This window comes from Nuphar pumila, chromosome 10, assembly GCF_984573655.1.
Source record: "Nuphar pumila chromosome 10, dmNupPumi1.hap1.1, whole genome shotgun sequence".
Classification (NCBI taxonomy): domain Eukaryota; kingdom Viridiplantae; phylum Streptophyta; class Magnoliopsida; order Nymphaeales; family Nymphaeaceae; genus Nuphar; species Nuphar pumila.
This window is the reverse complement of record NC_143258.1, coordinates 96,614,066-96,686,154: the sequence shown is the minus strand read 5'-3', so window position 1 is coordinate 96,686,154 and position 72,089 is coordinate 96,614,066. Positions and strand designations below refer to the sequence as shown.

Genomic DNA, 72,089 nt, shown 5'->3' with positions numbered 1-72,089 from the left:
TAAACAGAAACAAATTTGGTCAAATAAAATCCATTCATTGGCAACCCTAAAGTTGGTCCTAAATGGAATTTTGCCTTGTAATTTTACACATAGGGGTGTCGATGGGTGAAGTTTGACCCAGACCCAACCCGTACAAAACCCTATAGGGTTAGGGTTTGGTGATAAATAAGAAGGCCTAATTAGAATTCAGGTTGGCCGAAGGGTACGATTAATATATGGAGACAGGTATGGTTTGTGTAAATTCATACCAGACCCGGGCCCGGGTAAGATCAGTCAATCATCAATGTAAAAATGATAAAAAATATTATTTTACCGGGTATGGTCCAGGTCTGGTTTATGTAATATTTATAGGATCTGGGTATGGTTTCTCTTATGATGGGTTTGATTAGACCTGGATCCGAACCCGATACCATAATCTCAAATCAGGTTTGGGTTTGGTTCCACCTGAGTCGGTTGACAGCTCTATTTACAATTTTACACGGCAACAGAAGTCATCTCATATTTTTTTTTCCGATAGGAAAAAACAAATGGCAGGTTGAAGTGATGCGAGAGTTAAACCCTGTTTAAGGTTTAAACATCATCCTGCTAACAACAATAAGACGACTTAATACAATGATGGATACTAAATTTAGATAAAAATAATGATGATGCTTTTGATCTTTAATTAGTCAAAAGGCCAGAGAGAGAGAGAGAGATGAAAATTCATTAACTATTTACTAAAAGAGCATCACATCCTTTCAATCAAATAATCATAAAAATATCTTTTGTGTGCTTATATGTATGTACACTTGCTTGCATACATACGGGCAACACTGAATCACTGAAGCTCTTTAACAGTGAATCCCACTCCATTCACAATCTATCCAAACACAAGAAAAAGGAAAATAAGTGACACTTGGGGAACACATCTTCAGGCCCCTAATCTACTCATAGATAGCCGCTGGATACCTGTCCAGGCAGTCGAGCCAAGGGTTCCTAGCGGGCTTCTTGACCCGGCGCAGTGAGCGCCAAACCGCGCTGTTGCACTTGAACCCGGACCCAAAAGCGAGCTGCCATACCCGGTCCCCTCGCCGGACCTTTTCTTTGGCCTCCAAGTAGGCTAGCTCATACCATATGCTGCTACTAGCTGTGTTGCCGAATCGGTGCAATGCAGCGCGCGAGGCCTCGAGATTTTCATCAGTAAGCTCTAGGTTCCTCTGCAGCTCAGCCAGCACACTCTTGCTTGCTGCATGGACACAGAAGTGCTCAAAGGCTAGCTTGTAGTCTGGAATGTATGGCTTGGTGACTTTGCCGGATCCGAAGAAGAACCCCATCGCCAGCGTTGTGAAGAAGAGTAATTGCTCGGAGAATGGCAGCACCAGCGGTCCCAGTGTGGTGATGTTGGCCTTGACGGCATGGCCACCAACCTCAAGAAGGTCTCGGCTAATGGACAAACCCTTTTTCTGTTGCTCATCTTCTTCCTGGATCACACACCTGGATCCCGTTTGGGATAGGAACCAATGTTAGATGGAATTTCCCAAAGTATGTGTTGTAGTCGGTAGTAACGAAAGAACTGCTTAATTTTGACATGATTTATCTTATTATACATACAAGTAAAGATGTCCAATTTAATTATAAAATCAGTTTCAACATGCATCAATCACAATTCTTGGTTTCTGGATTTTCTAAAAAAAATTATCATGATAAATTCAAGCTGGTTTCACACAGAGTGGGATGGATGGTGATTGGTGAGAAAAGGTTGGGGGAGCAATAACTAAAGGGCTTTTTTTTTTCGAAATAATGGTAGCTTTTTAAAATAATGGTAGCACAGTAGCAGTTGGGAATGCACATGTTTAGAGGTGTGAACAGAGTGTCACTCTGTGCAGATGCCCAACATTTCATTGAACAGGAACAACACAACACCCATAATTATCGAAGCAAGATCCAGCCCCTTTAGTGCTTTTGTAAGGATGCAGGTCAAGTTAATAAATGCACTCACATGCAACAACCACATATATATATATATATATACATACAGTAGTTGTAATAGTAGCTTTGGCATCCACATTATGCCCACTAGTTATGTGGAGCCCACCATTATAGAATATATTATGCTAATGACATACAAAGGGATATAACTAATACTATCACAAGCAGAAACTTGTTATTTTTCATGTTCACTCGAAAGTTCTCAACACCCAAATTACTACCACATAATAAATGCATGGTGGAGATTGTACTGTGATTAGTGACTAGCTCATACATCTAATTTCCTGTTCCCATTAAATTTGTCTTGAATGCTACCACCAATCTAGGAGTTGATGGATTTTCAAATTTCCTGACTAGTGTAAACACCAAAGCAATGTTGACAGTATCGGTGTGTATAAGTATCGACAGAAAATCGATACGCATCGCCCCTGAATCGGTTATTTTTTAACAAATGTAAAAATTTTATTTTTTTAATATTATTTTAATGATTTTAACAAGTGTCACGTTTTTATTGACACGTAATGTTTTTTTTATTATTTTTTGGCTGATACAGAACTATTCACTTGAGTATCGATACAGCTGAATCGTTGGCCGACACCGATACTAACAGCGTTGCACCAAAGAACAGTTTGGCTGCAATTCTGAAAGTGGTATACAATTTTTTTCTCAAAAATCTTATAATTACAAAATCTACGGCCTTGGAATTGTGCAAGAATCTACAAATATTTTATATTTTGAGGAAAATTTTGGACAAACAAAAGAAAGTACTGTTGATCAGGACATTCAAGCTGTCCTGCATGTGAAGGTAGAATTTATTTAAGACTTCACATTATATGAAGTGTAGCTGGATGGCCTGCTTGACAGCTACCCATCTGGGGGAGTACCTCCAGCTTCGACCTTGGATGCCCCCCATGATATTATATGCACCATAGAATCATAGACATATATATATATATATATATATATATATATATATATATATATATATATATATATATTATTCTGAGGCTGTGATTTTGGGTCTCAAGATGGATGATCTCAACATAAGTGCCTAGCACGAGTATTTATTTATGAATGATAATGCTAGATAACTTCCCTTAAAGCATCACTTGAATATTAATATGTGGCTCAGGTGCCCTAAATATTAATTAGTCAAGTATGATTAGTGAATCAAACTTACCTAAAGCTCCGATCATCTGCACCCTTGTGTGTGCGAACTAGATGCTCAAGCTTGTACTTAGCCCTGTGCCGGTCTCGCTGCCGGTTCGATAAAAGGGCGGCCGAGCACCCCATTCGGAAGAAACAATTCGGTATCAGCATCGATCGGTTCTGACCCGTATACCAATTGAACGTGACCATCTCGGTACTAACGACGACCCCGTAATTGTTCGGGTTGGATTGGAGCATGTCCTGTGCCAGGTCCAGTGCAATGATCCCAGCACTGCATCCCATCCCTCCCAAATTGAAACTGATGATGTTCCCACGCATTTTGTAATGGTTGACGATCATGGCTGAGAGCGAGGGTGTCGGGTTGAACAAGCTGCAGTTCACAACTAGGACCCCGACATCCTTGGGCCGGACCCTGGTCTTCTCGAAGAGTTCGTCTAGAGCACCAAAGATGACGGTGGTGGCCTCAGTTCGGCCTTCTTTCATGGTGGCGCAATTTTCCGGCAACATAACGGCTTTCGGGATGTAAGTCTCATCACCGATGCCGGAAAACTTGAGTATGCGTTGCTGGAATTCCAAGCTTGACTCGTCAAACTTACCGGATTTTCTTGCTTGCTCAATGAAATCTTGCTTGGACACCTTCATTCCATTTTGATACCAAAATTAGAGGATAAAAATGTTCACTGGTAAACTCAAGTGTAGGTCCTCAAACTTAAATTTGGTAACTAAACTAAAATCAAGAAATTCCCTAGTAACTCAAGTAAGACTTTTAATACAAAAAGAAACTAACAATAATCCAGCAGAATCCAGAATTAAGTGTATTGTGATCCATTTTCCATGGGCTCACTTTGAACTTAATTGGCTGACATAACACAATTCAGGCAAAGACCAGGAAAGACACCACATAGACTAGGCACCATACAAACAAATATCTACATTGTTTTGAATTTCTACAATTTTATCAGGATGAAATTCACAAAACATGAAAAATTATAATAATTCAGTCTATATATCGCCTATTGTCAACAAAATTTCTTCCCATATTTTTCTTTTCTTTTTATCTTGAAATTTATGGAGACGTCTGTATTTTTTTTAAAATTTCATGAGATTTTAGTTGCCCAAAATCAGTGTAGTCTTATAAGAAATCATTCAAACTCTTAACATAGGCTCGGCAAGCTGAATATGAACAATAGGTGCTCGGCTCTTATAAGGAGAGCAGATCAGGTGATCCGCGAAATCACTTTAAAGAAAGTGATTTGAAATCATCACCATCCACAAATTGTATAAAGACGGTGGGGTCCTCTTGGGAAGGCGCATGCAATGGACGGTGAAGATGTCAAATCACTTAATTTCTTAAAGTGATTTGCCGGATTACCTGATCTGCTCTCTCGTATAAGCTCGTCAGGTGGTAAGAAATATAATTTTTTAGATATATTTCACATGTATTTTTTTTAATCCAATTTCTTACAGCTCTAAAACATGTTTTTTTTTAACATGGATCGGATACAGGGTGGATGATGGTTGATCCAAATTGGAATCCAAATCAAGTAGATCCAAGTTTTGTAGAGTAATATCGGGTACGATAGAAATCTTTAGAAAGCACGTATTTTGCATGCAAAATACCATGAAACGATTGGATTTGATCATGATGTGAATGTAGATAGGATACCAAATTAAGAATCCAAACACACAAAGAATCTAACTATATAATATCCATAGTTGAAAATGACGTATAAACTTCGGTTTAGTGGTCTGTCTGAACCCGATCCAATTGCCCTCCTCACCAACGAATCTACCAAAATCTAAGTAAATTATTGGTCGACAACATGCACATAACATATCAAAGAAAATTGACAGTTTTCAATAATTGGCCTATATACCCTCTGGAATCAGCAATACCATCTAAGTACAAATGGATCATAAGTGTTCTGGATCTGATGGATTCGATTCAGAATCCAAATATTGGTCATTAATTCATGTGGTCCAGATCATGGTGAATCCGAATCAGATGTGGCCGGGATCGTGAGATAATAATACTATGGCTGAATCCAAATCCAAATTTTACATAATCATACAGATCCATTAAAAAGGCTCAGAACAAGGGTTTTGCACCTTAGAAATGAATCAGATTTGATCTGGATCTGTATATAAAACAGACAGAAAATACCGATATAAATATGAAGCCCATCTTCTAAACATCCAAATGTATAAATCTAATCCAAATTTATCATTGGATTCAATTTTAAGATCCAAACCTTAATTTTAAGATACAATTTATCGGGTTCAGATTGGAGGTACGAGTACGACCGAATCCGATCCATTTGAAACACCTACATCAAAGGGGCAACTACGTCATTCTCAAGGACAATGACTACAGAATGGTTCAGGGACACTATTGTCATTTAAAGAAATTCTGAAGGTTCGCGTCAGTGGTTTAATGAGCTTAACTGTCAAGTATTAAAGCCCGCCATATTCTTTTATTCTAAAAAATTCCAAATGACGAAAATGGCCTCCAACCTCTGTGTTGTCATCAATGGAGAATTTAATGGACCTTTGTATGCACAATGGATTATAAATAAACACACAAGTATTATAACTTAACTAAAATACCCTTCCAAAACTAACAAAAAAGTCTATACGAACCGTACCAAAAGGTTATTTAGGTAATTATGGTGTTCAAACGAAGAGAAAGGAAAATCTCAAGATAAATTAAAAAAACACTTTTATTTTTTTTTTTAGAAAATCTCATATGTAAACCCTAAAAAATATAAAAGAATATATAAAATATAAGAAAAAAGTAAACATGCAGAACATATATAGAAAACATGAATATTGCATTAATAACAGAATAATATCGTGATAAAAGCACAATATTTTCAGAGTAGGTGATAATCTTGAAAATATCACATGTTTTGGATCATATCGGTTTATGAAAATCTTGATATTTATAAAAAAAATGGTCGTTATTTGTGACCTTGCAGAGGATCATCATTTCTTTTTTTTTATGTTTTAACTTTTACACCAATAAAAAGATATCATTATTTTTTATTGCCATGGAGTTCATAAACAAAATGACCAAAAGCTCCCGCACCTTTCTCTTAATGACTAACATGTTTAATGCAAACTCTTTTAAGCATGCTTACTGTGCTGATTAAACTAATCCTGCTTACTGAATGCATATATGATAGAGTCTAGAGAGAGTACCTTAAGATCATCGGACGGCCTGTAGCACGCGAAATCGACGAGATAGATCGGCCGGGGCCTCGACATGAAGTAGCCGGTGACGGTGAACACGAGCACACCGACGAACGCGAGCACGGTGGCGAGATCGTACCGGGCTTCGACCCACAGCCTGCGCCATGCCTCGTCCTTGTTCAGGCTGCCGATCTCAGCACTAAACACCAGGACCAGCACCGGGATCGACGTTAAGTACACAGCATGGTTGATCAAGTAGTGGTACCCCAATTTGACATGCCTGAGATTGACGGACTGCAGGAAGTCCGGTAGGCGACGCCGAACCCGGACCGAAAACGTTAGCGAGCCCGCGTCCGGGCCGGACGACTCGATCCCCCGGTTCACTATCTCGGTGGAGAGAAGTGCATGCTCACCAGCCATGGCTCTCCTACTATTGTCGGGGTGTGACATACCGGAGCCGGGTATATATAGGCTCAAGAGTGGGTGGGGGGTCAATAAATGCATCACCAAACATTGTGTGTGTGCAGTTGGACCAGCTTTGAACCCCATTCAATGAGATTGGGTGGGTTGATTTATTGGGGGCAAAAGTCATTTATGCCCTTGCCAAGTTGATATATTCCCCTTCATGTACTCATAATTATTAAAATAACCATTTTGTCTCTAGGGTTGTCATAACTCATAAGCGTTGAGGGTTACCATTATGAGTGTCAACGGGTTGAGTTTACCGGGACCAAAAACCCTATAGGGTTTGGATATGGTGACAAATAAGAATACCCGGGTCTGGACTCGAAGATCTGATTAATACATGCATGGACCGGATATAGTTTGTGAAATTTTATTCCATAACTGGACCCGACCCGAGTTCCGATTAAGATCCATAATTTTTCAATGTAAAAATGATAAAAAAATATTATTTTATTTGGTTCATGTAGTTCTTATCGGTCCTGTTATGGTTTCTGTTATAGTAGACTCGGATCCGGACCAGCTGATACCATAACCGAAAATCTGGTTCAAGTCTGGTTTCACCTGAGTCCAAACCAATCCTAACCCGTTGACACCCCTAGTCACCATTGACCCAAGGAAGTAGTGGCTTCTTCCTGATTTCACCCCTTGATGGTGAGAAAACGACTCATTTTCATATGAAAACGGGCATGTGAAGCATGCCTTTCAAAGGTGGGGGCCACATGAATTATCAATGTTTCTTATGAAAATGCCATCCTACCTCCCTCCCTCCACGAGACCCTATTTTTTCACTTTCCTATATACACATTATAAATCTGATGTGATTTTACTGTTGTACCCTTTTTGGGCTTATCCATCTGAGAAACAAAAGTGGGCCCTCCCCTCATGATGTGTTTGTGACCAAGCGTGAAAAGAAAGAGAAAGGCTGGGTTTTCCATTTTTGCTCATTGAGTCATTGTGATGAGGCTCTCTGCTCCAAAGAAATGAGGGAAATATGAGGATAAATAAAGAAAATGGTTTGTTTTATAGTTGCACTGAACTCATTCCAAAATGTCATAAATTGGCAAAACAAACAATGAAAAAACCAAAAAATAGAAATAATAAAAGGAAATATTGGAAGGGAAATACTTTGAAATTTTGTCATACTGTTTTGAACATTGATTTGTACATGCATTATTTTTAATATTTTACATAATATTTGTTACTTTTTTATAATATTTCATTAGAAAGTATTTTAAAATCTGTTACAAAATTTAAAAAAATTTCATCTTCATATATATTCAATTTTGGAAAAAAAAATTCAAACTTATGAGTCGAACTCGCATCCCGTGTCCATGTGTTTTTGTGAGGTACGAGTACAGTAATGAATCAACAGGGCTTTATTTACTGGCCTCACTAAAAATTAAAACAAAATAATTCAAATAGAAAAATCAGTAAGAAGCTTCCCATTTTTATGCCTTATCTGGTTGATTGTCAATCTCACCTGGATATGCAAAAGAGATGTGGTCGCCATTTTACAGAGTGGTTAATGCTAAGAGAGTATAAGTGGCCCCCTCAGCCTTACCCAACCAAACTTGTTTTTTTTTTTTTTAATATTTTACAGAGTGGTTTATTATTGGCATACTTGAAAAGGTGAAGGACACCCAACCCATAACCAAAGTTAATGAGTCAAACACTTTGGTGGTGTTGGATGGCATCATTAACATGAAATAAATCTTCAATCCAAAATTACTAAAATGTTCTGGTCCTTTGAATTGTGGACGGGATTACCCTCAAAACTTCAAGCTGCTAGAAGGGCACCTTTGGGTTTTTGCTTCATAATCTCATTATTTCTCATAAATTCTTGGTCAATGACAGAAAATACAACCAATTTATGAAAATTTCGACCATATCACACAGTATGGTTTCTGCCATCCCCGCTAACTTCTGGTTCACTCAAAATGATATTCGGGTCAGCATTCTTTTATGTCCATGCTGGAAGTACTCGATACTAACCCGATCTATTGACAGCCCTAAGTGGGACCATGTCCATGGCAATGCCCCCGTTGTGGTATATGTATCAAATCAATGACCTTAACAAAGGGACCCCAGAAACCAAACCCGTCAATCTTAACAAGAGCAGGGTGTAATTTGGTAATTTAAAGTGCCCTATAGATAGACCAGGTGTAATTTGGTAACTCAAAGTACCCCCAGAGATCACGCCCAATGTTGTCAGTATGCGATCGTGCCGGTACGTATCGTATCGGCAGAAAATCTATATGATACTGACCTGAATCGGTTAATTTTTTTAAAAATTCAAAAAGTACATAAAATTAATTTTTAATATATTTGCTGGTTTTAATACGTGTCAGGTTCTAATTTACATGAAATACTTACAGAACGATTCACTTGAAAATTGGTATCTGCCGATTCACCTGAATCGTTGGTCAAACGATTCAGAGCCGATACAGATACTGACAACATTGATCACTCCCTGCCAGCCCACAGGGTTAGCGTTGGGAGTTAGACACCAGTAAAGCACCTTCAATTAATGGTTCATTTATCCCTTGTTCGACTGAGCCCACGGTCAATATTTAGGTGTTGACTTCTGTATTCATTTATTTGTCTTTTCGACCATTTAATTGACAGGTTTGCGCCTTCGTCTTAAGCTGGGGTACCCGCCCACCAGGTTTGACTTTAAGGGTAGTATGGTAATTAGATAAGCAAGCGTGGTCAATCTGCCGGGTTTGACTTTTACGTGACCACCACCCTTCCCAAGATGACGATTTTGGGGTTACAAAACATTTGTCATATGTAATTTTAGCGATATTTTTTAAAATAGCATATTTTTATCGCGGATATTTTCAAACGTTTTCAGTATATCATGAACTGATCTCAATTAATTTTTTATGTTAGAGTTTTATTTGTTATTTGGGTTTAAATTTGGTTATGTAGTGGGTAAGAAAATCCCTGGCCGGAATTACTCATAGTGGGAGGTTGTTTTGATCAAATCTAACCTAGTAGATGCGTTCAACTTGGTCAAACATAATAGGAATCTACTTTTGGATCTTATTTTTCCGACGGGAAAACACCATTTTATCAGGGTTGAAAATTTCATACATTGTCGTCGATTTTTCAACCCGCTAAATCTTACATACATATTGGAATAACATGATGCAAGCTAGGGGTGGAAATCGGGTCGGGTCGGCTGATTGGCGGGTCAGCATATCTCAACACGAACCCAACCCATTTATTAAATGGGTCAGCTCAGCTGTGTCAAACATGAACCCAACCCATTTATTAAACAGGTAACCCGACACAACACTGTTAACCCGTTTAATAAACGGGTCGGGTCGGGTAAACGGGTTGGCGGGTGGGTTGAGTCGGGTCGGGTAAACAGATTGGCGAGTCGGGTTCAGGTAAACGGGTTGACTCACCCGCTTAACCCATTTATTAAACAGGTAAGCCGGGTTGGCGGGTTGGCATACCCCTAACACGAACTCGACCCATTTAATAAACGAGTTAGGTGGGTCGACCCGGTTATGACACGAACCCATTTAAGACAAACCCGAACCCGGCTAAAAAGCGGGTTGGTGGGTCATGTCAGATTTTGCCACCCCTAATCCAAGCATCGATTTCTACTTACCCAAATATGTAGATCAACCTAGTGATGCGAAAAAAATTGAACAATTAAAAATATTAGAGTTTTTACCCACGAGGTATAGCAAACAGTAACCCTTTTTATTTCATACACTTTAGAAAAAATTTGTTTACATTATATGGCAAGAGTTTTGAAAAAATAAAAATTTAATTTATTGCAAGATTTTCCTTGAGAAAAAGTCTGATACCAAGATTTGCAACATTAATTGCTCTGAACAGGTTACATTTTGATTGGATCTGGGGTGGTCCAGGTCCAAACCCGTTCTGTGATGCCCCCGAGGAGAGTTTGGATGCTGAGACAAGAATATTCCGAGGATATAGCTATTTGGGGATGTAATATTACGGGCTTCGGTTGGGAACCCAACCAACTCCATCCGGTTTAGTTGGCTTCAATAAAGAGTCTCAGATCCAATCAGATAAATGGGTCAGATTTGGTTTTGCATGTTTACAACCAATGCCGAGTTTGACTTTGAATCTGACTCTAGACCCAACTGGATGAAACTCCGTTTATGTGTAAATGCATATTTGATTAGAATAAGTGGCTAACTGGATCTGGGTCTAGTAAGAGCTTTTCTCTACATCCATTACTAAATCTGATTAGTATCACATATGATTGCTTCTGACCCAAGTCATGAATTGTTTAAATTGGCGTTTTGGCTACAAGAAAATTCTCCTGTTCTTTATTTTCTTTGATTAGCAAGTTGGGGTTAGGCAGAGTAGGAATGCAAAGGAGTTGGATCTGGAACAGCTAATACATGAGGGAGTCGGATCTGGAACAGCCAAAAATTGCAAAATCTCTGTCCTGGATCCGACCCATTTGCTTCCGCAGATGGCTACCAAAAAGAAGCAATACAATGAATATTACAATGTGGGAATATGAAAATCAATCAGGAGGTTTGTCTTTCCAGGTTCACGCGTTTACTATTTTTATCAATTAATTTTGCTCTAAAACTTCCTTCGTCTTCCATCACCATCTCCGACGACCTCCTTCAATGTCCTTCACTATTTCCGGCGACCTTCCCCCTCCTCGGGTAAGACGCAGTGGTGGCAGCTTCGCTCCCCCTTCTCCCATGCTCTTCTTCTTCGTACGATGAGAGAGAAAAGAGGAAAGAAGATGAACATTGGGTCTCAAGCCCCAACGTTTACCTTTGCAGGCTTTTTGGTACAACCCCGTGATTCACATGTATAATTTCAAATCATGTGATTTGAAATCACAGCCTCACCAGTGAGATTCGAAATATCACGGGAGGCAGGAGTGATTTGCCCCAAATCTCATGTTTGGTTGGGTATGAAATTTGGGGCCAAATGAGAATCAGTCTCTCATTCAAATGAGATTACGAGAGAGTGATTCTCACAGAAAGTGTCCTTGTACAAGGAAAATGGTCTTTAGTGGCAATCATAAATGCCACTAAAAGCCTGGAAAATTGCCGCCGGTGGGAATTCACTAATCACCATTATAGTCAATGTGGCTATAGGCATATAGTGGCAATTCTATTTGCCACTAAACATATAGGATTTAGTGCCAACTTTTTAATGCCTAGATATGGTGGGTTTGCCATTACCATTATGTAATCTTTAGTGGCAATAATAACTGTCACTAAATTACCATACATCATTATTTTAACTTCTAATGTAATTCTTTTCCACCGGGATAAAACAAACATCAAATCATTATGGTGAGAAAGTGACATGCTTGCACAACTGGCTTCAATTTTTTTACTCACCACTTTTAATGTGTAAATTTATTCATACCTCTCTTTTCCTTATGAAAAACTTTCACATTGGCTGAGCTCGCAGGATTTTTTTAGAAATCCATATGCTCATTCCATGCAGAGCCTTTAGTTTACATGAGGACTAAAGAAAGGAGGCTTTAGAGTATTAGCAACGAAAAACCTACTGCTAATTATGTTTTTTTTTTAGTTTTACAATACAATTTGTGTAACTCTACCTTTGTATAACTGTCTAGTTATACATTGTCGGTCCCAAGCTCGGATAAAGGAGGAGGGTTGCGGTAGGCCAATGATAGCCAACATAAAAACTTAGTCACACCCTATGAATACAAACCAATATGAGAATTAGAATTAAATTACCATACATCATTATTTTAACTTCTAATGTAATTCTTTTCCACCGGGATAAAACAAACATCAAATCATTATGGTGAGAAAGTGACATGCTTGCACAAGTGGCTTCATTTTTTTTACTCACCACTTTTAATGTGTAAATTCATTCATACCTCTCTTTTCCTTATGAAAAACTTTCACATTGGCTGAGCTCGCAGGATTTTTTTAGAAATCCATATGCTCATTCCATGCAGAGCCTTTAGTTTACATGAGGACTAAAGAAAGGAGGCTTTAGAGTATTAGCAACGAAAAACCTACTGCTAATTATGTTTTTTTTTTAGTTTTACAATACAATTTGTGTAACTCTGCCTGTGTATAACTGTCTAGTTATATATTGTCGGTCCCAAGCTCGGATAAAGGAGGAGGGTTGTGGTAGGCCAATGATAGCCAACATAAAAACTTAGTCACACCCTATGAATACAAACCAATATGAGAATTTCGTTGGGACGTTTTCTACTGAGTGATGCGTTGTACTCTATAGGCTCAGAGGCAGTGATAAATGGGCAAGGGTTGCTAGGTCATCGCCCAGAAGCGACGCGCCACACCGGCGCCCGGGTGTGGTGTCAAATAGGCAAGGGTTCCCTCACTTTGTTAGACGGGTGCGGGTAAAGAAGATACATCAAGACCATAAAATTAGGTTAGCCACCTGGAACATAGGGTCTTTAACTGGTAAGTTGGTAGAATTAGTAGATGTTATGTGTAGGAGAAAGATGAATATTTTATATCTACAAGAGACCAAATGGGTAGGTGAGAAAGCAAAAGTGATATAACCTTTGGGATATAAGATTTGATATACAGGAATAAATAGGAATAGGAATAGGAATGGAGTAGGGATTGTTATTAGTCGTGAGTTTATAGATAATGTAGTTGAGGTCCGTAGGAAGGGTGATAGGATTTTACTTATTAAATTAGTATTAGGTATGGATATTATTAATATTATTAGTGTTCATGCACCTCAAGTAGGTTTAGATGATTCCATTAAGTGTCAATTTTGGGAAGATTTAGATGGAGTTGTATAAGGGATATCTTATGGAGAAAATCTTTTCATTGGCGGTGACCTTAATGGACATGTAGGCATTAGTAGGGTTGGATTTGAGAGTATCTATGGAGGCTATGGTATAGGAGAATGAAACGAAAGTGGAGAAATGATTTTAGATTTTGGTTTGTCATATGATATGATCTTAGCAAACACTTAGTTTAGGAAGAGGGAGTCTCACCTATTAAGATTTAAAAGTGGGGTTAATACGAGTCAAATAGATTTTTTCCTACTAAGAAAGAGAGATAGGGGTTGTTGCATCGATTGTAAGGTTATACCAGAAGAAAGTGTAGCTACACAACATAGAGTCTTAATTTTAGATCTTAGAATTAGAAAATGCCGCAAAAGGGATAGACATAGGACAGATCCTAGAATTAAGTGGTGGGCACTAAAAGAAGCTAAACAAGAAATGTTTGTAGAGCAGGTAGTTAAGGAAGTTGATTGGTGTCTCGAGAAAGATTCAGAATTAATGTGGAATAAGATAGCAGGTGGCATGAGAAAGGTGGCTAAGGAAGTATTGGGTGAGTCTAAAGGCGGCACACCGCTAGGTAAGGATACATCATGGTGGAACGAGGATGTTAAATTAGCTATTAAGGTCAAAAGAGAGTGTCATAGACATCTAAGAGTCATGATAATGAGAATTTGAAGAAGTATATGATAGCAAAGAAGGAAGCTAAAATAGTAGTTCAAAACGCAAAGGATAAGGTATATAAGGAGGTTCATGACAAGTTGGATATCAAAGAAAGCGAGAAGGATATTTATAGACTTGCAAAGATGAGAGATAGAAAATTGAGGGATCTGGGTATGGTTAGATGTATCAAAGATGAAACACAAAGGGTTTTAGTCAAAGATGAGGACATTAAGGAGAGATGAGAAGATTATTTTGATAAGCTATTTAATGAAAGTCATGCTTAGGATCTTGGAGACTTCTCCATTCCTTTTCATGACATAAATTGTGACTTCATGCGCAAGATTCAAAAGAAAGAAATTGCAGAGGCTTTAAAGAAAATGAAATCAAGAAGGACAGTTGGCCCATATGGTATACCTATCGAAGCTTGGAAATTCTTGGGTGAGAAATGTTTAGAATGGTTGACAAATCTTTTTAACAAGATTTGGCGGACAAATAAGATGCCTAATGAGTGGAGGAAGAGTACTTTGGTGCCTCTATATAAGAATAAGGGTGATATACAAGATTGCACAAACTAACGTGGTATAAAACTTATGAGTCATACTATGAATCTTTGAGAGAGGGTGATTGAGTATAGGTCGAGGAAGGTTGTCATGATATCGGAGAATCAATTTGGTTTTATGCCTGGAAGATCAATTATGGAAGCTATACATCTTTTTAGACAACTTATTGAGAGGTATAGAGAGAGGAACAAAGATTTACATATGGTTTTTATTGATTTGGAGAAAGCATACGATAGAGTACCTAGGGATGTTCTCTAATGGACAATGATGAAGAAAGGTGTTTCTCTCAAGTACATTAGTATAATTAAAGATATGTACGGAGTAGTAACCAATGTCCGCACTTGTGGAGGGGTGACAACCAATTTTCCTATAACGGTTGGGTTACATCAAGGATCTGTATTAAGTCATTTCCTATTTGCTATAGTGATGGATGAGCTTACGAGATCAATTCAAGAAAATGTGTTGTAGTGTATATTGTTTGCTGATGATATTGTTTTGATTGATGAGTCTAGAGCTGGGGTTAATGCTAAGTTAGAATTATGGAGACAGAGGTTGGAAGCAAGAGGTTTTAAGTTGAGTGTAAAACAGAATATATGAAATGTTGGTTTAGTAAGCAACAAAGTAGTGATGGGAGTGTAGTGAAGCTTGGTAAGCAAGAAATATCAGTGGATGACTGCTTCAAATATTTGGGATCTATCATTCAAAAGTATAGAGAAATTGATGGAAATGTAAATCACAGGATAAAGGTTGGGTAGATGAAATAGAAAAGTGCAACTGGAGTGTTGTGCGATCGTAAAATGCCATTACAATTGAAGGGAAAGTTTTATAGGACGACAATTAGGCCCACTTTACTATATGGTACGGAATGTTGGGCTACCAAGAGACATCATATTCAAAAAATGAGTGTAGCTGATATGTGTATGCTTAGATGGATGTGTGGAAATACAATAAAAGATAAGATTCAAAATGAGGAGATACGTAAGAAGGTAGGCGTTGCATCCATTGAAAATAAGATGAGAGAGAATTGTTTACGGTGGTTTGGACATATTCGGCGAAGGTCTAATGATGCTCCAGTTAGAAGGATAGAGAAATGGGAAAATATATTAGTTAAAAGAGGTCGGGGTAGGCCTAAGAAAACTTGGATGGAGATGATAGGAAAGGATATGAATGCTTTGAACCTCACCGAGGACATGGCATTAAATAGAAATGATTGGAGGAGAAAGATTCATGTAGAAGACCTAGAATGATTTTCTTTTTTGGTTCATATCGCCGACCCCAATTGCTTTGGGATGAAGAAGTAGTAGTTGTTGTTGTTGTTGTTGTATAATACAATTTGTGTGATAGCATAAGAAAAACCCTGCACAAATATGTAATAGATACAGAAACAAATTGGGTATATACCCCACCGTAGATTAACAAGAACATTTTTATTTAATATCAATAGGCATAAATTTTGTTCTGGACTGCCATGTTTTTCACCTTTTTGCTCTGATGTATATACCTCTTTGGCACTCTAGAGTGCCCCACAAGGCCTACGACCTAAGAACTCTGTTTTTTCGGACCCTCTTTCCCCCTCTTGATGTACTTTGCTTTCAAGTATCTACAAAGAAGCTTTTTGCATCCTTGTCTCTTTGCTCTCTTTGTGTTTGGGCATACGTGTACTCTTGCTTCCGCTCGTGCACGTGTGATGTGTGTTCTTGTGCGCTCAAAAGGCCTGCCTTCGGTGTTTGTGATTGCCCGAAGTTGTGTCACAGGGGCCTTCGCTTCTAAGCCCGTGACAAGTTGATACCAGAGCCTTGTCGACATTGGGAGTGACAATAGTGCCAAAGAAGATTGTCATGACTCCTTCAAACAGTATGGTTCCTGCTGAAGAGGACTTCATGGCCGATGATCGGGTGTCAGCCATCTCGCACGATGTGGCGGAGCTGATTAGGTCAGTGACCAACATAGAGAAGTTTGTTAATGGAACTTGTGTCGCTTTTAGAGATCTCAATGCAGAGATCAAGACAGCAGTAGAGGGAGTGGAAGACTCGGTGGAAAGTCTTGCCACTAAACTTAACTACTCGATGGAGGACTTTTCCACCAGATTTGATAATTTGTTGGGTCGGTTCAACATCATGGCTGCTGAATTGGATGTTGTTCGACGAAAGAATGAACAGTTAGAGCGGCAGTTGAGAATCGCCCCGTCTGGCGGCATTGCGACATATGTGGATAGACCACGTTACAGGCTACCTAAGCCCGCAAAGTATAAAGGCACGCGGAACTCAAAGGATCTCGAGAATTTTATCTACGAGATGGACCAATTTTTAGAAGCTGTGAGGATAGAGGAGGACGCAGATAAGCTGCGCACTGCAACAATGTACTTTGCGGATAAAGCGACCCTTTGGTGGAGACGTCGCTTAAGTGATGTTCGACGGGGATTGGTTGCTATAGTCTCATGGGAAGACCTCCAGAAGGAAATGCGAGACTACTTTCTACCTAAAAATCAAGAGAAAATGGCTCGCAAAAGGTTATTGGCATTGAAACATACAGGGTCAGTGCATGACTATGTCAAGGCATTCTCTTCGATAATGTTGGAAGTGGAGAGAATGGATGATGAGGATCGGTTGTTTTACTTTGGCAACGGGTTGCAAGGATGGGCAAACCAAGAACTCATTCGGCATGACCCCGCCACACTAGCTGAGGTGCTTGCGGTTGCAAAGAAACTTGTCGAGCTGGATAGGAATGACTCTGCATTTCAAATCAGACAGCAGGGAAATGATCGCAACAATCGAAGGGACAATCGAAGGAACAACCAAGGACAAAATGTTGGTCGGGGAAACCAGCAGAATCATGGCCGGCAAGATGGCCAAAATAATAATCAGAATTGAAATAACTTTCAAGGTGGTAATTATCATCGCCGTGATTGTCGCATCTGTCATGGGGATCATTGGCAGGATACATGTCCCAATAGAAACCATGGTCAAGGGAATGGAGATAACTGTGCACCCCGAGTTGCGAATGTTGTTCAGGGTGAGGAAGATAATAAACCTGCAGAGGCGCTAACAGTTGGCGCAATGCAGATGATGAATGCAGTAAAGGTCACAACCAGTGTGGAACCGACAGTATGCAAAGAATTGATGTATTTGGAACTTTTGCTCAACGGAAGACTTACCAAGGCATTGGTAGACATGGGTGCCACACACAACTTCATCTCGCGTGAAGAAGCAGAACGGTTGGGATTACAGTGGGAACAAAAAGAGAGTTGCATGAAAGCGGTTAATTCAGAGGCTAAAGCCATCTACGGCGTCGCTCAGGATATACCAGTGTGGATCCACAACTGGTCAGGAAAGATCGTGTTATCAGTCGCACCCATGGATGATTTTAAAGTCATCCTCGGGATGGAATTCTTGAGAAGCAACAAGGTAGTGCCGATGCCCCACCTCAATGTTGTCAGCTCTGAGAGTGAGAGTCAGCCCTGCATGGTTACTGTGATGACACGGAAGCCTTGTGAGCGCTTGGTGTCTGCGCTCCAGTTGAAGAGAGGCATGAAAAGTGGTGACGAGACTTTTCTTGTCACAATCCGTGCTACAGATGAGGCAGAAAAAGTCGCGAATGTCCCAGAGGCCTTAGCGCCAGTATTGAAAAAGTTGGTGATGTTATGCCCGCCAAGATGCCGAAGAAGCTACCTTTGAGGCGGGAGATAGATCATCAGATTGAATTAGTACCGGGTGCACGGGCACCTGCAATGGCTCCTTATCGCATGGAAATTCCTGAGCTGCAGGAATTACGCAAACAACTGGATGATATGCTCAAAGCGAGGATCATCCAACCTTCCAAAGCTCCCTTTGGAGCGCCCATGTTGTTTCAAGCAAAGCACGACGGGTCGAAGCGGTTGTACGTGGACTATAGGGCACTGAACAAAATGACGGTGAAGAACAAGTACTCGCTTCCTTTGATCGCTGACTTGTTTGATCAACTTGGAAAGGCAAAGGTCTTCTCTAAGTTGGATTTGAGATCTGGCTACTGGCAAGTGAGAGTTGCAGAAGAGGATGAGGCAAAGACTACTTGTGTAACGCGATATGGGGCATTTGAATTCCTTGTCATGCCCTTTGGCTTGACGAACGCACATGCTACCTTTTCGACCCTAATGAATAAGATCTTCTACCCGCACCTCGACAAGTTTGTTGTCGTGTATTTGGATGACATAGTGGTGTATAGCGACTCGATGGAGCAACATGTTCAGCACCTTCAGATTGTGTTTCAGACTTTGAAGGACCACGAAATGTATGTCAAGCGAGAGAAGTGCCTATTCGTCCAGAAGGAAGTCCATTTTCTGAGGCATATTGTGGGAGGAGGCACTCTCAGAATGAATCATAAGAAGATTGAAGTTATTCAAGCATGGGAGCCGCCCTCTAAGATTTCCGAGTTGCGCTCTTTCTTGGGACTTGCAAATTATTATCGATGCTTCATCAAGGGATACTCACAGATTGCGGTTGCGCTCACAGATTTGTTGAAGAAAGACAGACTATGGCTATGGTCTGATGCCTGCCATAAGGCTTTTGATGAGTTAAAACATGCCTTGACAGAGGAGTCAGTGTTGAAGTTGTCTGGCTGTCGACAACCATTTGAAGTGCAGATCGATGCGTCTGACTTTGCTATTGGTGGAGTGTTGCTCCAAGAAGGACATCCTATTGCATTTGAAAGCAGGAATTTGAACGACGCTGAACGTCGATACACGGTGCACGAGCGCGAGATGTTGGCGGTCATGCATTGTCTCCGTACATGGAGACACTATCCCTTGGGATCACAATTCGTTGTGCGCACTGACAATGTTGCGACAAACTACTTCCAAACTCAGAAGAAGCTGAGTCCAAGGCAAGCACGTTGGCAGGATTCGATATGGTCCTTGAGTATAAACCAGGCAAGACCAATGTTGCGGCCGACGCCTTGAGGCGAAAGGCGGAACTTGCAGCTTTGCTCACATGGGATGACAGTGTGAGCCAACCGACGAGCGATCTTCTTGAACAAGTGTGTGAAGCTTCAAAAAGTAACCCAATAACTCAACAATTGATCACATTGGTGAAGGAAGGAAAGACGCAGAGATTCTGGCTGGAGGATGGTTTGCTCCGCTCCGCGGGCGATCGTCTATATATTCCGCGACAAGATACCTTGAGGAGGCGTTTGATGCACGAGTGTCATGATACTACTTGGGCGGGTCGCCCAGGACAACAGAGGACCTTGGCATTGTTGGAACGTGCATTCTACTGGCCGCAGATGTGTGATGATGTAGATGCTTATGTGCGGACTTGCTTGATTTGCCAACAAGACAAGCTCATCAATCAAAGACCCGGTGGACTACTGGAGCCCCTACCTGTGCCTAGTCGCCCGTGGGAGTGCATAACCATGGATTTCATTGTAAGCTTGTCGAAAGCACAAGGTTGCAGTTCGATTTATGTGGTTGTGGATAGGTTCTCGAAGTATGCTATCTTCGTGCCTGCCCCTGCCACCTGCTAAGCCGCGGATACTGCAAAGTTATTCGTGTGGAACGCAATTAAGCATTGGAGGAATTCCAGAGAGCATCATCAGTGATCATGATGCATGCTTCACTGGCAAGTTTTGGCGAGAAGTGTTTCACTTAATGGGGATGAACTTGCATTTCAGCACAAGTTTCTACCCCCAAACCGACAGATAGACAGAGAGAATAAATGGCATGCTGGAGGAATACCTGCGGCATTTTGTCTGTGCCAACCAAAGGGATTGGGTTGATTTACTTGATGCGGCTCAATTCTGCTACAACCTTCAAAAGAGCGAGTCATCCGGCCATAGTCCATTTGAATTCGCAACTGGACAACAGCCGCAGACTCCGCACTCCCTTGCTGCGCGAGGATGTGGAAAAACACTTTATGCATACCAGTTTGTCAGGAACTGGCAAGATCAGACAGAGTTGGCGAAGGCATATCTAAACAAGGCAACCAAGCGCATGAAGAAATGGGCATATGAGAAGCGTCGCCCAGCAGAATTTTGAGTTGGAGACAAAGTGTTGGCCAAGCTCTTTCCTGACCGCACAACTATCTTTCAGGGCCACCACCAAGGCCTTATTCGCAAGTATGATGGCCCCTTCACCATTATCAAACGTGTAGGAAACTTGGCGTACCGGCTGGACTTGCCAGCAAACTTTCAAGTGCACCCGGTATTCCATATATGCAACCTGAAGCCATTCCACGAAGATGAAGGAGATCCTCAACAGAGCATGCCTCAACGTGCCCCGATCCCGCAGCAAGCTCCTTCAACAGTTAGTGTACCAGACAGAGATCCAGATATCATCATCAACCATTCCAACAACTATCTAGGGGAAGTCAAAAAGTACTTAGTGCAGTGGAAGGGATTGCCAGAATATGAAGCCACCTGGGAGAAAGCCAGCAACATGTTTCAGCATCGACAACTTGTAGAAGGCTACCATGAACAATTGACGTCGAGGACGGCGCCAACTTAGGCGGGGGAGCGTGTTCCGGACCGCCATGTTTTTCACCTTTTTGCTCTGATGTATATACCTCTTTGGCACTCTAGAATGCCCCACAAGGCCTTACGGCCTAAGAACTCCGTGTATTCGGACTCTCTCTCTCCCTCTTGATGTACTTTGCTTTCAAGTATTTATAAAGAAGCTTTTTGCATCCTTGTCTCTTTGCTCTCTTTGTGTTTGGGCATACGCGTACTCTTGCTTCCGCTCGTGCGCGTGTGATGTGTGTTCTTGTGCGCTCAAAAGGCCTGCCTTCGGTGTTTGTGATTGCCCGAAGCTGCGTCACTGGGGCCTTCGCTTTTAAGCCCGTGACAAATTCATTAAAATTGAATAACATAGACCATGGTGATACTGGAGTTCGTGAACTTGGCTGCATTAGACGTGACAGCCAAACATTACATAAAAGGACCAATCAACAACTTGAAGATTTTAGTTTTTCTTAATGATATAAGAAAAAAACCCATCACGGATTGCACATTAATGGCCGGCCTCCGGTAAGGGTGGACAATGGGATGAGTGGCCCGATCGGCCAAGCTAACCCAGCCACCATGGACAGGGTTTGGGTCAAGTTTTTAGCTCCTGACCAGTTAGCTATTGTGTCAAAACCCGGCCCGTTATATACATGAGTTGAGCTCCAGTCAGCTCACTGGCTACTGGGCCGACCCGATGGGTTGAGCCACCTAATTAATTTCTTAGTAGCTGGCTGCATAATAACTTATAATTCTTACTATTTACTTAATTATTACCCAATTAATTGCATTAAATTTATGAAAACTAGAAACATAATTAGTTATGTACATAAGAAGTTGTTAACTATTACTATTTACCTAATTAGTTGCATTGATTTTATGAGAAATAGAATGATAATTAGTTGAGTGCATTAATTTTTTATTTAATTCATTGCTTTTAGTATTTTAAGAATTAATTTATGATCTTCATTCGAAGATAACCTACAAATGAGTTTGGATCAGACTGGACTGACCCAGTGAACATTGGTCCAATGAGCCGGCTTATGGGCTGCTCTTCATTGGCCACTGAACAAGGGACGGAGGTGTGTTACTGCTTTTTTTTTTCGGCGAGGCCCTCTTCCTACAATTTTTCTTTTCTTTTCTTGGTTGAGGCAAAACCACCAGAGGGTAGTTCCATAGTGGAGCTCGCCAGTATCATGATTCCGGCAAGCTCCATTGGCCATTGAACAAGGGATGAAGGCGTGCTGCTGCTTGTTTTCCAGAGAGCCCTCTTCCCCAATTTTTTTTGTCATTGTATCCAACCAAACATGAGAAGTGGAATCATTTGTAAAGATCAACCAAATATACCCTAAGATATAGATGAAAAAGTAGAGCTTAAGAACTTGATTGTGCTTCATGTGACATTCAAACATAACGTAGGATCATGAAGCAATGAGGTCGACATCATATTATCACATTTACTTCCTATTAAGATTATCAAATCAAAGAACAGAGATTAACAAGAACTTAATTAAACTTGGTGGAAATGTACTAAGCGTGGAAAAGAGGTCCCCCCAATTCGAGATAAGGAGACATTGCTGAACTTGAAATGCCCTAACATGGTCCAAAAGCAAAATAATAACTGAGAGTGGCGCATTGCTGTATCACAGCAACAGTTTCTTCCCTTCTGATAGCAAAGACTGCAAGCGAGAGCTTCACCATCCTGAACTACTTGATAAATTGGTACCATGCATTGGAAACCATTTTTGACATCGCAAACTTTTTCACGTTGCACTGGTTTCTTATCATAAATTTTATGTCTAATGAGCAATACGTGCTCTGTAATAGATTACTTTGCATGATTGTTTGAACGGTACATCTTGAAGCACTACATGATGGAATGGTGCTGATGGCAACAAAATAGGACAATGGACTTCAGGAACTTGGTCACGTACACTAAACCATAGTGACAAATGCTAACAACCGTTTTTAAGACTTACCCATTCCCATTGAATTGAGAGCTTTTTTTCTTTTTCTCAGCTTATTATTGAGAACACATCCCCCAAATAAATAATTCAAACAAACATGCAATGTAAGAAAACGTAAGACGAGCACACACACACACATAGAGACAGAGAGAGTAGCTCCTAAAAAGTTTAGGCCCTAAACCATTCTAAACACTTTTTAAAAACATAGTTGCACATGCTTTTTTGCTTAATCTCAACACATATTGATGCATTCATCATTGCTTGCTTAGGATCAATTTGATGAGAAGCCTTGATTTTTATTTCACCAAGTTTGCTGCAATATGAGCTGTCGATCTTCAATAGCTCTAAATGCACATCTAAACATTAAAAATGCATACATGTTTGCTGGATCCAAGAATTGAATCTAGTATGGAAAATTAGATTCAGTGTAGTGTAGGATCCAAATCCAGTGTAGCCATAGTGTCTCACCTATGGAACCTTCTTGGCCACCGACATCTTCCTGCCAGAGATCTTGAGCCACCGATTGTGACCTTCTTGGCCACCGACATCTTCTTCCTGCCAGAGATCTTGAGCTCTAACATCGACAACATCATAGTAAGACCAACCCACCTCTTAAGCTTCGCCATTACTTTGGGGCCTACCCTTTGGGTCACCTTTCATCAGCTGCATCATGATGTTCAACTTGTCGAGGCACCAGTTTGAGAACCTTCAGAGTAAGATGTTCCCAACATATTCCTCCTTGATCTTCGCTTGTGACACGAGTTTGATAACAGCGTTCTTGTTGGATCGTGGTATTGGAGACCCCTCTATCAGACAGATGATCCCTGCAACACATTGGTCAGCGGTTGTTGAAACCTATGATGCATAAATGTTTGAAGAAGCGCTTCAAATGTGAATCCTGTTATTTTAAATTGCAAGCCTGTTGATTTTAAAAATAAGTATTGATGCATGAAAAATGTTATGGGTATTGATTAAAAAATACAACTTATTCTAAAATTCGAGCATGCTGCATTTATTACATGCATTGCAAAAATGTTCTAAGAAAAAAACAAGAAAAGTTACACTAATAATTTTGAGTTTGTCAATTGAGGACAAGCGAGTCAGTCAAATGTGAACCGACAACAGCACCAGTGTAACACCCCAAATATTTAACTCAAAAATTTTGAAATAAATTTTTTTCTCAAATCACAACCGAAATACTTTATTAATCCCTCAGTCAAATAATTTGGGTGGGTCACAAGAGATAAGACAAACTCAATAACATTAGGCAAATTAAAATGTTGCCTTGAAATATTACAAGTCATAAATAATACAATTAATGAATCTTTTAAAGTCAGAGTTCTTTAGGACATCCACAGAAGATATGGTCTCATGACACTATCCGCAGCGATGACCGCAAGTGCCATGATATCTTTATCTATTTTCTGAAAAATAATGATTCAAATGGGGTCAGACTACACCCCATCTGAGTAAGAAGCATAACATCAATATGAATGTGCTTAGTGTCATGTGTACAAGTATATGTACACATTCGAATAATGATATGAAATGATAAAATTCATGTAAGTTCCATGAGATTCGCCCAATACAAAACAACTCATTGTTTAGTACATAAAGAAAAACATTAACGAGAGACACATCATATGAATGAATTTTATAACAATTTGAATATAAGAAAAAACATTATTAAGCTACACATCACATGAAAGAAATTACCTTTATACTATAACAATTGCAATATTAAGGAAAGCATGAATAATCTATGCATCACATAAATGAATCACAGACATATTATAACAAATGCAACATCAAGCATTGTATGTATACTTGAAGACTTTCAAATGTGTTCTTACTTTATGGGTACGCACAGACATTCAACATCATAGCGGACCGAGATCACACGGGGGTCTATTATATTTTTTAAATTAATACCATGTATGACTAGCTGTATAGATATCTAAAGGAGATGGGCCATGACCGAGAGATTATTCCCCAGTGACTAGAACTAGAATTAGGATGCACCATGTAACTTCTGCAGAAGACTTGAATCTACCACCTAGGACGCATTGGAAGTCATGTCCCCCTAACTCCGAGGACTGTGGACTGAGTGAGACGCCTAGCTCTTACAAAAACATAATTGTCTCACAGAGCTTGTACCATCTACCATCTCCAATGTAGACCATGGATCCGGTTACATACACCATCTTTTAGGTGTACCAAGAACCCTGGAAAACCGGTAATATATACAGTTTTTATGTATACCCAGAATCCTGAGAAACCGATAACATATACAGTCTTTCAGGTATACCCAAAATCCCGCAGCTAGGTTATATGTGCATATATTACATTTTGTTTATTTCTTAGTGTGAGTCATGGCACCACAAAGAATTTTTAAAATCCCAACCCACACTTGGGGTGATCTCAGTGTACGCACATACCAAATCAATGCCCAATAGGCACTAACAATAATTCTTCTGAGTCGAGTACTTATACTTGTAGTATTTTAAAACTTCATTTATGAGATAGGGTGTACGTTTCGTACCCCACTGGGCATGCACTCTCATGACATGTCTCAAGTATAACTTATCATAAGTACTTGTATAGCACTATAAAGGTTCTGCGAAACCCCAAGTTCGGTTTTGAGCTTTCACATGATCATGGAATGGCAAATGTTCTTTATTAGACAATTTTTTGGAAGAACAAGCATAAATCAACCGACACAAATCATGTTATAACATTTGCATGCAATCACAATTCAATTTATATGTAAATCAATTAGCATCATAAGTGCCCATATGACACCACAAGGGTTGTGCAAGCTCAATTTCAATTTTATACTATCATGTTCCTATAGTTTTTTTCTTAATTGTGCAATTATAACAAAATCTGCTTTTAACAACATATGGTTTCTGCATTGAACATTGGTTGCAACATTCATATGTCAACTGCTTAAAAAAAAACATGTGCAACATAGATACGTCATTGATATCTCATTCATTTTTCACATTCATCAACACATAACATTATTTTCATAAGCATATAATAAAAATCATCATGCTATTTAAACATATGCATTGCAATAAGTTTTGCCATAACCGATGTATGTTTTCCTACCTACTCCGAGTATGTGCATAATAGTGAATCTCTGATGTAATATATTTTTCACTTTCAGGGAAGTACAATTGTTATTTTCTATACTTCACAAACTCAAGAATGAGATAAACATATATTTTAGGAACAAACAGTGAAATATGCAACATTTGCAAAAGTGTGTCTATGTATACTATGACGGTCAAAACCATCAAAATTTCTATTTTCTTTAGATTAACAAATAGAACAAGAATACATATACAATTGAGGTTTTGTGAATTCGAGCATTTATCATTTATAAGGCCGTACCAAACCTTTTGTCTCTCAAAATATTTTATCATATATATACATATTTTTTTTAAACTATAGTTGGGCTGCGACGAGTCATAAACCTGCTCACAATTTGTGGCAGCCACAACAGTCATAGACCTGCTCACAGTCTGTACTGAACACTTATAAGTGCTTGCATGGCCCATAAAGGGTCTATGGAACCATATGCTCATATGCGCTCATTTCCATCCCATGACAGCCAGACAATAGAATAATCGGTCTTACAACATTTTATCGGGTTTCAATCAGAACGATCACCCCTGCAGAGTGTACAACCATAGTTTGAGCATACTCTAATTTAAAAGAACTCTCTCTCTCTCTCTCTCTCTCTCTCTCTCTCTCTCTCTATATATATATATATATATATATATATATATATTATGGGGCACTGGCTGGCCTCTACCAATCCTATTGCACACCCGTCACTAAGTGAACACCCATCGCCCTTGACACCTGATAGTGTATACCACTAGATTCAAAGAGGTATGCCCGGCTGCGGCAGACCTGTTGTCTGCCATAACTCATGGCCTACAACACATCTGCGTCACCTGTAGTGTCAGTAGCACCAACAACACCTACAATGTCAGCAGTGCCAGCATCACCCGCAGGGAGCAATGCGCTCTGCTGTGCAAGCGGTGTCCAGTACATGGCCCGCCCACCTCAGGTCACACCGAGTCAACCCATATTAGGCTGGGAACAGGTCGACCAACAGGGTCGGGTATGCCCATGGTCGTGAAGGCACCAAGAAACGAGGCTGGGGTCAAGCCGACCCCTGCCCATTCTCCATTTCCTTCTCATCTCTCAATAGATACTCACATTTTTTTTTAAGGCAAGCTGTGGTTAGGCAGACCCCCACCTGTTGCACAACATACCAAATGGGGTTTGAACTTGCAACGTCCCAACACCGGGTGACATGCACTAACAACTCTATCAAACAGGAGAAGCACATGTGGGTGTGTATGACATTAAATAAACTAAATCAGCTACCCATTGTGTGACTCACAACCATGCAAATGGGGCTATTGCAAAAATTATGATTTCTTTGAAATGGTTCAAAACATATGAACCTTACATGCAGCAGTCATACCCATGGATGATGCAAATACAAAAAAAACATATACATATTTCTAAGAATAATGCAAAAGGGACCACGATTATCATGCATGGACTCTAGTTTTTATTACATGTACATTTTGCTGCAGTTTTCATTGAATAAAGACTATATCAAACAGAACTTAATGCAGTACAATAAGTAACATTTGTCTATACCATACTTCTTCACCTTGAGTAGTGGTTTTATTAAGCATGAGTTTGTAACTATCAACTTGCATATGCTTTCATACCCAGAAAAGTAATGTGCTTCTTAACATGATCACGTTGCATGGTTGCAAATAGAAAAGAACGTCCTTTGCAATGTGAGTAAATCAGTATGTGTGACGTCTAATTTCATCAGTATGTCCAAACCTATTTAAAAAAATTGCTATGTGAACCAATCAGTAGGCATGATGTCTAGCTTCATCAGTCTGTTAAAAAAATTGATTCCCACTTTTTTCATATGAACATCTTCAATATGCGTGAATATGTTTCTTTATAAATATGACAATTCAACAACTTATAGAAAAATTTCTATGCACCCAAATCAATAGCATGAACATTTTATATGATGGTGCAGAACCATGTGATAAAAAAAGGAACCAAGTGGTGGGTTCATTCAAAATGTATTTGCATGAACATTCAAAGCAAAAATGAACATGCCCTCTAGGTACCATAAGGATTATATATATATATCAGATATACAAATATAGGTATATTTTAAACAGAAAATGTTGTCTATCACATGGCGATCTGGACTATGTCTATATATAATCTCCCTATTAAGGGCAAATCGACATCTCACGATAGGAGATTCAACCGCAGCCTATGCAACGAGGATCAATTTGATCTCCCATCTGCCCTTTTTATTTTAAATGGACGTATGCATTTTCTTACATGCGTAGGGTGCTGCAGTATACTTGTGCTACAAGGCACCAAATACATGCACAAAGATACTATACTCCTTACCTTAGTTTGGAGAATCGAGCCCACGAACGATTTTGCTTCCTTCCTTCTCGATTGGAGCTCCACGTAAAGTGAGAAAAGAAGATACACACATCAACAATGGGGGTCTTTGGTGGGCTTAGAGAGAGAGAGAGAGCAAAAATCATGGATTCACGATTTGCTAAGATGGCTCCTCCCTATTTTAGCTCCATCTAATTAGGTTTTTTCAAAACTTTTTGAAAAAAAGGTGGAAATGTCTCCCCATACACGATCTCCCTATTTTTTCTAAAGTTCCACTCAACTTCCCATGTTGCCCCTCCTTCTCAATTGAATATTTGTTTTTCCAACTATTTTTTTTTTTTTTGGTATCCTTCCTACTCTTGTGTTGAGGGCTCTCCTAAAAACGTGAAAAATGAGGAAAAGCATCTTTACCTTTTAATATTTTCAGCAAGTGGTAACTTCCCACGTTACCACTTGCTCTTTGAATTGGCAAAAACGTAGGAACTTGCAAAAAGTCGTGTCCACTGGGGGGTTTCAAACCGAGGTTGGACCACAAAGGGGCAACAAACCCCACCACTGCACTAAGTTTTATTTCGTTGCAATTAGTGTATATGTTAAACTATTTATGCATGTCTAAGCCTTTATGCATTTTTGTCAAAAAGAAAACATATTTTTCTCAAAAACGTCTATGTGAGCATGGTGGGATTTGATCCTGCGTCAAATCCCCAAGAGGTAATGAGCCTCTCCACTACGCTACACTCCATGTCTGAATTAATTTAGATAATCTCTTGTTTGGCATTTTCCCCTAAACGGCTTCGCCTTTCCCAAGTGAAATCTCCCGACTTTTCTTACACACCTATGAAACTTTATTAATTGTTCTTCGGTTCTCGAATAGGGACCACAAAGATATTTGGATCCATCAAGATCCAATTACAATCGGGTTGGGTTTCGGATCTCAAATTCGAGTTGGATCTAAAATATACTTTAGATCTTCTGAACTCTCTAACAAGATTTTTGGATCTTGATTCAGTAAGGTATATCACATTCGATCTTTCAATGAAGTTCGCATCTAGTTTGAGCCAGAGTCCGAGTTCAAACCTGAATCCGAGTCACATCCATATTTAAATACATATAAAATGCATACCCGATTATGTATATTATTGATCCTTTCTTTGTTTTTTTGAAAGATGTTTTTGACCTTATTAGTTTTGCATTCAGTAATGGATTCTTTCATGCAAATTTTAATCGGAATCGAGATACGATTAAGCATATGCATGGTTATTTAATTGAAGTTGCACCACACTACAAAGATGAGGATCAATAGCGGCCACTCTTTAACGGTGACATAAAAAGTTTTCGCTATTGATTAAGCAATAAGGGCGACTTTAGATATCTCCATGAATACCTTGGCCCTGAATAAATGTCGTTATTATGGACATGTTTATAACAACACCTTAAGATATCGCCGTTATAGGTATGTTTATAACGGCGACATTACATAGTTGTTACTATGTCGTTGTTATAAACATGCCTATACCGGTGACCTTAGCTATCGCCGTTAGAGGTATGTTTATAACAACGACATTAGATGGCCACTACGAGGATGAGGGCCAGTAGAGGCAACATTTTAACGACGATAATAAAAGTTGCCACGATTGATCAACTACGACACACATGTTGTCGTTATAAACATACCTATAACATTGACTTTATATATCCTGTTAAAGATACGTCTTTAACGGTGGCATTATTTGGCCATTAAATATTGTCGTTAAAATTACTTTAAGGGTAATATTTAACGGTCGATAATGTTTTTGTTAAAGATGAATAACAGCGACATATAAATGTCACTATTATAAGGTTTTACCTTTTAATGGTGATTTTATATATCGCCCTTATATGGTATACTTATAGACACTATAACAACGATATTTATGTAGTTGTTATAGATTACTCTAACGGCGACACAAATGTTGTCGTTATTGAGTTTATAATTAGGGTTTGACTGGTCCGTTTCTCTCTCTCTCTCTCTCTCTCTCTCTCTCTCTCTCTCTCTCTCTCTCTCTCTCTCTCTCTTTGATGATGTCGCCGAACCCCGGCCTCCCTCTCAAAGGTATCTCTCTTCTTTGTCCTCCCCATCTTCTCTTCTCTTCTCTTTCTTCTTCTTCTCTCCTCATTGCCGCAGGTGTCGAACCCAGCCCTGTTAGCCCCAATTGAAATCTTTTTCTTGAATTTGTGTTGTTTAGTTCAAGAGTTGGTAAGTGAGAAGATCTGTACAGTTTTTAGGTTTTTTTTAATTGTTTTGTCGTAAATCTTTGGTTTGTTTGTTCTCAACTCATAAAAACATTCATCAAAAAAACATGATCCAAGAGTCTGATTCCCACTAAATAGAGCATGCTAAACACATCTAACGGTTTAGATCTATCATAAAAAACTTAAAAACTATGGGGCAGAACGAGAAATGGAGCCTAATATGTTTAGTTCTTTCTCTCAATATATATATAGAGAGAGAGTAATGCGTTCCTTAGGCCTCCTTTTTCGTTGGGTCTCGTTGGGCCCTTTCAAAAATCAAAGTTTTAAGTATTTTTTCTCACATTTAATACCGTAGATGTAATCTATAGGTTTTGTTTAGTGAAAACTACCAGCTTTTGGATCACTGGAATCTGACATGTATACAGTTTTTTTCAGTGATCCAAAATCAATGGCTACGAAGGAACCAGTTTTTCTCGGCTCATAAAAATATACTTTTTCATCAAAAAAATATAATCCAAGAGTTGATTCCCAGTATGCTAAACACATCTAACGGTTCAGATCTATCATAAAACACTTAAAACCTACGAGGCAGAACCAGAAATGGGGCCTAATATGTTCAGTTCTCATATATATATATATATATATATATATATATATATATATATATATATATATAAAGCTGCAAATGGGTGGGATTCAGTATAGATTTTATGCAAATTTTGGCTGCACCAGATCCGATCCAATCCAACTTCCCAATGTATTTTCTGATTTGAAATCCGAACTGTTGGAAAGTCGGATGCTTGCAAACTTTGTTCTATTAACTTGAGTTAATTATAATCTAAGTTACATTCACGGAAATGTGTTTTATTAATGGAGCATAAACTAGGTGGGCTCTAACAATATCAAAAACTTAGGCGTGTTTTTTTATTATCGCCCAAACTTTAAGTGTGATTATCAAAATTTCCTTTGATAAAAAATCAGGGAATTAGAGCCATGGACACATTGCAGTATTATACTAGAGCCTCCAACATAATAAATAAATAAAAAATTATTCAACTACGTCAAACATTGATCCCAGACCAAATGACTAACTTGACATCCACATCTACGCGGGGCCAAAAAGCACAGGCACTTTTACATCAGATCATTCTCATCAATGCAATGGCGCGCATATTTTATACCGTCAGATAAACAATGTTTTTTCAACAGAGAAAGCTGGGGTTAGGCAGACCCCTACCAGTTATATAACCATGTCATTTAGGGTTCCAACTTGCAACGTCCCAACACAAAGTAACGTGCACTAACTGCTCCTGCCAGACAAGCGGAGCCCCCATTGGTCAGATAAACAATGTTACAGACACAAAACTCCGACCTGAACTAAGTAAATGACACAGAAGAATGGATTGAATTGTAGAGCGAAAGGCAGGCTGAACCTTTTCAAAGAATGGATAAAACAATAATACAAGCAAAGAGAGCTTCCCAGTTGCCCTAAGGGATGCAATGTGCAAATAATACAGGACCAACAAGAGGGCATTACAAATTTTGTGAAGGTTCAGAACCCATACCAGAAAAAAGAACGCATAATCATGTAATCTTGTGATCTAAACATCATCAAACTTCTTTGGTTGGCGCCACTGTGCAAAAGTTCTAGCCAGCGAGTTTAGGGCACTGGCTGGGTGGCCCTTTCTGTACAGATACTTTCCTCCTAAATCTGAGTAAAGCATCCCAGGGTCTTTCATCCGATCAATCTGAGAAAACCAGCAGCATAAGTTGGGGTAACTTTTCATAACATATAACACGTGCCTGTCCCTGCGAGTTTGGGGTGCGGGCGTGTGTGTGTGTGCATAATTGCGGCCAGGAGAGTCATGGCAAGCATCATAGCTGCAATACACGTTTGACAAACTACGGTGTGTGTGTGTGGTGCACAAGAAAGAAATTGTAGTGTATTTGCAAATAATCCACACCTTGTCCACCTTTCCATTTTTCAGGTGGTATCGAACACCTGACCAGTTAATGGACTGTGAAAAGTGAGAACGGAAGGATGATACTGGGTACAAGAAATTATCAACCAACATGGCAAGGAAGATCTGCTCCAAACAACAACACAAATTAAATCTAGAAAAAGAAAGAAAAAAAAAGGCAATAAGCTTTGCCAGAGCAATCAGTGAATAAGGGCACAAAAATCAGAATAGTTATGTCATGTTTTTATACGAGAAGAGTTATGTGATATGCTTACAAGCCCCCAATTGTATGAACCCAGCAAGACTCGTGGCTCCTCTGGTGATAACATATTGCATAGCTGAACCTCAACTTTCGTGAGGTTCCACATTGAAAGAAGTTCAATAATTGTGGATGCAGCCAAGCAACCAACGAGCAGTAAACCTGATCAGAAACATTTCCCTTGGTTATCATGTGACTGCATGCAGACACGTGTACAATTAATAGAAATAGTAAATTAACACTTCAATGAAGCAACAATAAGCTTCTCAATTGATTCTCCATTTATATACCAAGAGCAGTAATGTTGCTTCAGAAGAAACGTCAGCCCATTTCTGAAATAAATGACAGAAAAAACTAGGATACCAAAGAAGAGAACATAGAAGGAATGTGTAACATGTTTGGTTTGCTTGGCTACGTCTGACCAAATTAAATTTGAATTGGAGTCATATGAATCAGAATTACAAGAGGCCCCATGCCATTCTGCATATGCTTTTTGCAAATGAGAGTCGGTTTCTCACCACACGTTTTCTGATGTTTGTTTAGCTGTGCCAATGAGATTTGTTCACTCGTTTGCATGACAGTCCGAATCTCATGAGATGTTAGCAAACATGCCCTATGATAATAATTAATATATGAATTTCTTCAGTGATTTTTAATTTATGTTAGCAATGCTAAATCAATTAGTTCTTTTCGTTACTTTTTTTCTTTTTGACAATGTTAAGGCCACAATGTTCATAAGGAACTCCAACTAGACAAAGCGCGAAGTTTCACTCCATTATTGATATCAGTAAGTGGCTGAAATGTTTGCCAAGATTCTATATCAGGAAATGTTTTTCATTTAGAAGAGTAATCTACATAAAGTCCCTGGATAACATTGTGGACATAGCAGGACCATTAATTAGTTTAATTTTAACATTGCTAATTTTAAATTGGACTAGTGTGTGTGTGTGTGTGTGTGTGTGTGTGTGTGTGTGTGTGTGTGAGAGAGAGAGAGAGAGAGAGAGAGAGAGTTTGGAAGCCCTAACAAGTTCACTGTTTTTCTACCTCTATCAATTCTGGAATATGGTGTCTTGTATTGTTTGGCACCAAAAATAGTGGTGTTTTAGCAATGGTACATTAAGTATGCATACGCCTTTTAACAGTTTTCCACAAACAATCAAGTACAATTGCAAGTATTAAAAAAATCTGAATTACCAAAATCTCCTTATAGTGACAACTACTGAAAAAAAAACTTGGTGAACATGTTGACCTCTACCAAAAACTGGGTGGTTTGGAGCCGATGTATTTAAATGGAGTATCGTTCCTTAGATAAATTTGGTTGGTCTAACGAGTTGCTATAGAGGGGCCATGTTCACAAACATCCTTCAGTCACAGGAAATAAGAGATGATGCCCAGATCTCTTGAATTCGCAGTCACAGGGTTAGACCAAGAACTCTTACAAACTGAGTTTTTTAACTGAACAAAACCAACAAGCAGAAATGCCTACCAGAGTTGTTGAGTGTCCCTTTCCCTGGATATTCAATGAATCCAGATCTTACTGCAGCTGCAATGTGAATCACTGCCATAAAATATGGCATAACAAATCCCCAGGATGAATAACAGTGTGTAAAAAACAGAGCTTTGTTCATCAACCAATTCACCCCTGATACATATGACTCCAGAACAAATGTTTGCTTCCTCAAATAATTCCAATACCTGCACAAGAAAACTTCCAAATATAAGTTGTGACCACATATCTAAGGCACTCAATAATTTGTTTCTTTACAAATGAATTCGATCACTGGGCACCTTGAGAAACTTAAATCTCTTGGCAGTGGATGGGGAAAGATGGCAACTGGAGGTGAAGTTATTAGCCGCTTGTGTGCACCTATGATGGCAGAAAAACTCTTAGAAAAAGTGCAACTCTTGCAACAGCTATCATAAAAATCTAAGACTCTTTCAGAATCTCAGATAAGAAAAAGTGATCATACAGACTTAACAATCAAGTTTCCTAAAATATAGTAAAAAATGACATCAGTGATATCACCCTTCATCTAGTATAAATAGGAATCACTGGGGGCAGTAAATGAATGTATCATGGTCTCTGCTCCAAACAAACTTGTCAACAAAGGCACCATACATGCATGTTCACCCCCAATTGCATTGCTGGTTTAAACTGATCCATTGCCAAAGATCAGTACCAGTAGTGAGAAAGTATCATCAATTGGAGAAATGTGTGTAACCATTTTCTAAATTTCCCCTCAAGATGAACCACCACTCTCCAACTTATCTACCATGCTTGCGGTGACTCTTGAAGCCATTAAGCATGGGAAGGCTCACAAGCTTCACAGATTGGTTCAACCAGTTTTTCTTTTAAGAGTCGAGAGAAGTTAGCAATCAGCCAAGATGTGAAAAGTTCCTCAATTCACGATGATAGTTCCACAGGATGCACCTGGCAGGATCCTTCAGGCAATTTTAAAAAGCATGGATGCAATGGTGCAGCTATATATATATATATATATATATATATCGTTAAAGGTAATTTCTCGGTGAGGGTATTTCTCGAAGATTTTCAAAAGTTGATAAATCTCGGGAATATATAAAAAATTAAATAAAAATTCCAAAAGATAAGTAAAAATACAAAAAATGGAAAAATGAAAGAAAACTAAGATAAAGACCTTAAAATAGACAAGATAAATTGATAAATGAGCAACTAAGTTAGTAGCTATCAACTAACAAACAATAAATTAGTAACTACATAACTAACAAGTAACAACTAACAACAGAACAAATAATTATAGCATCCATCTAACAATAGGAAAAAGAGAACAAGGTCGCTTTTTTTAACCAAATTTTGAGGCCAAGGTCGCTTTTTTTAAATAATAATAGTGATTTTTCCAAATTTTTATCTTTAATAAATTTGGGGCTTTTTTTAAATCAAAATTTGAAAATCACGCAGTTTTTTGTAGTGATATATCTCACAATAATATCACGAGATATATAATCTGCCGATATATTGAAAATGCCGTGATATATTCCTGATATTATCGACTAACTTGAAATTGCCGATAATACCGCGATATTTTCAATATATCAGCGAAATCAGTGACATTGATATATATATATAGGGAAGGGGGACTGTGCAACCAAAGAAAGGTGCAACATCTATAACCAAGGATGATTGGACAGCTCTCCCTTCTCCTGTGCTCAAGCATTTCATTGATCAGACCTTGTATATTTTTTTTATAATGTATTTAATAAGGAATATGCTTTACATGAATATTTTACATCTAGACATGTTTTTCAAAACATGAAAAATGGACAGCTCACAATTTTACAACATAAAGTATTGTCGGCCTTTGATTTTTAGCACTTTAAAAAATGCATTTAAATATCGAAAATTCATAATCTAAAATATGTTGCTTACTGAATAAATGATAAAAATGCAATATGTAGAGCCCAATTGATAAAAACTTGATCATTAGAGAAAGAACGTCGCACAATCATCATTGGTTATAGATGTTGCACCTTCCTTTGGTTGCACGGTCCCCCACTCCCATATATATATATATATATATATATATATATATATATATATATATATATATATATATATATATATATATATATATATATATATATATATATATATATATATATATATGGGGTTAATATTTGGTGTTATTGAAGGCACAGAACTATTGAATTGGAAATCATAGGTCCAAGCTTTATCAATTCAATCTGACCATATAGATGTGTTCAGCATGAATTGTTGGATAAGAATCAAACTTCGGATCATGTGATTTTGATATAAAAATATGATTTCTGAGACGTAAAATTTTAGTGCATTGTGGGCCTTTGATTTTGAAAAAACCCTTAAAAACCTACTTACATGTCACAATCACATTATTTAAATCTCATTTTCTACTAAACAAACCTTGTAGATCACATCCATAAGATATAACCTACAAAAAAATCTAAAAAATATGAAAGGAAGGCGATTTGTACTTGTTAGTTCAATAGCACCAAATATTAACCCATATATATATATATATATATATATATATATATATATATACTGAAGAATGTATTTACAATTATACAAATGAACTAAAAATAATTTTCATGTTACGTAATTACTAATATCAACAACAACAACTACGCTTTCATCCCAAAACAATTGGGGTCGGCGATATGAACCAAAAAAGAAAATCATTCTGGGTCTTCCACATGAATCCTTATCCTCCAATCATGTTACGTAATTACTAATATATAACTATAAATTAATTTTTAAGGCTTTATTTAACCTGGACAATTTTAGACTTGGTCAGAGTTGACCAAGAGTCCAAAATTGAACCAAAAATGGTGAAGGCGGGTTGACCACATCCAACTGTGTCGAGTAGCTTGCCTGCACCCATGTCGCATTGTGGCAAATGGATGCTTCAAGCCTTCAACCCTTTTGAAGAGTCTGGGGTGACAGAGATCAAGCAATATTCGCCATAGAAGCTTGTTAATCTGATGGCAGAATATGATTCACTGTTTTTCTATAAGTTTTATTCTCTTTTTTTTGAAGAATAGAATGTGCTTCATTGTTGGCCCGAAAGGAAAATAAAAAAGTAGCAAATAGGGAAAAAATTTCAATGAAGTTTTATCAAAACCTAATCATTCAACCATTTCCAATCACTAGATGTTTATAATTAATAAACCAAATAGTAGGGATACAGTGACTCAGGTAACAATAAAAAAATCAAGTCCAGGTCATCTCTACTGCCAGTCTGTCCATGGATACAGATGTGGGAACGGGACAAATGGGGACTTAGTATGTTATTGCACTTGTCAAAAATTAGGACCACACACACACACACACACACACACACACACACACACACACACACACACACGAGTGTATATATGTATGCATGTCTGTGTGTAATTCTTAACCTAAAGCAACAAAATATGAATATCATCTCAAGTGCAAATTCTTGAATAAAAACACTAGATCACTATAACTAAAATTTGATATCAAATAATAAAACTAAATTGAAATGTAATGTAATTGGTGACAAATTAAGAAGAAAAGAGTGCAAGTAAATATAAAATAAGTAATTATGATATTAAAAGAAATACATAAAGTTAATGACACTATTGGACTCATACACAAGTCACAAAATGGGCTCACACACCAAATCCACCCAAGGTGGTTAACACAACAAGATAAAAATAATATTTTATTGATTATTGAACAATGCAAGAAGCATACAATAGAGAGGGGAGTCATCCCTATTTATACACAGCCAATAGTCTCTATAGAGACGTTGAGAGAGACCCCAACGGCTCTAATAGAGCCATTGGGTCTCTCCCAACATCTCTTATTTTTTGAATTCTAACTGGTCAACTTTGTTGACTAGTTGGCTTTTAACAATAACTACAAACCTAGTTACTAAAATATATATATATAATGCATATATTTACATTTTTAACACCCTGATCTGATTCAAACCCATGACTGGTGTTGGTCTTGATAATGTGCATTTACCATCCACCTATCTAATTCAACACCTTAGTCAAGAAATAATCACTCTAAAGTACAAACCACTAATAAAAAGAAATCTGCAGTGCGGAAGAAACTGTAATGGAAATGCACACACAAGGATTCTTGTATGCTTCATTCATAAGCTATGGCATAGGGATACTTCAATTCTAATGGATAATTGCACAAAAATGGTGTGCTCCGTGTCTCTTAGGCATGTCCATGTGAGATAGGTTCATAAGCACCTAGTAAAATAGGAATCAGAACCTAGACATATAAGGTAGCCTCTGCAATCAGTACTTGTCTTCAAAGAAAAGAAAATACTGCATAAATACAATGAACTTGACAATCATATTAAAGGAAGAAAGGTACCAGCTACTGCAGCAAGGGTCATATCATCAGAGTATCCACCATCTCGAAGAGAAGTAACCAAGCCATGCCGGTTATTCCTGAAATCATCTGCATGCATCTGGGTAGGATATGTTGCAAGATTAAAGTTAGCAATTGTTGATGCATATCTTCAGCCTTTCTATTTGCTATAGCATGAGAAAGCAATAAATAAAGAACAATTACCATCATGCATCCTCCCCATAAAAAGAATGTTCTTCCACCAGTAGCAAATCCCATTGAACAAGGCTGCATGTGACATTTCAAGATTAAACATGAATTCATTAGTCAAGAAGTTTATAAGAATAAGCATATGAATCCAAGAACATATGCATTTTCAGACACTATATGAACCCAATTTTGCACAAGAATTCATTATATAAGAATAATCATATCGACCCCAAAACACGAGCATTCGAACAAGTTTTGATAATACGAAAACTTGTGCACACTGAGATGTTCCCAAGAATAAATGATGTTAGGGTGACATCTGGATGCCGAAAATGGGACAGGAACATGTATTGATTAAAGACAGATGCACTTGATTAGCAGGAACTTGAAGTTATCCGATACCTTTGTTGTCAAAATCGGCACCTAGGCGACCTAGGTGCAGCCCCACTGCCTGGGCTTATGGGTTTGGGTGGTGGGGCCCTTTTTTCCCGACTAGGCTGTCCCCTCCTAGGCTACAGGGACACATATGTGATTTTTTTATTTTTTTGAGCTGAAAACGGATCGGATATGGTCAGATATTCGATCCAGATTTGAATCCATGTTTTTATTTTATATTCGGATTCGAATCTGGCCCAAGTCCAACCCGTTTTCACCCCTGTTAGCCCCCCCCCTCTCTCTCTCCATGTTTTATATTCATATTCAGATCTGGCCTGAGTCTGGCCTGTTTTCACCCCTATTAGGGCAAATATTGCTCTCTCTCTCTCTCTCTCTCTCTCTCTCTCTCTCTCTCTCTCTCTCTCTCTCTCTCTCATGGCTGCAAGAATAAGACCAGGTATGTTTTTTTCCTTTTTCCTCTTCGTTTCTTCTTCGTCCTACTCTTCTTTTCCTCTTTTTTCCACCATCTTCTTCCTCTTCTTTTCTTTTTCCTTCCCTTTTTTTCTTGGTTTTTTTTTTCTCTTCGTTTTCCTCCTCCACTGACCTCACACCCTCTACCCTCTTCTTTTTCATTTTCTTCTTTTCCCTTCTTCTTTCTTTTTCTTTTTCTTCTTGTTTTTTTTCTTCTCCTCTTCTTTCTCTTCCTCCTCTGACCTCACACCCTCCACCCTCTTCTTTTCCTTCCTTTCTCCCGTTTCCTTTTTTCCACTTTTTCCTTCTTCCTTTTTCTTTTTTTTTTCTCTTTTCTTCCCCTTTTCTTCTTCCACCTCTCACCTCTCCACTCGGTTATATATATATATATATATATATATATATATATATATATATATATATATATATATATATATATATATATATATATATATATAGGGTAGGTGCTTAATTGGATATGCTTAATGATACATGCTTAATGGGTTTTTCTGCTCTTCCCGTGTTTTTTTCGCAGTTTTGACCCCATAAATGTGTTGGGCATGGTCGATTTACGAGGAATCCACACCGGGATCATGTGTTTTCGATGAAAAAAATGATATTTGGAGCCTCAAAAATTTACAAAGATTTTGGACCATTGATTTTTCGAACCTTATAAAAACCCACCCATGTGTCAGAATCGAACACTTCAAGAGCTGATCCCTATAAAATCAAGTACATAGATCACATCTGTATGATCAGAATTTAAAAATAAAATGAAAAAAACTTGAAAAACCCATTAAGCACCTACCCCTCACTCATATATAAATATATAAATATATATATATATATATGTGTGTGTGTGTGTGTGCGTTTCACAGGCATATATTACCAACTTGTCACGGGCTAAAAGCGAAGGCCCCAGTGACGTGCCCCGATGTACCCCAACACCGGAACGGCCTTTAAAGCGCACAACAGAGATCGAGCTGATCGTCGCTCGTCAAGTGCACGAGCGCAGTCACACAAGCACGAGTGCACACAATCACATAAAGAGAGTGAGAAGGCAAAGAGAATAAAAGAAGGCAAGAATGCAATAACTTCTATTAGCAAAGTTAACAAGTATAGAGGGACCCCGAATTCACCTTGTACTCGGGGGTTCTTAGGGCAAAGCCCTTTACAAGCACAGAAGAGTGCCAAGAGGTATTTACATCAAGCAAACAAAAAAATGAAAAATATGGCGGTTTGGAACACGCTCCCCTGCCTAAGTTGGCACCGTGTTTTTCACAAATATATATTATATAATTTATATACAATCTGTTTTTCTATATATATTATATATTTATATACAATCAGTGATTATAATTGAGAAACAGATTATATATAAATTATATATTTTATATATGTGAAAACACTGATTGAAAACATTGAATATATATATATGTATATTCAAATTGTTTCTGTTTATATTCAATGTCATGAAATTATATTATGCAGAAGTACACACTTATACTTCATTCATAGTAACAATTATATGTTTGTTACTTAAATTTAGCAATTTATTTGACATTTCTACTTTTTTCAACATTTTTTCTTTTGTTAACCTAGGCCCCGACTAGGCCTTTTAGGGGGGTTTTGCCAAGGCTCCGCCTACCGCTTTTGACAACTTCGTCTGCTACTAAGTAAGCAACTGCAACTCCCATGTATGACTCTTAGGTAAAGAATTTTGAAAATTCGTGACCTCACCCCATTCCCTTGTATATGAAAAAAATGAGTATGGCAGGAATTTGATAGAGGTTTCCGACAGCAACATAACAGCCAACTATTTCCCTCTGTGCAAACTCCTAAAGGATGACAACAATCTACTCACCAGTTAAACAAATCAAACAAAAAAGGAATTCTATACATAATGCAGGGTGTAATGAAATATGCGGAAAAGCAAAGAGTGCACTAAGCACTTACAACATCCACGAATGAACAAACAAGGGCTAATGCCCAAACCCACGAGAGACAACACAACATAAAAATATAAATGTCTCTTATTGAAAGAGGGAGAGCTCTCAAGAGTGAAGAAATACAAGAGGGGGTCACCCCTATTTATACACAAGAGAAGGAGAGGGGGAGGGCCAAGAGGCCTCAAAAGGAGAGCCACCTAGGGGGCTCCCCATGTAGTCGTTGGGAGCCCCCAACGGTCACAAATGTGACCGTTGGGGGCCCCATCGACTACATGGTGGGGCCCCTTTTGTGTGAGCAAAAAAACAAAAATAAAAAAATGATTTACAGAAAAATAAAGAGGAAAATAAAATAAGAAAAACAAGTACCCCTATCGGGTACTTGTGAAATGACAAAAATACCCCTATCGGGTATTATATATATATAAATATATATATGTATATATGAATTACATGTATTTTAACACCCTCCCTCAAGCTTTACGGGGATATAACCGAACGCTTGTTAAGAAGAAACAAAAACCGAGGAGCCGCAAGAGCCTTAGTGAAGAAGTCCGCCAACTAATACTCTGATGTGACGTAAAGTAGTGCTATAGTTCCTCTTAGGTATTCATCCCGAACGTAATGGCAGTCCATCTCAATATGCTTAGTATGCTCATGGAAAGTGTGATTGCTTGCAATATAGATTGCGCTTTTGTTGTCGCAACACATCTTCGAAGGAGTAGAGATGACAATGCCCATATCACTGAGGAGGCTTCTTAGCCACACAAGTTCCATGGTTGTAGTGGCCATAGCACGATATTCTGCTTCTGTCGAGGACAAGGATACTTTGTGTTGCTTCTTGCATCTCCACGAAATCATAGAGTCACCTAAGAAAACACAAAATCCGGTAGTTGAGACTCGGTCATTGGGATTTCCTCCCCAATCTGCATCAGTATAAGCAATTAAATCAAGTGACGAGGCAGAAGAAAGAAAAACTCCCTTAGTTATGGTATTTTTGATATATCTGACAATCCTTAAGACTGCACTCATGTGCACGGTTGTAGGTGCATGTTGAAACTGACTGACAGAGTGGACGGCATGAGCAATGTCTGGCCGTGTAATGGATAAGTAGGTTAGAGACCCAACAAGTTGCCGGTAGGGAGTAGGATCCCCGAGAGGTGCTCCATCTTCCAACCTTAATTTTGCATTGATGACTTCTGGGGTTTCTGTCTTCTTATCATCGGAGATACCAGATTTGGAACAGATGTCAGCAGCAAGTTTCATCTGAGAGAGAATGTACCCTCGAGGAGAGTACGCCACTTCAATTCCTAAAAAATATCTTAAGAAACCAAGGTCAGACATATCAAAATTCTCTTTCAAAACCTTTTTAATATCATTAATGCCTTGCTCATCACTTCCTGTGATGATCATATCATCAACATACAGTAGTAAAATAACTACTGAAGACCCTGCACTTTTCACAAACAAAGCAGTGTCAGTATAACATGAACGAAAATCCAAACTTGTCATTACATTGCTAAATCTATCATGCCAAGCCTTTGGGGCTTGTTTTAAACCATATAATGTTTTTTTAAGTTTGAGAATCTTATTTTTACCAATACATACTCCAGGTGGGGGATCCATGTAAACTTCATTTAATTCGCCATTTAGAAATGCATTCTTAACATCGAGTTGATAGATAGGCCATTTTTTCACTGACGCAATAGCAATAAGAGTCCTAACACTAGTCATTCTAGCAACAGGTGCGAAGGTTTCTTCATAATCTATTCCATATTCCTGAGCATATCCTTTAGCTACTAACCGTGCTTTATAACGTTCTAATGAACCATCACTCTTGGTTTTAATTTTGAAGACCCATCTACATCCTATTGATTTCTTTCCAGTGGGTAACGAAGTTATTTCCCAAGTTTTTGCTTTTTCAAGGGCACTAAGCTCTAAGTTCATGGCTTCAACCCATTGGGGAATATCTTTGGCCTTATTATAGTGTGAGGGTTCATGAAATGAATGCAACGCAATTAGACATGCTCTATATCTTGGAGTTAGGGACTCATAGGAAACAAACCTATTAGGAGGATTGGAGATCCGACTGGATCTCCTTAACGAGGTTTCTTCTATCTTGGATCCTTGAAAGTATTTTTCTAAGGCACTCATCTGAGATTGTTGACCACGCCTAACATATGTTTGGATTGGTCTATTATTCTCATCTATAACATTATCAAGAGGAATTTCCTCTAGGTCATTCAAAGATACATTAGAGATTTCCTCTTCTTGAGGAGTCTCATCTTCTTGAGATAGAAGATCAAATAAAAAGGTATATTCACTTTCGTCAATATCTTTAGTTTTCACAAAACCATTTTCATTTTCCAAAAATGTTACATCTTTGGATACATAGAGTTTGTTATTTTTCAAGTCAAAACATCTAAAACCCTTTTGATTTTCTCCATAACCCAAGAACACGCATTCAATAGCTTTAGGAGATAATTTGTCCCGTTTATGAGTAAGGACAAAACATTTACATTCAAAGACTCTTAATCTATTGAAGTCGGGTGTTCTTTCAAATAATTTTTCGTATGGAGATGTATTTTGTAAGGTAGAAGATATCATTCTATTTATTAAGTAAGTTGAGGTTAAGGCCGCTTCGGCCCAAAAATTCTTTGGAATTTCTTTGGAAATAAGGAGTGTCCTAGTGGTTTCTATGATGTGTCTATGCTTTCTTTCGGCCAAGCCGTTTTGTTGGGGAGTCCTAGGACACGATCTTTGATGACAAATTTCATTTACTTCTAAATAGTTTTGAAATTCATTTGATAAATATTCTCCACCCGAATCGGATCTAAGAGTAGAGATATTACTTGAAAACTGATTTTTAACTATCATATGAAATTTTTTGAAAAAGTCAAAGACTTCGGATTTTAAATTAAGAAAGTAGATCCATACATACCTAGTGTAGTCATCGATGAAAGTGACGTAATAGGAGTACCCTCCTTTAGACATGACGGGAGAAGGACCCCAAACATCCGAATGGACTAACTCAAAAGGTCTTTTGGACACAAAAGTTCGGTTTGGAAAAGGAGTAGATTTCATTTTGCCAAAAATACAATTCTTGCAAACAAAATGTTTCTCATTACAAAATTTCTTTCCAAATGGAAAGGAGTACATTTTAGAGAAACTTGGATGTCCAAGTCTTTGATGCCAAATATCAATATTTTTATCTTGGACATGGTTACAAAAAGAGTTAGTGGGGAGTTTCAAGTTGCTCATGTAATAGAGATCTCCCCTCCTATGGCCTTGCCCAATCAGCTTCCCGGACCGGAGATCCTGTATAGAGCAATCCTTAGTTGAGAAGGAGATTTTACATCCATGATCACATATTTGAGCAACAGAGAGGAGATTTAAATTAAGTTGAGGTACAACTCTCACGTTTGGCACAAAGAAATTTTTTGAAAAGGTTAAGGTTCCAAAACTTTTTACTTGTAAAGATGTACCATCGGCAGTTGAGACATAGGAGTTTTTATAATTATTACATAAATCGGAAAGCTCATTTTCAAGAGGGGTCATATGAAAGGAAGCTCCAGAGTCAAGGATCCAAGACGACATACCTGGAGGAGAGGAAGAAGCTACGGCGGCACCCGAAGTTGATGGAATCTTGAGTAGAGTTTGTAGTGCTTCCGATAGTTGAGCAAGAGAAAAAGAGTCCTTTCCTTTGATTGCTTCCTCTTTCTTTTGAGTAGCTTCTTCAACGGAAGCAACCTTATTTTTTGGTGCTTCATTCAACTTAGGGCAATTAGGTCATATATGACCCGGTTCTTGACAATGGTGGCAAATGGCTTTTCTATAATTGCCATTATAGTTATTTTGTCTTCCAAAATGTGGAGGTTTGTAAGTTTTCATGTGGTTGCCGGGTTTTGATACGGCCAAGACATCATCTCTTCCTTTAATCATGCCAAGACGGGTTTCTTCTTGACATATTTCGGCTATGGCATCTTCCAAGGGAAGAGGTTTTGATCTATGTAAGAGGGAGGATCTAACTTGCTCATATTCGGGCCTAAGCCCATGTAAAAATTGAAAAAAGTGTTCTTTTTCCATTTGTTCTCTCCTTAATTCCACATCTATACTAGAAACCCATTTTGGTTCTAGTAAAGATAGCTCATCCCATAGAGGGCCAAGAGTGCTAAAGTAATCCCTAACACTCATTTCTCCTTGCTTGATAGTCCGGATTTTTTCTTGAAGAAAGAATTGACGAGCAAGGTCTTTTTGGGTAAACATACCTTTCATGAAGAACCATGCTTCATTTGCCATCCGAAATTTGGCAATGTTGGCGCAAATCTTGAGCTCCACATTGTTCATGAACCAAGCAAGAATCTTGGCATGCTTACTTTCCCAATCTTCTATTTTGGATCGGTGATCTTCAATGGCCTTCATGCGGGCATCTCCTTCAAGAGCTTTCTCTTGATCACCTTCCATCTTAGTTAGTTGAAGTTGCGGTTCCGGAATAGTGCCCATAACGTATCCCCAAAGCTTTTTCCCTTTGAGGTTGTTTTCCATGGCGGCGGCCCACATCATGTAGTTGGATCCATTGAGCTTGAAGGAGAGATCAATCTTTTGTTCTCCTTCCATGATAATCACTTACAAGAGGATAAAAAGAAGAGAGATATAACAAGAACAAAATATAGCTACACAACTAGCTATATTAAGAAGAAGAGCATACACAAGGCTCTGATACCATGTAATGAAGTATGCGGAAAAACAAAGAGTGCACTAAGCACTTACAACATTCACGAATGAACAAACAACAAGGGCTAATGCCAAAACCCACAAGAGACAACACAACATAAAAATATAAATGTCTCTTATTGAAAGAGAGAGGGCTCTCAAGAGTGAAGAAATACAAGAAGGGGTTACCCCTATTTATACACAAGAGAAGGAGAGGGGGAGGGCCCAGAGGCCTCAAAAGGAGAGCCACCTAGAGGGCTCCCCATGTAGTCGTTGGGAGCCCCCAACGGTCACAAATGTGACCGTTGGGGCCCCATCGACTACATGGTGGGGCCCCTTTTGTGTGAGCAAAAAAACAAAAATAAAAAAATGATTTACAGAAAAAATAAAGAGGAAAATAAAATAAGAAAAACAAGTACCCCTATCGGGTATTATATATATATAAATATATATATGTATATATGAATTACATGTATTTTAACACAGGGAACGTGAGAAATTGGGGCTAAAGCAAAAGCTATTTACATGCATCAGATTGACCCTACATAGTAGCAGTGCTTTTTTCTGCAGGAAAGATGAAAATCCTCACTCTTCACAATGCCATATCCAGTTTAGGGAAAATTATGGAATCTTGGGGGATCTATGCATATGCTAACAAAAAGACACCTAATACTGTGGTAACAAATAGTGAAAGATTGAGATCCTGAAAATAAGATTATGTACAAAAGGAAAACCTCATTGTTCCATGGATCAAGTATAGAAGCCATCATTACAACTAGCTAAATTAAAATGACCGAGTCAAGTAATTATTTTGTTCTTGATTCACTAAAAAGGCATTTCATGGAGATCTGTTTTTTTATGGTTCTGCATTGTACAGAGTAGAGCACCTGAAACATGCCATGTGAAATCTACTTGAAGTCAAAAGAGCTGGTAAAGTTGCATACCATATGATATTCATAAATGCAGTAACTTCCTAGACTCCCAGAAGGCAAATCAAGAGGATATCCAGTTTGAATAAATATCTGCATTGCATATGCTTGTCAGGAAACATTGTATCCTAGAAACTCTTTGATACACAGGACAAAGAAATTGTGAACACCTTGGGGTTCTTCTCCATTTCTGCAGTAAGGGCTCCAATAGTCCCAGGATGCAACCTAACATCATCATCCAGGAACAAAATGTACTTGCTGTCTTGGTGCATTCTCTCCACACCAACCTATGCAGATAGAACCGTGGTGCAATATAAATTGACATACTCAAGAGTGTTTAAATAATAAAGTCCATAGAAAAGAAAACAGCTTCAGGAATAATAAATATTGAGAACCTAGAGAAAATCCTGAATGGAAGTTCCATGAAACCATTAACCAGAATCTTCGCAACAATGCACTTCTAAATCATAAGTGCATGCTAAGTACATTTTTTACTTCTTTTCCAAAAACGGCACCTCACTATTGAACAAAGCAATTTCAAGCATCAATAATGCTATAGAAAAATAACGATGACAAAATATTGGGACACCAGAAAACAGAGTGAAGCTGAAGCTATCCAGCATATGAAATATGGAGCATTGGTGGCACTACAAAGACAGAAAAAAAGATGTCTATGGAGGAAATCCTATCAAAGAAAACAAAGACAAGTGACCACACGCTTGCTGGATTTATACATTTCTTGTGCAATGCCAAGCGTGTCCACTCTATGCCTCATGAACTATGTGTGGCATAAAACAAAAGTACCATGGCAGACTTAATAATTCCAAAAACCTTTTTAGCCAGTTTGAAATGAACCACTGGCAGCCATAACCATAGGAAAATTTAAGAAAATGCCTCCATCCTCAACTACTTAGCTGACAAGCTGAAAATCCATGTTAGCATTCTTGGATGATAACAGAACAAGGAAGAAACTTAAGGTCCAATGAAAAAGAAGAAATGATGAATCGTTAACATGTCGCTTAATGCTCAAAAGAAAACATAAAAAGGAACTAAATAAAGAAAAATATTTTGAAAAGTAGAGGAGAAAAGTGGCAATTAAATAATATGAGATGCACAAACATCCACAGGGAGAGGTTTAAGCACCTCGAATTAACTCAGCTTTTCTTGCCAAAGTTGAGGAATCATTTTGAGTTATAATAACTAATAAGAATGAACATGAAATTATTCAAAAAAAAATTGAGATTAAATTAGGTACTATAACAAAAGATGGAAGTTAAACTTTTGGAGAACATAGAATAACTTTCGGGATTCCAAAGAAAGAACAGTGCAAAATCAAGCAATAGTTGTCTATTGTCGATGTTGCTTTTCACTTTTTAGGGTAATGGAACTACTACATTTTCATTTAAAACAATTATGGCATATCTTAGTCAAGCATAAAATTACCCTCTAGTAAATATTATCGACTTCGCAACTTCTCCAAGCCCAAAGGGAAAACCAAGAAAAAAGACAAAATGGACAGCTCTCAAAAGGAAAGGCCAAAAAGAAAGCAAACAATGCTTCCTCTCTTATAGGGAAGCATGAGATAAGAACCCATCACCCTTAAGAGGAGTTCATTCGCTTTGAATCATGCATCATTATGTGGATAGTTCTTCGCACTTGAGCATGAGAAAGAAATGTGACAGGCTCATTGCGAAGAAATATGTATTTTTTGGAAATATTGCAAACTGAAGGATTTTTGTCAGGGAAATTTTGAAAAGCACACCTAAAGTTTTGACAATAATAAAAAACAAGCTCAAGTTTTTTATATTGTTAAAAACACACCTAAATTTGTCTTCTGTCAATTTAAAACACATTTCTGTCAAATTAACCTTGGTTTAGCATTAGTCCAAGTTCAGTTAATAGGATAAAGTTACTGATATATACGCAAAACAATAAATTTTGTTTGGGAAAAAATCCAAAAACATACCTAAGGTTTTGGCAATAATAAAAAACACAACTAAGTTTTGGTAATTAGGACATACATTTAATGGCAGCTTTGGTGGAAGCAAACGCTGGGTTCTTTTAAATTAACTATGAAAAAGTTTAGGTGTGTTTTTAACAATATCAAAAACTTAAATGTGTTTTTTATTATCACCCAAAATTTAGGTTGTTTTTGAAAGTTACCCTTTATATTAAATATTGAATAATGTGTATCTAATGGACCAAAATAAACTATAAATAGAAGAAACATCCATATTCACATACTAACTGATTATGAATCTTCTGACTGCAGGTTGTAGACAACCCAGCTACAACAACCTTCGCATCAATAGAATCCTGGCAAGGAACAGAGATAATCAGCATGTCAGAAAGGCCAAATATGACAACACATATAGATATTAGGCATGACACATAGACTATAATAGACGCTGCAACTAGATTAGGTAAAAACAGAAAGAATGCATGTTAGAATCTCTAGGACTTGGATTGAATAAAATGAAAATATCTGACAGACAGGATCCTCCATTTCCATATATCAACTCTTAATCCTAAACCCACACTGGGGAAAAAAGAAAGGATAAAAAAGGAAAAGTTACCAATTATGGAATCTGGCCTCATCAACAATGTGTTATAATAACAAATAAAAGTGAGTCCAGTAGATACTACCCATAAAATTGTTAGAAATGTTATTCCACCAATCAAAATATTAGAAATGATATTTTTTTCCCTTTTTGAAACCAATTGAAAGCCGAATCAGTTTCTTTATCCTAGGTGAATCCATAACCCCAGCTTAGATCGCTGACTCAAATCCATTTTTGTTGGATTTTGGGCACATGGATAGATCAAAAAAGGAATCCTACCAGCTCCAGATGAGGATCTGGCTTGTAACATCTGGCTTAGATGATTATATAATTGGCATCAGGATTCAGAACCACAACCACCTCAATCTGATCAACCATAACTCTCCTGCTGGCACAAAAGCATCGGTTTTTCACTTTATTTGAGCAAATTACAAAATGCCGCCCAAGTTATCAGCAAGTGACATAAACCACACAATTATTTTGGTTCTTAATTTACTTGCATGTTTTTTCATTTTTGTCTCAAAGACATGCTTGGCCCTAAAATCACTCAGTTGACCACCATTTAGTAATAACTATTAGTATGCCGCCGATATTTATTTCAAAAGAACATAAGACATTTTATCAACAAAGACAAGAATGTGAGTTTGAAATGCATTGAGAGAAACATATAATTTTACGTGATAGAAAAAAATGGACAGATTTTTGTATATAGCTGACAAATTGACAGCCTCTGTAATTCTTCTTCTTTTTCTTTTGATGGTCAAACAGGGGGGGATAGGTCAAAGCAGACATTTTGATTTCCTTGATAACTGTTAAAGTCAAATGTGCCCTCTTGAAGTTTTTGACAATTTCAGTCGTGAACATAAAATTTAGTAGACCTTTTACTAATTTTGTGCATATGAAGTTGGATTGCATAGCATTATCTTGAGATGTTAGCATCAACCTTTCACATCAGACTGGCATTCTTTGCTTTGGACAACAAATAACTTGAGAACAACTAACTCCTAGAATTATCATTGTTCATACTACTGATAATGCTGCATAATTTCTACATAAAATAAGAAATCCTAGACAGTTCAGCTTTTTGAACAGATGTACATTTCCTATTGCAACTCTACCATACACACAGTATAGAACATCATCTGACCATGATAAAAGTATTCACCTTAAAGTCTGAAATCAACAATGACACCGCATGATAAGCTGGATCATCAGTACTCTCAACTACAAAGAGAAATTCCAAGGGGCCACCATAGAGAGAAGTTATCTGCATTGAGGCATTTAATGAGACAAAGTGGAATTAGCCATCAAAGCAAATATCAGCAAAAGAAAGAAAGAAATCACCACTAAACTCTACATACGAAAAACATGAATGCTATCTCATTGGAATTTGAAAAAATGAAGGATGTCCATCTAAGAATCATGCAGCAACTTATTACTATTCGTAATACTATTGGATAGATCAAACAGCAGTGCATTTAATAGAATACAGCTTGTATTAGGAAATCCAACCTGACTTCTCCAATTTTGCAGATTATGCTCTCCAAAACCTTTTAAAGGCATGACAACCGACACTCTTGGCAACTTTATCTGGCTGTAGTGATCAAGATCATTAATATCTTCACATAGAAATGCAAAGCTATTACCTCTCTCAATCTGATCCTTCATTTTTCTAGTCTCTTTATTCCTGTAAATGGAAAAGCATATTTTAGCATAAACATTCAGGAAATGCCATATGTTTAACATATCTATAGGTGGCTTAAAAGTAAAACCATGTTAATTTTACCACTATAAGATTTAAAGTTACTCAATAGTTACATAATTCAGAATATTTAAAGAAGCTTTGTGGTTGCTTCTGTAAATTTCAAATTAGAAGGACCATAAACCTCCAATGACAAGACATGCCAAAAGAAAATGCTTAATTTTGGCATATATAAGAAGAAATGCAAGCAACCACAATAATATGTTAACCCTCTGTATTGACTAAACCTCCCAAATAATTTAGTTAAAAGTGACCTTTTCAAAGAAAAAGGTAAAACATGGAGTGTCTAGCTTAAACAACAAGTGATCTTCAACAGTGTGACAAATATCGCGAGATTTACGAAAATCTCGCTATAATATCGCGAGAAATTGCCTGAAAGTTTAAAACGGCAATTTCTCGCGAGATTTTCAAAATATCGCGAGATTTATGAAAAAACATAAATACCATGATTTAAACGCGATATTTACGTTTTAAACGGCTATTTATCACAAAAAAATCGTGTATTTTTATTTTTAAATAATTTTTATTAATACTTTCTTATAAAAAATAATTTTTATATTTTTTAATTTATTTTTTATTGCCAAGATTTTGCCAAAAAATGCGAGATTTATGGATTTTTTTCAATTTCTTGCGAGTTTTTGAAAAACGGAAAATTGTCGATAAAAATGTTTGTCACTATGCTCTTCAATAAGCATGAAACTACACCACACTCAAAAATGAAAGATGCATGTAAAAGAATTGATTCAATTAAATAAATCGTTCTTTAATAGTCAAATCATTCGCCATGCTGACAGGCTGACAGCCCAGCCATTGCACCAAACAATGGCCCTCAATCCAATTGCAGCATCTAAATGAATGCAATGGAAGGGTACATACTAAAGTAGGTCACCCTTCATGACTTTTAAAGCATTAAGGAAAATTATCCATTGTTATGAGAAGAAAATTTTTAAAAGTTAAAAGAAAATAATTTTTTGCATAACATTTGCCTCATTCAAAAAAATGAGAAAAATGCTTTGCATGAAAAGATTGTTTTTTTCTATTTTTTTTGTAGGATAAAGAAAAAGTAAAGAATAATGGTACAATTTAATAGTTGATTTCATACATCTGAAGCAATAAATAACTACAATAATGCATGTAACATATACAGGAAACTCAAATACCTGACATAAGCAGCAAAAGCCCAGCCCAGAGCAAGCGTTAAACAAATTATACATCCCTGAAGATGCAATATCAGCAGAATAAATGACAAAAAAAATTCAATAAAATATTATGAAGCTCAGCAAGTGCTTTAAGAGTGCAACATTACCAATTCACTAATATCATAGTCACAGATATATTTGAAAATATTGCAATAGCATTACTCTTAAAAAGAGTGAATATGAAGGGAAAGAGATTGTTATATTTTGAAAATGTCACAATAATATCGGGAAATATCAAAAGAAATTTGGGAAGCTCTGGAAAAATATTGTAACATCCTCCCTCTAGAAGGAAGTCTCAATTCAAATACAGGGTTTTGATTTGATAACAAATTTTATCTATGCTATTAATGTTTCTCCATTTTAATATCTTACTTAAAAACAATAATAAAAGACAATTTTACTTGACTTATATTTTTTCTCAAGATATAAAAGAAAGAAGAAACCCAAGAAATTGCCTGACCAAGAGATTGCCAGATCAATATTGGTGATTTCAAGCTAGAAGATGGTTGCTGATGCAAGATACATCATGCACTAAAGAACATAACCTATCCAAAAGGCAAATATAGCAGAGCCCTAAAAAATTAATAAGAAAATAATAAATACCAATATGAACAATCAGAATAGCTATAAGATGGCTAAGGATGCATTAATTTTGTTATTATCTCATTTAAAGCATAAAGAAGAACCCCCAAAGGAAGATATAAAAGCATTAAATTCTTCAAAAATAATTCTTTTACTCACTGTTCAGGACTCCATATGCTACAGAAAATGAGAAAATATAATCCTATTAGAATGAATAGCAAATATGTAAAGAAGTGCAAAATAATAGTACCAAAAATCAATTTCCATAAAGTCGAGTCACATTCCTAAGCATACCGGATCAGTGATAAGTGATAACAAATCCATCACAACTTTTAGAAATATCCTCACACAGGTATACTACATCAACAAGATCATGTTCTTTTGCTAATAAAAGCAACAACTGTGAAAAAACCAATGATGAATATGATAGAATAGAAAGGCGTATTTTTTAATATCTGGAGTGACTTTTACTGCCAACTTTGCTCAGAATGTAGAAGCAAAATCATGTTCATTACCGTCTCATATGATGAACACCACCAGATTAAGCATTTCTTCCACAGAAATGAGATGACAGATGCTGTTCAGCCTTAATTTAGAGCCCTTTCAATGTCCAATCTTCCTGCTAGTATTTTTAGCCATTGATTTAGATCTTGAGTTGGACATTATCAAAAAAGATCCAGCAAGTCAACCTAGTGGTTCCCCAAGTTGGTCTGGATTGGCAATAAACATGGTCAACCAAGCAGACTGAAAAGGTTCTTGCTGAAAACAACACAAAATTTGATTGACTCAGTCACCAAGTCGATCTAACCAAGTAACTATGTTGACCCACTAAGTCATTGTGTTACACAAATACATACCACAGCACAGATATAGGCAATATTTTGAAATATAACAATAATGTCACTGTAAATTCACAAAGAGGTATTAAAGGGAAAAAGTTGTGATGATCTGAAAATATCAGAAATTCATATATGTTGAAATATTATAGCGATAATATCATGAAATTGTCAGTTACTTTTGTTTTTGTAATACTTTTGTTCTATATCTTAAATATGTTTTTCTTCTTTCTTTTATATTTTTTACTTATTTCTTCTTTTATATGTATATTTTATTATCTAAACATGTTATTTTCTTACTTTCTTTTCTTTTTATATTCTTTAAAAATTTTAAGCGCTGAGGAGATCTTCATGAAATTTATCAACTAAACCTATATTATAGCGAGAAATTGCCTTGCCAAGACAGCCAAGACTGATATTTGTGACAATATCACATACATAGAAGCATACATTTCTACATGCCATTTAAGATGGTTTGGACAAGTTGTACACGGACTTGTCACAACACTAAGGGTGTCTTTGATGGCACCTGAAGTTTCTCCACCAAGGGACCAACTTTTCATTTTTATGTGGGCCCCACATGTGCCATCCAACATAAGATTGCTTCTCCCTTTTTTTGGGTGGTTGAGGGAGAAGTAATCGCTAAAAATGAGGGGGGAAGTCATGTGACCTCCCACGTGTCTTTTTCTCCCTCCAAAATTTATCTCGGGCAGTTTTTATCGAGGCTATCAAACACGCCCTAATAAAAAAAGGTTCACAAAATGCAAGAAGAAAGATATATATCATCGTCAGCATCAAGCATTATGGATTCATTTTCAATCTCTTTTATCCAGAACTACAGCCTCTATCACCCTACAGTCATTCGTATTTTCTGGCTTCCCTCTAAGTCTCAATAGTATTCCTCTTTTCCTAATTCTTTCTTCTTGCTTGAACTTTTCTTATTAGTCTTAATTTGTAAGTCCTGGCGCAGGTCCAAACCATCTTAAATGGAATTCATTAAATTTGTATTATTTTCGCAATACTCCTAAGTGTTTCCTAGCATATTCATTTCTAATATTATTATTGTTTTATTCCACTTATCCAACTTAAGCTACACATTTCATTGATATATACTATCCCTTGTCATTTTTTAATTGTCTAACACTCAACACCTTATAAGGGTACTAGCCTTAATGGTGTAACGTTTAACAGTTAATGCCATCTAAGGATATCGGCCTTACAGCAGTCTTATAAAAACATCCTTTTATTTATAGAGGCACTCAACATAAAATTTCATTAGCTCAACACATAGGACAAGGGCATACTAATATGAATATAAATATGATAGTAATACAAATGCACATACATGAACTTGTATATTTTCTTTATTTCTTATATAAAACTTAATGATATGGTAACAAACGCACTTGTTAAGAAAAGGACTCGCAATATATATATATATATATATATATATATATATATATATATATATATATATATATATATATATATATATATATATATATATATATATATATAACCTGTCCCAAAGTACCCAAAGTATCCTGTGTTTTAACACAGGCTCGGGTAAGCACCAGAAAGAATAGATTGATCATCTACATAAAATGACCAGGGACCCTAAATCAATCCAAATATGCCAACCAAATCTCCGTGTTTTGGGTCCATTCCGTGTGTCATGAGTTGAACCAATCTCCAACGTGAACCCAACCAAATGCTGCAGAGTCAACCAGTTGCACCCTGTTGTCTGGTATTCAGAACATGAGAATTTGATCAATTTCCTTAACATCCGATTCGGTTGGTATGAGTTGGGCATTGTCCACCGCAATACCGGTAACCTAATAACTGGTTCATCCAAGCAGAACACAAGTCATATGCCTCTCTCTTGCTTATGAACGTTTTAAAATTAAAAAGCGTTTTACTTCTTTCAAAAGAAAAATGGGAATTAAAAGCTTCCTAATGGATACACATCCGACTTCACTTGTCCTGCCATCAACCTCAGAAAAGCTGTAAACCAATGTCCACGACGTGCTTCATACGCTGCAAATTAACCAAGACGAATCCTTCGGCCTGTTTTTTCAATGTTGAGAGTGGCAGGTCCCTAGAAGTACCGCTTTCACCAGAGTAACGATTTTTCCGTAAATAGTGTTACTTCAACCAGCCAGGTAACCATAAGCTTTGACCAACGTGAAATTATTGGAGCAACCCCACAAACTCGAAATGAATACAAAACCGAAAGTTTTCAAAAATCAAAAGAAATAGAAAAATGACAAAAAATAATGATACAGAAAATCCGAAAATGAACTCCCTTTCTGTTCGCGAAAAATCGCAACAACCAGTCGTACTAAACGGTCAAGCAAGACGAAGCATCCAACAGAGAACTCGACGTTCTCAACCGGGAGGAAAGGAAGGAAGCAACCGAACCGCGTACCTGGATCTGAACGAACACCGCGAGGGGGCTGCACAGCGCATTGCTCGCCGCGACGAGGAACGAGTCGATCGGCCCCAACGACACCATCCCGATACCCCGCCCGGAGATCCAACGGCCCAAGAAAGAGGATTCTGATTGAAAACCCCAGAGCGCGAGCCTCGCCTGTCCCTCTCAGATCCCCATTCGACAGCGGGATCAAAAGAAGGGCCGAAGACAAAACCCTAGATCTCTAGAACCCCCAAAATAAACAAGATGAACGAAGAGAGAGAATAAGAAGAAGAAGAAGAAGAAGGGCTTAGCTCTCGAGATCTAAGCGAAGAAGAAGAAGAAGGAACAGGAGAGGAGGAGGAGGAGAAGAAAGAAAAAAAAGGGAAGGGAGGGGAGGGGGAGGGGTATTTATATGGGGCGGGGAAGAGCTGGAACAGCAGCGGCCAGAAGTTCGTGGGCCCCACCCGGCGCGGAAAAGAGATGGGCCTGCTGCTGCTCATTAACAGTGGTTAAAAGAAAGAAAGAAAGAGGGGCCCTGCCTATTTTCCAAAATGGGCGAATTGCCCCTGTTCGGATTCGGTTCGAATGTAAAGCTAATCAGCTCCCATAGGTCCGACCTGAATTCTTAATCCTGGATCCTATACAAGTCAAGATCTGGTCATACCCGACCTGTTGAAGGGCAGATCAGGTGCAATCCCATTGCACAATTTGAGTGTGCCGCTGCACCTGACTGCCATCCATCTCTGAGGTACAGCCTGTCAGTTTTGTATCCATGGAAGGCATCTGCCATCACCTGGTAGCCAAAGGGAGTTTATGCTTCTCTAAAAGCTGCAGCCACCGATGTGGTAAGCCGGGTCCTGTGCCAAGTTGAAGGCCCAGGTTCGAATCCCTCTGCTACATAAAGAGCTCGTCCCAACTCATAAAATAGGCTTGACAAGCTGAATATGATGACTTGGTACTCAGGCTTGGCTTGTCTCGTATAAACTCGTTAGGTAGTAAAAAAATATATATATTTTATATATGTTTTTTTTGTAAACCCATGACTTCTAGCTCTAAAACAATGTATTTTTACTTTGGCTCTATTAACTCGGTTCTCATTGTGAGCTTGAACTCCGTTTTGCTCGCTACAAGAATGAGCCAAACTTGAACACTTCAAGCTCCACTCGTTCAGCTCGTTTGCTAGCCCTGTAGAAGGATGTTAGGTTTGGATATTGGGTGAGATATTTGACAGAACCAACCTGCTGACAGACTCAGATGTGGTCTAATTGAATCTGGATATAGATGAAAACATGTTATGAAATATCAATCCAGATAGCTATCTAATCTAATACACTTATACTTGTATTCAATCTAGGGTGTTGATATGGTTCAGAAGGATTTCCGATACTCGAAATATGAATATTACCCATTTAGTCACTAGGATCCAGAATGATTTACCAAATCCAAGTAAATTGCAACCGGTCTGGATGCTTTCCTTCTTAAATTTTGGCCATTGTTTCTTTTTCTAGTTTTGGGGTATTGGGCTTTGTTTGGTGGGTGGGATTGGCAGGTCCATCTGATCTACCCATGCGAGCAAATGCTCTAAGGCTTCTCCCTTTTCTCTAAGCTTGGCTTTGGTTTGGATCTGGGTCTAGATTTGATCCGATTTGGAGATGGTACACACTTGCCAAATGCATGGATCAATTGGATCAGACATGGGTCCGGTCATGCTTGGCCTGACTATATCCAATTTTGTAAGCAGAGTTCAGTTTAGAGTCCAATTTTTAGTTGGATCTGACAATGAAATCCGACTATGAGTCAGTGAGTCAAGAGACTGGTTTTTGGAGGGCTCAACTGATTAGCCTTTCTTGATGGATCCACTATAAAAACATATTGGAAACGATCCATACAACACTCACTTATCCCACTTATCCCAAAAGTCGGGATAATGAACTGTAGAGTATAATAGCATGTTTCTGCTCATCCCACTTTTTCGGATAAAGAAGGTGATCCAAACTTTGAAGTCACACTGAGAATGTTGATCCGAATTAATGGGGGTACGGATGTCCATTTCGGAAGGTCCTAATCGACCTTTCGCAAATAGAACAACGGTCATGGGAAGGGTACTTATGTCTTTTCGTATCTTTTCCCAAAATTGGCACATGCTGCCGGTCTGTCACCAACTGTAATTCTTACAGCAAGTGCCAGATGCGCGAGAGATTCGAATATTCTGCAATGACTAAATTGCCATTAATAATTTAAAAATAAGACTTCCTAAAATCGTCTCAGTTGAGATGGTTGACTGGTGGCTGCCAATTGGTCCACTCGGCCCGGTCCGTCCGTTCATGAGCCCTTTTTAGATAATGCACTTTGGATCCGGTTGGTACCAAGGCAATCCAGGTCCTAGTTCAACCTACAGTAAGTTTGGACCGGGTCTGGCTCAGTTATGACCAAGCAGGAGTTCGTGTGCTAACCAGATCAATGTTTTGTCAAGATTGATTGAGCATAGCCTTGCCCGGACCAATGCATGGATATATCATCATATGTATGCAGATCCAGATCTAATCTAAATGGTCTTATTTGGGTAGTATCTCACATGGATCGCATACACTAACTATGTGTGCATTTGAATACCTCGGATCTTACATAATGGATGGGGGTAAACCAATCCTATGTCACATACCTTAAAAATAAAGAGGACAGATTATGTGCAATCACATGGTACACTTTGAATGTGCCGCTGCACTTGACTGCCTCAGCTTACGAAATTTCACGTCACATACCTTAAAAATAAAGAGGACTGAATTTCATTGCTTCTAATCTTGCTGACAACGTCATTTACACTACCTCAGCTTATGAAGTTTTGCAAGATCTGAGAGATCGATTTACTAAAAGTCTTGCCCTTTGTATTTATCATATACAGAAGTCTATTTCTCACCATCAGCAAGATTCATTGTTTGTTGCAGCTTATTTTTCTAAGCTTAAAGCATTGTGGGACGAGCTTCTCTCGTATAAGCCTCCTTCATCATGCTCGTGTGGTTCTCTGAAAGTCATCTCTTAACAGTAGCAACAAGAACGGGTCAGATCTTGTTAATGAATCCCTTGCTTACTGTTGCCAAGACATTTTTCTTGATCCGACAAAAGGAATCTCAGAGAGAAGCTCAGATATTCTCTCATGATCAAATGGACCATGCAGAGAGGGTGGTGTATGTTCCCCCCGATGATTCACTGAATCCCACGTTTGTGTTTGGGGCTTTGAATGAGCACCACGTATACAAGCACATGGGGCTCGTATTCCCGTGTATGTTGACATAACTTTGCATCGGACTCTGGTGTTGTTGCAAAGACTTAAGTACCCTTTCTTGCTATTCTTCTCATAAAGTGATGGTTTGAGAAAATGACAAAAATGCCCTTCATTCAAAAAAGAAAAAAGAAACAGTTCAAAAAAAGGACAAACATGTCCTTCATCCAGAAAGTCGAGGATGATGTTGACTCTTCAAAGTTTTCTTCTTCTTTCTCTGTAAAACACTGTAAAACCCTCTCTCTCTCTAGAGAAGAAATCAAGAGAGGATTCTTGAAAAGACTTAAGTGCCCTAAAGATGATTATTTAAGACCCAGTCTTTGCACTGCAGGATTATCCGAGAAAGAAATCTCCCCTGGAGAAGGCCATGAACATCAACCCTCTCACTCTCACTCTCCCTTCTCTTTCTGATTCTGTGGACATCCAACAGAAGATCCTACATTGCTCCATCAAGCACCGACTGACCTGCACATTGACTGTTGTAGAGCCTGATTCAGAGTTTTTACCCTTACAGGAGGAGGGTTTGGGGGCGCCTCCCAGCGTGGGTAGCATCATTCAACTAAATGAGTTGTAGATCCTGATTCAGAGTTTTTACCCTTACAGGAGAGGGGTAAAACCTCATCTCACTCTCTCTCTCTTCTCTCTCTACTTTTGTGCACATCCAACAAATGATTCAACATTTCTCCATCAAACACCGACTGACCTGCACACTGACTGTAGCATCGTTCAACTTGATGCGTTGTGGAGCCTGATTTAGAGTTTTTGCCCTTACAAGAGGGGGGTTTGGGGGCTCCTCCCAGCGTGGGTAACATCATTCAACTTGAAGAGTTGTGGAGTCTGATTCAAAGTTTTTACCCATTCATGTTTTAAGGCATTTAGATCTCATGTTTGAACATCCACGCATGTGCAGTTTGCTTTCATCATGTTCAGTTGCTTTCTAGATTATACTTTGAATTCTGGTGCATTTTAGATCTATCAATTTGTATGTAACCAAAGCGCATTTTATTCTGAATTTTTTACTGCAATTTCATGCATATGTCTTCATATTCTCCACCAAAAATCAAATCATTCTGAGTTTGTTTGACCCACTTTAAAAATCGAGATTCAGAATCTGTTATTTTGCACTGTCAGGATTTTAGCAGAATCAGGACCAACTTGCGTGAGTGATTTCTCCCTAACCAGAGATGATCTTTCTGATCCGTAAAAAGGGTTATTTTTTAAATTGAATCTAGTTTGTTCATACCAAATTTCAGCGATTTTTATGGTGTTTTCATACCAGTTTTGGGTCGAAAACCATAACCCTGTCACCCTGTGTCATTTTAACAACTTAGATTTTGATCCATTTTGTTTGAATTTTATTTCCCTAATGGGAGATCATTTTTCAATTCTGTAAAACAGATTTTTTTGTTTATGTGTCTAGTTCATCCCTGTAAATTTTCAGAATTTTTCATGGTCAATTACTATTTTATTTTGATTAAATACCAGAACCTTATATCCAGATTTTATAAATGTTCTGATTTTGGCCCCCATATCATGACTCTTGTAGCACTTCTTCAACAAATCGCTATTTGATTGACAATATTCTTCAGCAAATCATTGTTATGATTTTTTGGGGTCTCTAATGAGTCCCTACTATGATTTGTAGTATTTTTGGGTCTCCAACGAGCCTCACAATGATTTATAGTGTTGTCCGGTCTTTTAACTATGATTTATATTGCTTTGGGGTCTCCAACGAGCCTCATAGCGATTTGTAGTGTTTTTCGGTCTTTTAACTATGATTTATAGTATTTTTGGGTTTCTAACAAGACCCACGGCGATTTATAGTGTTGCTGGATCTCGCTATAGCGATTTGTAGTATTTCTCGCTAAATACTACAGCGATTTGTGATACAAATCACTATCCGAATCAGGACCAACTTGTCAGGGTCATATCTCCTTAACCAGAGATCGGATTTCAAATCCGTAAAAAATGGTGTCTTTGTTATGAAGTCTAGTTTATTCTTATAAATTTTCAGTAATTTCTATGGTCATTTGTTACCTCATTTGAATCTAAAACCAGACCCCCATCAGTCTGCCTTATTTGAGTGACATAGGTTTTTAGTTTATTTTGTAAGAGTCATATCTCCCCAACAAAATATCATTTTCCAAATCTGTAAAAAGGGTTTTTTTCCTCTATGTGTCTAGTTTATATCTAAAAAGTTTTATAACTTTCTATGCTTATTTGATATTTCAAACCTGTTAAAAACCGAAACATGTTATTATTCCCTTTTAACTGAGTGGATGAAAGTTAATTATAACTTGTTGGAGATATGTCTCGGTTTTTAACAGGTTTGAAATATCAAATGAGCATAGAAAGTTATCAGACTTTCCATATATAAACTAGACACATAGAGGGAAAAAACCCTTTTTACGGATTTGAAAAATGATCTTCCGTTGGGGAGATATGACTCTTACAAAATAAAATAAAAACCTATGTCACTCAAATAATGTAAACTGATAGGGATCTGGTTTTAGATCCAAATGGGGTATCAAATAACCATAAAAATCACTAAAAATTTACAAGAATAAACTAGACTTCATAAAGAAGATACCACTTTTTATGGATTTGAAATCCGATCTCTGGTTAGGGAGATATGACCCTGACAAGTTGGTCCTGATTCGGATAGCGATTTGTATCACAAATCGTTATAGTGTTTAGCGAGAAACACTACAAATCGCTATAGCGAGGTCCAGCAACACTATAAATCGCTGTGGGTCTCGTTAGAAATCCGAAAACACTATAAATCATAGTTAAAAGACCAAAAAACACTACAAATCGTTGTAGGGCTCGTTGGAGACCCCGAAGCACTATAAATCATAGTTAAACGACCGAACAACACTATAAACCATTGTGAGGCTCGTTGAAGACCCAAAAATACTACAAATCATAGTAGGAACTCATTAGAGACCCCAAAAAATCATAACAATGATTTGCTGAAGAATATTGCCAATCAAATAGCGATTTGTTGAAGAAGTGCTACAACAATCATGATATGGGGGCCAAAATCAGAACATTTATAAAATCTGGATACAAGGTTCTGGTATTTAATCAAAATAAAATAGTAATTGACCATGAACAAATCTGAAAATTTACAGGGATGAACTAGACACATAAACAAAGAGAACCCATTTTACAGAATTGAAAAATGATCTCCCATTAGGGAAATAAAATTCAAACAAAATGGATCAAAATCTAAGTTGTTAAAATGACACAGGGTGACAGGGTTATGGTTTTCGACCCAAAACTGGTATGAAAACACCATAGAAATCGCTGAAATTTGGTATGAACAAACTAGATTCAATTTAAAAAACAACCCTTTTTACGGATTGGAAAGATCATCTTTGGTTAGGGAGAAATCACTCCCGTAAGTTGGTCCTGATTCTGCTAAAATCCTGACAGTGCAAAATAACAGGTTCTGAATCTCGATTTTTAAAGTGGGTCAAAAAAACTCAGAATGATTTGATTTTTGGTGGAGAGCATGAAGACATATGCATGAAGTTGCAGTAAAAAATTTAGATTAAAATGAGCTCTGGTTAGATACAAATTGATAGATCTAAAATGCACCAGAATTCAAAGTATAATCTAGAAAGCAACTGAACATGATGAAAGCAAACTGCACATGCGTGGATGTTCAAACATGAGATCTAAATGCCTTAAAACATGAATGGGTAAAAACTTTGAATCAGACTCCACAACTCTTCAAGTTGAATGATGTTACCCACGCTGGGAGGAGCCCCCAAACCCCCCTCTTGTAAGGGCAAAAACTCTAAATCAGGCTCCACAACTCATCAAGTTGAACGATGCTACAGTCAGTATGCAGGTCAGTCGGTGTTTGATGGAGAAATGTTGAATCGTTTGTTGGATGTGCACAAAAGTAGAGAGAAAAGGGAGAGAGAGTGAGATGAGGTTTTACCCCTCTCCTGTAAGGGTAAAAACTATGAATCAGGATCTACAACTCATTTAGTTGAATGATGCTACCCACGCTGGGAGGAGCCCCCAAACCCTCCTTCTGTAAGGGTAAAAACTCTGAATCAGGTTTCACAACAGTCAATGTGCAGGTCAGTCGGTGCTTGATGGAGCAATGTAGGATCTTCTGCTGGATGTGCACAGAAGCAGAAAGAGAAGGGAGAGAGAGAGTGAGAGGGTTGATGTTCATGGCCTCCTCCAGGGGAGATTTCTTTCTCGAATAATCCTGCAGTGCAAAGACTGGGTCTTAAATAATCATCTTTGAGGCACTTATGTCTTTTCAAGAATCCTCCCTTAATTTCTTCTCTAGAGAGAGAGAGTTTTACAGTGTTTTACGAAGAAAGAAGAAGAAGACTTTGAAGAGTCAACATCATCCTCGACTTTCTGGATGGAGGACATGTTTGTCCTTTTTTTGAACTGTTTGTTTTTTCTTTTTTGAATGAAAGGCATTTTTGCCATTTTCTCAAACCATCACTTTATGAGAAGAATAGCAAGAAAGGGTACTTAAGTCTTTGCAACAACACCAGAGTCCGATGCAAAGTTATGTCAACATACATGGGAATACGAGCCCCATGTGCTTGTATACGTGGTGCTCATTCAAAGCCCCGAACACAGACGTGGGATTCAGTGAATCTTCGGGGGGGAACATACACCACCCTCTCTTCCTTTAGTGCCAAGGAAAAGAAAAAGAAAGAGACTGGGTTGCTCTCTTTTAGAGCATTAAATGAAGAGAGAGATGAAGGTTCTCTGTTGGAAGTGATGAGAGTATTAGGAGTATATACCCTTGTCTCTAGGGTTTGAGAGAGAGAGAGAGAGAAGTTGCAGCTGTCTTGGGGTTATTCTTGCTTGGTACTGAAAGAGGTTTTCGTTTGGGCTTCTCTTAGGTTTGAGTGAAGGTGGCCTCTCTTGAATTTAGAGAGCGTTAAGATAGATCCAGCACAATGAATGAGTTCGATGGATTGGTAATTATATTAGACTACAAAACATTGGTGTACTCTTTGGTGATTAAAGACAATCCAAGTTTCTAATGTAGTTGGTTTTGTGTTTTTTTATTTTTTATGGTTCTCTCTTGTTTGTTGAACCACGTAAAATCCTTATTTTCCTGCAATGTTTACTTCTTGTGTGAGTTTCTTATTTGCATCAACATCATATATGGTTCTAAGAGGAGTTGAAAGAGAAGGTGTGACTTCTTGGTGATTGAGAAAGAAGGTTTTGGTTGCACACATAGATCTTCTTGGTGGTCAAAGGATTGGTGCGATTGTTCTAGTTTGTAGTTTTGCTTACTCTTTCTTCTATTTATATGGTTATTGGTCTCTCTTAAATCCTTGTGTTCTTATGCATGATTGGTTTCTTTGCTAGTTATATTGTGCTTGTATATGTTTCCTACTTGCATCAATATGAGATTCGTTCGTGCGTGATCCTATGCATGGGCTCAATAACTGCAACATCCCTTGCCATAAAATAAAAGCTAGGTATATACTCCATAGTGAGAAAATGAGACTTGGGGTTTTACATCAATGAGCTCGAAAGCAAGCGAGGTCATTTTCCCTTATCCATAAAAAAAAAAAGAGGCCAAAATATATGCGCAGAGCCTCCATCTACACTATGCAAATCGACCCAAAGAGAATTGTTCCTTGATGGATCTTAGAAACAGCTATGGGCATTTCAAAGTTTTGATCAGCGACAAAATTTTGAGGACTATAATAAAAATTTACAATGAGGTTTGTGGTAGTCCCGAGCTTTGTTTCCTTTTATTTTAGAAAGAGTTGCCTCCTTTATTGGGGCTAGGTGATAATTTTTTGTGCATTGGGGCTTGACGGTTTCTTTGACAACTCTCTACAACATCATATTTCTGCTTATTTTAGCCGTTCCTCCTCCTGTGGCCACATCCCCAGAGGCCAAACCAAATAAATTTGGTCTTCTTTCCTCTTTTCTCAATATCTTGTGGTTTGCTTCTTATTTGATTATTTTGCAACAAAAACATTACTTGAAACCATTGCAGATCCAACTAATACTCAAACCTGACCCATGTAGCCAATTGGATCTACTTGGATGGACTACGACCAAGGACTATGGTGGGACAATTGGACTTGGACCTAGCCTTATACAGCGGCAAGCTGCCATTCTTATTGGACGATAAATTTTTTCCTAGTATCCTGAATCAGGTTGTTAAAGTGTGGTGAGCAAAATACAAAATTTTATTCACTTGAGGGCTTCTCATCGCTGACGCTTAAATCGGATTTCATTCATCTGTGTATAATGTCCAAACTTATTGGTCAGCATTACTGAATACTTCAAAAATATTTTTGACCCGCCTAGTTGCTCTTTCAGGCAGCTGGTTGGTTTCCCCTTTGCCACCATTCCCAACGACCTCCTTTTAAACTTGGTGCAGCAAGTTTCCATGGATGAACTCAAGGATGCAGTTTGGTTTCTTCCTTTGGGCAAAGCTTCGGGCCGGATGGGTTTCCATCGCATTTATTCAAGATTTTTTGGGAGGCTTGTAAGCCAGATCAACACCACTTTATTTTTGAGTTCATCACAAATGGCATCATGCTTAGAGACCTCAATCGATCTGAATTTATTCTCATTCCTAAGGAGGCGCATGCTGAAGACATTTCTCTGTTTCTCCCAATTTTCCTCCTTAACCGCTCATAAAATTTTGGCAAAAGTGTTGGCGAGAAGATTGAAGCTTGTACTCCCTATGCTCATTTTCCCTTTCCTAAATGACCGTCTTATACATGATGGTGTTCTAATGACTAACGAAGGGGTGCACTCCTTGATCCAATCAGGTAAACCATTCTTCATTCTAAAACTTGATATTTTTAAAGCTTTTGATATGGTTAGTTGAGACTTTTTAAAACAATGTATGGTGAATATGACCTTCCCTAGTGCTTTCATAAAATGGATACCTCTAGGGCACAAATGGTCGTGTCAGTCAATGGAGAACGAGGCTTTATTTTGATATGAAGCGAGGTTTATGTTAAGGTTTTCCTTTTATCATCTTTTTGTTTCTGATGTATATACCTCTTTGGCACTCTTCAATGCCATAAATAACTTTTTGGCTTAAAAACCTCGTGTATCGGCCCCTCTTACCTCTTTTTTATGTATTCTACTTATAAGTTGTTACAAAAGAAGTTTTATGCATCCTTGCCTCCTTACTCTTTTTGTGTTTGTGCATGTGCATACTCTTGCTTTCGTTCATGTGCGTTTTGTGACTTGCTTGTGCGTTTAAAGGACCTGCTTTCTGTGTTTGTGATTACCCAAAACTATGTCATGGGAGTCTTCGCTTCTAAGCTCATTACACCTCGCTCCCCCCTCTTTTTTAATATAATTGGTGAAACACTTAATGTCATACTCAAAAAAGCCCTATATACCCATGTTACATCAACAACATAATTATGCTTCACTATGTTGATGTTGCATTATTTGTCAATGCAAATAGCAAACATTTAGCTTTTATTAAGGGTGTTTCTAGCTTGCAAATTAATGAGAACAAATGCAAAATTATTTTTTTCAATGTGTCTCAACATCATGAAAACCTTAGAAAATTCTATTGGGATGTAGATGGGCATCCCTTCCATTTGATTATTTGGAACTTTAAATTTTGCATAAGCCCCCAAATTAAGATCTTTGGCTCCCCCTATAAAAGAAAATTCGTTCAAAAATTCATCCTTGGCTTGGCAAATTTCTCCCTAAACCGGCACGGGTTATCTTGATTTGACATGTTCTTAGTGGACTAACAGTGCACCATAATTCATTTTTCACATGCTGAAAAAATATGAGTCATAAATTAACAAGATCTTTTTGGGTTTACTATGGAGTGGTAAAGGTCCTACCAAGGTTCTAGTTAATTGGAAAGTTAAGGCCCTTAAATCAAGGTGGTTTGGGTATTATAAATATGCCTATATTTAATATAGCTTTGCTATGTTGTTGATGGTGGCTATTAGCAAATGATGAAATTCCTTGAGCCAATTATTTGTAGTGCAAATATGGTTGTCAGGGTTCCCTACTCATTGACACTCGCATTATTCTTTGAAGAAGGCATCCCATACTTGGGGGTGGGTGCAAGGTGGACGATTTCAAAATGGGCTCCAACATTCATTAGATAGCCAAGATTTCTTTATCTACTGCCCAACATTGAACCTATTCCAACAACTCAGACTCGGATCATGGGGATCGCCGGAATACTTCCTATATCAACTGATACTCGGTATATTATTAGCGATTAGATTCAAGATCTGTTATTCTCAACACTTATTGTTAGGTCTTCCAACACTTTTATCTCTTTTCTATCTCCTTCCGATGAAGTTGACTCTGTTAGGTGTAAGAAGGGAGGGGAGAGAGAATTCAAAAGAAGAAACATGGGTTGTTTTAGAGAATGTTTGGTTTTGATGACGTGGAATAGTCTCATATTAATTGTATTTGAGTTTGTTGTGGGCTTTATAACCCACATGTAAACTCTTACATTTGTTCCTGAGAACAAGAGGTTGGGATGACTACCACACACGCGCGCGCGCCCGCCGGCCATGTTGTGTTGGGCCGAGCTCAGGCTCGGGTAATTGGCCCTTTAGGGCCATATCCAATCAAGACCAAAGTATCTTTTGGCTCAAAGTTTCTATGGATATTTGGATTCTTTAACGGGTTATGAGAAATGATAACGACTCACGACTCCTCGTAGTCCATGCCCATTATGGCTCTTCAGATTCCTTTAATGGATCTCGACTCTTTGATTTCCGTTAACCGGTCACGTCACCTCGAATTCCGTAATGGGTTCTTTCCATGCTTTGTAACCGTTCGTGGGTTATAAAAGCGTGGTTAGGGCTGGGGTTACTCAGATCTGAGACGCATTGATTATTTTCTCTTTCCCTGTTGCTCTCTCTCTCCTGAGTTATCCCGAAAGGGGTTTTTCTGCAACTTCGGTTCATAGAGGTTGTCTTCGAAGGACGATCTGTAGGAGTGCACCGGTCTGATTGTCGAGGCTATTGTATCTTGGGGGAAGGACGTCGGACCCTGTTTGCACTGTATGCGGGGGTGAATCTTCTCTAAGGGGAGTACTTTCGTACGCCTTAGCCTTTTACATAATCTAAACATATTTTTGTTGTTTCTATTATATTCCTTGCACCTGTTTGTCTATTTGCTTGTATCTGGATTTTGGTGTTATGCGGAACCCGACATGCCTGCTTCCTATTTTTGTTTTTATCTGCTGAAAATCATGATTTGTATTCTGCTGCATATTATGATTTATATCATGATGATGATTGTGAAATTGTGTGTTCCGAAATGTGATCCAATAGTCTTAAGGAAAATTCTAAGCATGTCGACCTCTTTCACGTTTGTACCAAAAGTAGACATGTCTGGTATGCCAGAAAAGTTTGCCGGACAGAATTTCAAGCGTTGGCAGCAACGCATGAAAATTTGGTTCACTACGATAGGTCTGTTGTCGGTTCTGGAACTTGATTGCCCTTCGGTTTCTGATACTGACCCTGACCCTGCTGCGGTCACTGCGGTTGTAGACTGGAAAGAAAAAAACAGTATATGTCATGGTTGCATACTGTTGGCTCTGACCAACACGTTGTTCGATGTGTATTGTTCCTCGTCTACCACTGCTAAGGCCCTATGGGATCAACTTGACAAGAAGTACAATACCGAAGACCAAGGTCTTGAAAAGTACTTCGTTGCCAAGTTTTTGAAATATCAGATGGTTGAAGGCAAGTCGGTCACTGAGCAGGCACACAAGTTTCTGTTGTTGCTCCATAGTTTGGCCGAGGCTTATATGAAACTTTCTGAGAAGTTTCAAGTTATGACCATCGCGGAGAATTTTCCTAAGTCTTGGGTAGACTTTGGTATGTCTCTCAAGCATCGTAGAGGAAAGATTTCACTGGATGATCTTATGGTAGCCATAGTCATTGAAAAAGAGCATAGAAGCCAGAAACAGATCGTGATGCCAATTAAACAGCCTAAAGTGAACATGATGACTGGATCCTTTAAGGGCAAGGGACAAAAACCAAAATCTGCAATGAAAAACCAGTTTAAACCTAAGGCCAAAATCTAGAAAAAGGCAAAGAACAAATCGTGCTGAAACTGTGGGCAGGTTGGGCACTGGGCTAAGGAATGTCCTTCCAAGAAGGCCAAAGCTCATGGGACCACAAATGGAACGCCTCAAGTCAACATGGTGACTGAGGTCGTTGGGACTAGTACTGGGTATGTTTCTGTTAACCTGGAAATCTATCACGTTTATGAGCCAACTGAGCGGTTGGTTGACACTGGGGCTAATATGCACGTTTGTGCTGATAAGCCTCTCTTTGTCTCATGCCAGGCTGCTGCAGGCAGATCCGTGACTATGGGCAATTCAACGACTGCAAAGGTGTTAGGAATTAGATGCATGGATCTGAAGTTTCCTTCAGAACAAGTTCTGTCTTTACACAGAGTGCACCATGTGTCTGTAGTTAGAAGGAACATTCTAAGTGGTTCATGTCTTGTTAGAGAGGGTTATGAATTTAACTTTAAATGTAATAAAGTTGTTATGTTACATTCTGGAACATTTATTGGCAAGAGGTATTTAGATGATGGTTTGTTTAAACTTCGTGTTGAACATTTTTGCAGTGATAAATTAGAAAATGATGTTTCTTTTGATTCATTGTCTAATGTTGCATATAACATAAAATCATCTGATTTGTGACATAGTAGATTAGGTCATGTGAATTTTAATTCTGTGAAACACATGATGAACTTGAAAATGATTTCTGAGCATTCCATTGATAAAACTAAAAAATGTGAAATTTGTGTGCAAGCAAAATAATGTAGGAAACCATTCCATATGATTGTTAGAGATTCTGAAATATTGGATTTGGTGCACACAGATATATGTGAGTTTAATGGAGTGTTAACCAGAAATCATAAAAAGTATTTTATCACTTTTATAGATGATGACACTAAAAACTGTTATGTGTATCTGCTAAAATTAAAAGATGAAGCTTTTGATAAGTTTCTTATTTTTAAGAATGAAGCAAAAATACAATCTGGTAGAAAACTGAAAAGATTGAGGTCTGACAGAGGGGGAGAATATACATCTAATAAACTCGATGAATATTGCAAATCTGTTGGCATAGTTCATGAGTTTACTGCTCCATATTCTCCATAATCTAATGAGATTGCAGAAAGGAAGAATAAAACCCTAACTGATATGATAAATACTCTACTTGGGAGTTCTGGATTACCTACTTATATGTGGGGGGATGCTCTGAATACGGCTTGCCATATTCTGAATAGAGTTCCTCATAAGCATAAGGATAGTAGTCATTTTGAACTCTGGAGAAATAGGAAATCTAGCTTGAAATACCTTAAAGTGTGGGGGTGCCTTGCAAAGGTACTTGTCCCATAGCACAACAGAAAGAAGTTGGGTCCTAAAACAATAGATGTTGTTTTTTTGGGTTATGTAGAGAACAGTTATGCCTACAAGTTCTTAGTAATTAAGTCTGAGATATCTGACATAGATGTAAACTTTATTGTTGAGCTTCGAGAAGCTACATTCTTTGATGATGTATTTCCCATAAAAGTTGGTGTACCTCAGAATCCTTCTTCTTTAGATATACCTTCAACTTCTGGTTCCATTTTCGAACATATGGAAAAAATGACAGATGTGAGGGTAGAACCATCTTGTTCCCATCCTAGACCCATTGAGTCTGAGGAAGTGGCTGAACCTAGAAGAAACAAGAGACCACGAATAACCAAGGATTTAGAAAGTGATTTTATCACTTACCTTATCGAGGATGATCCTCCCACTTTCTGAGATGCAATGGTT

The 72,089-nt window shown here is 38.0% G+C and overlaps 2 protein-coding genes across 3 annotated transcripts; both read right to left on the bottom strand.

The window, feature by feature from the left end:
* Positions 1 to 689: 689 nt before the first annotated feature.
* Positions 690 to 6,774, bottom strand: LOC149827485 (3-ketoacyl-CoA synthase 10-like). Its single transcript, XM_090019391.1, has 3 exons — positions 6,340 to 6,774; positions 3,149 to 3,774; positions 690 to 1,473 (listed from the first exon to the last, which is right to left on the bottom strand). Exons 1-3 carry the CDS (start codon positions 6,748 to 6,750, stop codon positions 924 to 926), a joined length of 1,587 nt encoding a protein of 528 aa, XP_089875517.1. The 5' UTR covers positions 6,751 to 6,774; the 3' UTR covers positions 690 to 923.
* A 25,300-nt stretch (positions 6,775 to 32,074) lies between these two features.
* On the bottom strand, positions 32,075 to 57,385 carry LOC149827484 (uncharacterized). Of its 2 annotated transcripts, XM_090019393.1 has the most exons (15): positions 57,016 to 57,385; positions 53,131 to 53,186; positions 51,721 to 51,895; positions 51,374 to 51,475; positions 49,892 to 49,963; positions 47,818 to 47,934; positions 47,663 to 47,740; positions 39,229 to 39,291; positions 39,028 to 39,124; positions 34,935 to 35,013; positions 34,633 to 34,841; positions 33,163 to 33,308; positions 32,891 to 33,013; positions 32,492 to 32,674; positions 32,075 to 32,236 (listed from the first exon to the last, which is right to left on the bottom strand). In XM_090019393.1, the coding sequence occupies exons 1-14, from the start codon at positions 57,100 to 57,102 to the stop codon at positions 32,528 to 32,530; spliced, it is 1,551 nt and encodes a 516-aa protein (XP_089875519.1). In that variant the 5' UTR covers positions 57,103 to 57,385; the 3' UTR covers positions 32,075 to 32,236; positions 32,492 to 32,527. The 2 variants fall into 2 exon arrangements, with proteins under 2 accessions (XP_089875519.1, XP_089875518.1); XM_090019392.1 differs by having other exon boundaries at positions 32,075 to 32,674.
* Between the last annotated feature and the right edge of the window lie 14,704 nt (positions 57,386 to 72,089).

Coding starts and splice junctions, on each gene's coding strand:
- LOC149827485 (XM_090019391.1), bottom strand. CDS start 6,750: ATGGCTGGTGAGCATGCACTTCTCTCCACCGAGATAGTGAACCGGGGG. Junction 3,775..6,339: donor GGCCGTCCGATGATCTTAAG/GTACTCTCTCTA, acceptor AATGGAATGAAG/GTGTCCAAGCAAGATTTCAT. Junction 1,474..3,148: donor GCAGATGATCGGAGCTTTAG/GTAAGTTTGATT, acceptor AACGGGATCCAG/GTGTGTGATCCAGGAAGAAG.
- LOC149827484 (XM_090019392.1), bottom strand. CDS start 57,102: ATGGTGTCGTTGGGGCCGATCGACTCGTTCCTCGTCGCGGCGAGCAAT. Junction 47,935..49,891: donor AGAAGATTCATAATCAGTTA/GTATGTGAATAT, acceptor CTATCTGCATAG/GTTGGTGTGGAGAGAATGCA. Junction 32,675..32,890: donor AAAATGGAAAGGTGGACAAG/GTGTGGATTATT, acceptor TGGTTTTCTCAG/ATTGATCGGATGAAAGACCC.